The sequence below is a fragment of the Ptychodera flava genome, chromosome 9 (assembly GCF_041260155.1).
Source record: "Ptychodera flava strain L36383 chromosome 9, AS_Pfla_20210202, whole genome shotgun sequence".
NCBI lineage: Eukaryota > Metazoa > Hemichordata > Enteropneusta > Ptychoderidae > Ptychodera > Ptychodera flava.
This window is the reverse complement of record NC_091936.1, coordinates 39,914,917-39,987,005: the sequence shown is the minus strand read 5'-3', so window position 1 is coordinate 39,987,005 and position 72,089 is coordinate 39,914,917. Positions and strand designations below refer to the sequence as shown.

General features: G+C 39.7%; 3 protein-coding genes across 3 annotated transcripts; 1 reads left to right on the top strand and 2 right to left on the bottom strand.

Moving 5' to 3' along the window:
* Nucleotides 1-30,660: 30,660 nt before the first annotated feature.
* On the top strand, nt 30,661-33,958 carry LOC139140966 (uncharacterized). The gene has a single exon (XM_070710483.1). The coding sequence runs from the start codon at nt 32,523-32,525 to the stop codon at nt 33,321-33,323; it is 801 nt and encodes a 266-aa protein (XP_070566584.1). The 5' UTR covers nt 30,661-32,522; the 3' UTR covers nt 33,324-33,958.
* Nucleotides 33,959-48,060: 14,102 nt separating this feature from the next.
* On the bottom strand, nt 48,061-51,177 carry LOC139140964 (pancreas transcription factor 1 subunit alpha-like). Its single transcript, XM_070710480.1, has one exon. It carries the CDS (start codon nt 50,168-50,170, stop codon nt 49,469-49,471), a length of 702 nt encoding a protein of 233 aa, XP_070566581.1. The 5' UTR covers nt 50,171-51,177; the 3' UTR covers nt 48,061-49,468.
* Nucleotides 51,178-51,205: 28 nt separating this feature from the next.
* On the bottom strand, nt 51,206-52,393 carry LOC139140965 (uncharacterized). The gene has a single exon (XM_070710481.1). The coding sequence runs from the start codon at nt 52,070-52,072 to the stop codon at nt 51,206-51,208; it is 867 nt and encodes a 288-aa protein (XP_070566582.1). The 5' UTR covers nt 52,073-52,393.
* Between the last annotated feature and the right edge of the window lie 19,696 nt (nt 52,394-72,089).

Below are 72,089 nucleotides of genomic sequence, written 5' to 3'. Positions count from 1 at the left end.
TGATCTCCGTGTGTAAGGATCATAGAGAATTGTGGGTAGCCTCACTTACTGTGGTACGTTGGTTGCACTGTGGTTTGTAGTTGTTTTTGTTTGTATTTGCACCAGTCGCACGTTCAATGACCTTTTGGGTCGGATCAAGTGTCTCACTATGTATTCATACGACATGATCAGTGACCTTCTCAGTTTCATGGAGGGGTAGCCCGGCCCAATCCAGGACATGTCCTTCAATCTTCTTGTCACCTTTAACGGCCTTTTCCAGTCACCGTATAATCCCACAATAATTCCCAAACTTTGTTTTTGTGTCGGACGAGTGAGCGGTAGGTATAGAGTGTCTTTCCACCATGTCGCCAGAGACATACAAACAGGATGCGACAGCAACGCTGACGTAGCAGCGTCTTCTAAATTTGGATGCTAAGCAGACGTAAGTAGTTGAAATGTCGTTTCCTCGGAAGAGGTCAGATTTGTGAAATACAACAAATCATCAAATACAGGTCAATAACCAGCACCATGGGGACTTGTCAGTTTCTTCGGCTTTGTGGGGGGGGGGGTTATGGATTATTTTTTGCCGACGTGGCTAACCCCCTATTCCAACTTTAGAAAACAGGATAACCCCTATTCCAAATTTTGAAAACAAGATGACCTCCCAACCCCGCTATAAAGGTAAAACAAAAGGTGGAATGTAAATTCAATAAATAATACACACACACACAAACATACATACATACCTACATACATACATACATACATACATACATACATACATACATACATACATACATACATACATACATACATACATACATACATACATACATACATACAGACGCCACCGACTCACCATATAAGCTCTTTTTGGTATTTATATAAATACCAAATATGAGCTAAAAACGGTCAGGCAAGATACCCCTCCCCTAATATATGTAGGTCCACGGGGTAGAAGGGACGTATCACTCAAACTTTCAGTCCATGAAGGCGCGACATAGGCTTCATTATCGAATAATATCGTCTATAATGTCCAAGTTAGAGAGTTCCAGGAATATGAGACCACTCGTCTAATATTAGACTCTAACTTAGATTTTAGACGATATTATCGATTTTATCGGATATTATCCGATAAAACAGCACGTCGGGCATCTGCCTCTTCCCCATTCGTCTAATATTAGACTCTAACTTAGATTTTAGACGATATTATCGATTTTATCCGATAATATCCGATAAAATGTCGGGTATCAGCCTTACCTCACTCGTCTAATATTAGACACTAACATCTAAGTTAGAGTCTAATATTAGATTAGTGGGGAAGAGGCAGATGCCCGACATGGTGTTTTATCGGATAATATCCGATAAAATCGATAATATCGTCTAAAATCTAAGTTAGAGTCTAATATTAGACGAGTGGGGAAGAGGCAGATGCTCGACATGCAGTTTTATGGCATCTGCCCCTTCCCCACTAATCTAATATTAGAATCTAACTTAGATGTTAGTGTCTAATATTAGACGAGTGAGGTATGGCTGATGCTCGACATGCTGTTTTATATATGCAGTTTTATGGCATCTGCCCCTTCCCCAATCGTCTAATATTATACTCTAACTTAGATTTTAGACGATATTATCGATTTTATCGGATATTATCCGATAAAACAGCATGTCGGGCATCTGCCTCTTCCCCGCTCATCTAATATTAGACTCTAACTTAGATTTTAGACGATATTATCGATTTTATCCGATAAAACACCATGTCGAGCATCTGCCTCTTCCCCACTCGTCTAATATTAGACTCTAACTTAGATAATATTATCCGATAATGCCTATAGTGCCAATGTCGCGGTATTCTCGTTCAGTCAGGGAGTAAGCTTCACATCTTATCGCTGTGAAACGAAACATTTCGCAAAAGCGTTATATCGGGTTAGTTTATTGTCTTAAAAAGAAAGGTATGATACATTAAGCATAAACTTTGAAGTTCACCAAAACACCATGTATCGGTTAAAAGATATTATCTAAATACAACAAAAATTAAAGTTCCAGTGCACAAAATGTTAGGCAATTTTAGTAGTTGTGATTCCATAGACCCCAATCTCAGGTCTACGGTGCGTCGTTCTTTGTGCGCAAGGGAAGTTAAAAATAGCTATAAGCAGAGTAGTAATGCCCAAAGGGTCATGACCAAAGGGTCAAGTTGTTTCGGAGCAATTTATTACAGCACAAATAGAAGGAGTGAACGAGGACAATGCGTTAAAAGAACGCTTGTCACCCTGTCTTCAAAAACGTGTAGTTTATGACTCTTACTTTCAAAATTTAAATAGTTCACTTCCTTATAAAATTAATGGGATTTTTAATCTTTCTGTCGACGGCTCCCATATAATCTATATGGTATCAGTTCCTCAACAGTGCGATCCCGGAGCAAAAAAATAATATACACATTTCTCACGGGGAAGTCTTGTAGGTAAAAGCAGGTATACGTATAGACTTGGTTCAAGTCTGTGATTTGTGAATGTTTGAGTGGAGTGAACGCAATGATTTGTATTTTGCTTTCATGTGAAACGCGCGCGTGAGTGGAGTGGACGCGATGAGTCGGGTGAACGCTATACAGGGGAGTTTCACCCGGAATCACAAAAACTAACTCACTATACTGCGCAGACTCAAAGGTAACGCATTCAATCGCTCGGAAAACCTGCGCTACCAATTCCGAATAGGTTTGTACGAAATAGGAGAGACACAAGAGAAACTATTATAAATGATTTTAGTTTTTAAAAATTCACCGACTTGAACCAAGTCTAGTATACGTACTGCAAGGCCAATCAATATCTCGGTCATCGTTACCAAAGAGATACAGCCACTTGGAAAACGGTGAACCCATGGATGTACCGCGTACTACGTCCATGGTGAACAGCACAAAGAGTGACCGTGTTTGTAGGGAGCGAACTGTTTCACTTGTGCAGTTCACTGTCTCCGTATTGTTTCCCTGACAACAATGGCAGTGTTGTTTTGAGGAGGATGCGAGACGAGTGTTGGACGAGGGACAGGTGTGAAAAAAATCAACGTGTGAACAGTCAATGCAAACATTAGATCAAAAGACAACACTCTGTTTACAAAATGTATCGACAAGTGTGAAGAGCCACAGGACGTGACCAAGATTTTGTCACATCCTTTTTGGCAAAACCTGCATCATAACCCCTCAACCCTACGAGGACGTAGACTGTGTCTGTAGGAAGCTTATGAGTAGGAAACCATTGAAGATTTGTAATTCATACATGTATTAGAATTGGGCACAAAGAAATAAACAAATGGACCTCATGAAAATCATGATAGCCCCGATGGCTGACAGTGACGAAGAGAGTAAATAACCGGATTGAGAACAATAGGATAAATTAGGCAGTGTTATTAAGATTAGCCGCAAATCCCATGGCGCTAAACTCCTGACTCAATATCCATTATCCAGGCTCTAATACAAAGCCGAAGTTTTACAACATTTGACTCTTGTAATATCACAGACACTAGAATAAGTGTAAGCTCGACGGCATCTGAAAAACACAGTATGATGGGAACAGCAAATCTCACTTTTAAACTGTTCTCTTGCGCACTCCAGATCGCTGATTACATACTCGTGCAAACAAATGAAACATACATTATTGATACAGCATGACAAAGTAGAATGTGTGTTGTACGAAATCTCAAGACAAAAAACAAACATATTTGATGTTTTGACGCTGAAACCCTCAATAAATGTTAGTGTCTCGATGGACAGAACACTGTGCATTTGTCAACAACTGACGAAAGAAGGCACGGATGCTTTAGAAGAAGTATTTGCTCCAACAGAAATAAAATTTGTACGAAAATTTAAACAACTGTAAATGAGAGAGTCAATTAAAGAGATGGACATCAACTGGTCAGCAGATGTTTTGGAATCTGGATGTTAACGATTGCTCCACGGCGATGACTTCGTACGCAAGGAAACCTCACCGTCGGTTTCATTGTGTCGTCACCAGGCGAACGCGCCACGACTGTAGAACAACCATCGTCTTCGTCTTCTTCTTGAAAGTCGTCGCTTTCGAATGACATTTCTTCGCTGAAAGACACCCGGTATGGCATGTGGCGCAAAGTCGAATGGGACTGCCGCCTTGGCGTGCTACTGGATGGCTGGGCCTTCATGAAAGTCTCACAAAAAGACGTCTCTTTGAAGTTGCCGTCTCTTTCATCTACCATGACACCGATGTCATCGAAGTGGATATCGCCGTCCTGCTGATCGCAGACAGACTCCCCAGTGCTTTCCACCTGGTGACCGTCACCATCGTGAACGAGAACGTCGCTATGTTCTTGTTCGTCGTTTACGTTATGACACCATCCCGCTGGCGGGCTTTGTCGCTGTATTCTAATGCGGAAAGATCCTGCCGTCGATCTCTCGCGTCTCGGAGCGTCCTTGTCGAGTAAACGTCTGCATACTTTCAAATTCATTTTGCGCCGCACTCTGCCAAGCCCGTCATCGACGTCGCAAAATAATGTGCTGTCACTGCTTTCCTCTGGGTGACCTGTGTGCTTTTTTTCAAAGTCCGCCCTTCGTCTGTAGACTGGAGAACGAGGCAGGTCAGTGACGTTGGCTTTTCTTGTTCTGGAAGGAGAGTTGCGATAATACCTTCGTATGCGAAGTTCCGACAGCTTGTTTGATATCTCCAACATACTAGCTGCATCCTTACAAGATCTTCGGGGCGTTGCCATCTTTTGTGCATTCGTTTTGGCCGATCCAGCAGCATCGGGTATTGGCGTTTTGCGGATTATCTGGTGAACTGGCGGTGAAATCTTCGGTGAACTGCCGGGAGGTGACATAGAAGGTGAGAGAGAAGACGCACTACCGTTAATATATCTCAAGAGTAGCGCCATATTATCAATAGATCGAAAAGGCTAAGAGTATCAATGGTACGTGTTGCTTCCGTGATCAGACGACGATGCGTGCTGAATGGTTGTCACCTGGTGAACTAGTCCAACTAAACTGAGAGGCGTCAAGCTCATTATGCAAATACTTGTCGCCTCGGCTCAGTCTCGCCTCCCTTCGTCGTGTGCGTATGATTACCTTCGCGTTGTGCGTTATACAGCTAATAGGGCGCAATTAGACGTTTTACTCGTGAATGAAAAGTAATCCCTGGGTGCTCCTGCACAAACCTTCGCTTCCAAAGGTCTCTTGTCCGGGTGGCTTGATGCTCCCCGAAATCAGATAATTAGTGGGAGATTGTAGTCACACTAACGAACCGTGCGAATGGACGATGTCATGCACAGGGATTCGTAAATGACCAGAAATCGTTCAATAATCCCACATTATCAAATGAATAACAAATTATGACTTCAAAAAGCTGCTTTGTGCACGTCTTTCATCGTTTGATGCTATATCGGGTCAAGTACTAGGCAGCGACCTAGACTTATTCCATGGACGAACAAAAATGTTTGTGCCAAGTTTGTGAGCCTATAAATATCAAAACACAATAAATTGAAGGAGCGAACTTCACCCCGGGGAACTTCAGCAGACTGGCGCGTTTGCATCGTCCGCTCGCACGGGTCCGTTACTTCCCACCACGGACTTGTAAATAGAGCCAAAATTCACACTAACTCTGATATCGGGGAGCATCAAGCTCCCTGACAAGAGACCTTAGCAAGAAAAGATGTGTTAGTGGTCGTGGTAGGCTGTTATCGTGGGGTGAACGCGTTGTAGGCCAGCCAGAAACTGTGGCCAGGAAAAGCCAAGCGACCGTGGCCAGTCTAGCGCCGACCCAGTCGGGGGGGGGGGGGGGGGGGCTCACTTCCATTACTTGCTAATAGTTAATCCATTTTATTGAAAATTAAAGTGCTCAGTCGGGGGGAGTTCACTTCCATTACTTGCCAATAGTTAATCCATTTTATTGCAAATTAAAGTGTATGTTGTACACTGGCAGGTTAAGATGAAAATGGAAAAGTACTAAGAATAGCTTTAATTTTCGCTAATCGAGTTTTGACTCCGACTCAAAGTACATATGAATATCAAAATCACAAAGAGGTTAGTATGAACTTTGCACAAGACGAGTGTCAGTCATGGGCAGAGACATATTGTAAGGAATTAACAGTTTCATGAATTGTAATGTAAATATAAACATTCGAAGAGGAGATATTTTCGTATGGTTGTGGTAAACAAACGTTTTGAACTGAGATCCTTGATAAGGATTGGTATGCTGTTCCAAAGTTCAGCATCTGCGAATAACATCGCTAACTGCCTCGCAGAAGTAAAAGTTTTTGGAACGGATAAATTTCTACATTTCTTCCGTTTCACGGGTGTGATCCACAGTCTGAAAATAATCGTTCAGGTGATGAGGAAGCTTGTCATGGTGTAAAGCGAAAATATAATAACAAACACCCAATTTATAAAGTTGATAAATATCCAGCAGATCTAATTCTAAAAATAACTGGGAAGACGGTTCTCTGAAGCCAGAGAATGTAATGCAGCGTACACACACTTTTGAGTGATTAGAATGGACTATGTACTGCCCCAGATTACTAATCCATACGTGGTATTCCAGCGGTTGGATAAATGCTTAGTATGATCTTTCCAAGTCAGATGTTTGTCAATCATTACTCCAACAAACGACGCTTTGTAAAACCACGTTCATTGAATGCCATGGTCCTTCACACATAGCACCAAACAGGGAAACAGTATTGCCCTTGCCACGAAATACAATGTAATTAGTTTTGTAAGTATTGATAGTTAACTTATGGGCATCACACAAATCTGTCTTTGATATTAATGATTGACATCAATTTATGTACAACATTTGTGGACATCCGGTTATGCAAAGAAAGTGCGGAATACATGCACAGCTCATTCAAAATATTGATACTTTGAAATTGTTATCTAAATACAACTGACATATTAAAACACAGAAAAATAAACTGAATGTTTAAAATATACCAAAAAATCATATATATATATATATATATATATATATATATATATATATATATATATATATATGTGTGTGTGTGTGTGTGTGTGTGTGTGTGTGTGTGGTAGGTGTGTATGTATGTATGTATGTATGTATGTATGTATGTATGTATGTATGTATGTATGTATGTATGTATGTATGTATGTATGTGGGTATGTATGTATGTGCGGATGTATGTCCGTCACACGCAAAAGCTCCCATACCGCCTAAGCTACCATCTCAGTATTTGGTGTACAGGTAGATGCAGGGGTTGAGATGTGACGTTGTTCAAATGAACACGTCAGTGTCAAAAATGTGCAAATGAGGTAAGAAAAAGGGAAATTCTGCAAATGTTCAGGAGTGGTGGCATGCCAATGACTGAAACAGGACACTCCACTGACCTTGAGTCATTTCCTGTCATTGTTTATGAACTGTTACATATTAACAGACCTGCTCAAACTAAGGGACGGACCATTAGATCTTTGGAGGGGGGTTGGTCACAATGAAATTGTGAACATTTTTTTTAAATTGTAAATTTCTAAAAAAAAAATTCCAAATGAGAAAAGCTGTGCTAATTTTTTTTCTGAGTAAATTTTCAGATTTATAATTTTTTTTAGTTCGACGCTGTCTGAGGATACAATGTACATCCATATCACTAGCGCAAATAAGGTTGCGTGCTGTAACTACAACATACATATGGCCTAGTGATTTATATTGCTTATAGATTTCGCGAAATGTTGCAGATCATCTTTTGACAAGCTGAGAAGCTGTTTGCAAAAAAAAATTGGTGAAATTTCAATATTTGTGTTTGAGGACAATTTGCCTTTTTTTGATCAAAACATCTCTATCTCTATAGCAGCATGTCCAACTTTTGTCATTCTTGTTTTTCTGGTTTAAATATTTCTTATTGTTTTTCTGGTTGTACTCTGCAGAAATCATTGTCATAACATTGAACGTAGAATTTTCCTACACTGAATAGATAGAAACAACATTTATTGTTGATCTTTGGTACCCATACTGGTATGTACCAATTCTGATCAAATGTGAGCGACACCGTATAATTGCGGTATTTTTAGGATTCGGGTTCATAACTGATATCGACGTCAACTTACTGTTATCATGGAATAATGCACAATAGACTCCCTAAGTTGTTGTGAATAGTGAAAATCGACCAATCAGATATAGTCTTCCGAGCCAGCTGCACATCAGCAGTCGACTTGCGAAAGAAAGCAGTAAGGAGGTGACCTTCCGCAGACGCCCTCAACCGCGTATCATGTACAATCGCTTTCCCCATGTTTGCTACAAACCCAATCCCGCGAGTTCTGAATGCATTCCTGATAACAATGGGCTGGTTTCCATGGTAGCCTGTTTTCTTATTTTAGATGACTTTTAAAAGGAAGGGCAGTAAACAGGAAGCGAAGAGAGAGTGTATTTGCATAAAAAGGGCTGCAATTAGTGTTACATTGATATATTTTATTTCCCCTGTGCTCTCTCAACATTGAGATAGAAACTTACCTCTAAGCTGAAAGCGACGCGATTCAACAAACGAGAGGTAAATGAATAGAGGCGACAGGCAAACAGCTTTCCAACACTTTAACGAATATGAATATTAAAGGGACGGGCGGAATATAAAAACGGAGCAAAATGGCGGAGACGGTGTTCGACCATGGATGTACAAAAATAGAGAAAGAGCGCCAGAAAATCAAGCTTGTTGAGCTTGTTTTAGAAAAAAGTCACTAATAAAACCAATGTCGCCATTGTATATATATTAACGGTCGGTTACAGCCCCTAGGGCTGAAATTTGTTTTGTTTAAGTTGGACAAGAAACGATCGCTCATGCATTCAAAATCGCTGTCAATCAAATGGTTGTGTAAACCACAGCGTGAATCTCCAGGTGTATATTAATCCTAATCACGGCCACTCCGCAAGTGCAGTAACCGTGTCTTAATCTCTGAAAAGATCTTCGTTTTTATAGATGTTCTGTATTGTCTTGTCGAGATTGTGTCATTGTCTGTTTTTATATGGACTTTGTGCATTTCTATGAGCTGGTTCTCGATAAAGGTTATTACTATAATTTGACCAAATTTTAAAGTTTTAAATTTGCAAAAGTTTGTCCTAATTTCCTGGACGTTAAACTTCCGCCGATGAAAAAGAAGTCAGAATTAGGAGCAAGTGACATGAGCAAAGAGCCATTCCAAATCGAAGTCAACGGATACAAACAGACTAGAAGGCCAATCACCTAGTTCTCACTCTGCTTGGGCTGTAAGATGGCTTCACCTTTGTACTAAAATAGCGTTCTCTTGAAGTCCCTCTTACAAAACAAATCCAGTTAAATTTGTACAAAATTGTCATGTTTATGCGACCGAGTCCTTATCTCGCCCTTTTTATCATGGCCACATGGGCATTAGCACAATACGACGTGTTTCAATAATCATATTGTTGTCAGACCATGTAAAGGATCTAGGATCACAATAATAATTGAACTTTCATTCCGGCACGAACTTTACTAACCTTCCCGGTAAAAACAAACACAGCAACATTAATTTTTTTCTTACAACATAAATACATATAACAAACAGACTTGTGGGCTCCCTGTGATCAAAAACAAGCAACCAACTCGCCCTACATTCAATCACGGTCTCTCCACAAGGAGGGACCGTGATTCAATTCTCTTTCCTGAATTTCACTATATTACCGTGGAGAATCAGGCTAAGCAAAGGCTTACACACAGGGGCACCACACAAAACTGTTCACAGAAAAGGATATTCGTGCACGTTTTCTTGAGGGGTGGGCAATTTTTTATCATCATCGGCTGCTCGGGTTTTGATTGGAAATGTAAGATCATTTGGCTGAGAGAAAGTGACGGGGAGTGGTTAATTTGCTGGGGAATTTTTCATATTAGGGAGTTGGAGGGTGGAAAGGGGGGGGGATTGGTGAGAACTTCAAATCGTAGCGGAGGACAGTTGCGAACAGATATCACCGGCCCCTAAGAATTTTTAAATTTGTTTTAACTCAAATCTAGGGATGAAACACCGGCGAATAAAACTGCATGTGGCATCACGTTCATATATTCAACCAAACACCCAAGATTACGTGAAATTCGGTGAAAATTCATATCTGATTGAACTCGCAACCAACGGCGCCTACTCACCCAACAAAGAAATCAGCGATGAAAAGCACTCCGATCGACAACATATGAGTATGAGAAATACATAAAATATAATTCTTGGTTGCAATAATTGTTCACAGTCCGCCGGACAGTTTGATGCGTAAACTCTGTTCGGGCGGTCGCGTGCAAGAAGTGCGCTTGAACAACCCTCCTTTCCGCTGAGTTTCAACGGAAAATGTGAAATTTCTACGTTATTTCTCGAACATTAATTATGCGATTTGTCCTTCAGTCCCTTAGAAAGTTATTTTGGTCAAAAATCCCTCTTCGTCGTTTTCGATCTTACCTGACGGGCAGAAACAGTTGTTCATTATCTTGGATGTGATTCAGATGTCTTGCTAATTGTGTGTGGTGTCCCCATGGGTCTATTATAGGCTTCCTCTTATTATTTTTATCTTTATCAATGACCTTCCCTTTAAACTAAAAAAGGTACACGTATATGTTGTAAATTATGTTCGCTGACGACCAGGCTGTGTTTGTTTCATGCAACGGTGTGGATCAAGTCAGTTCTCTAATGAACGGTGGTGTTGTCCCGATCCCATCCTGGGTTTCTTATTGTGCTATGATAATTTCTGCACGACGGACTGAAACAGCTAAAAGCAAGGTCGTTGCCCTTAGGCCATTTAAAGAAAGCTCTTTGTTAGACGTCCTTGGATTTTGAAAAACCTACCAGCCAGCGAAGGAAAAGTACAAACACACACAAATAACACAAGTGTATTTACATAAGCTCATTCTTAATTTGTTTTCTTTTAGAAAATTATTATTATATTTGTAATAGTGTTAATATTGTGTTTATTTTCTTAATTTTCTCTGAAAACCTACCAGCACGAGGACGGCAAATAAAGAATTTTGTTTAAAGCGCCTTGGTAAAAATATGATACATCATACCCACGGGGAGAGCCCTATTCATGCCATAATAAGGATACCCGTATCTTTATTCACAGTACCTCCTGCTTTAATGTCTTCCCATACCCTCTTAGGTGTTGCAATTGATTTTTCTACCTTATATAAGCTGGGATGTTCATGTTGATAACTTATTGGAGAAGCTAGGTTCTGTCGGAATTGATGTTCCTTGCAAACTACGGCGTCTAGCCTAGTTTACCGTGACCCATACTTGAGTGTACCGGCAAGTGCGGGATGTGCAATCTTTCGGCAGTATACAATGCACCACTCCTTTGTTGTTGCTCTGTTCGTCGGCGATACTTCGAAGTCATATCTTCAACGGCTATACAAACAACAAAAACAGCTGGAAAAGTTGATCATGAGAGAAAATGCCGAGAGAGTTTGACCGGTTGACCTCGCTGTTAATTTTATGCAGGAAATTACAATAACAATGCTTGGTCGAATGACGCAGTGCCTTGAGGGTGGGATCACCAGTGGTATATGGGGAGGAGTACCTTCCCGATGGTGATAAGTGGTGCAGATTACCGTCGCCTAGGTGACTGGCGTATACGCGTGCCAAAAGACACCTATGGTTGATTTTCTGTTGACCAGTCGGATGGCAGAGTTGCAAATACCTGGACTGAACCATTTGGTTTTTTGTGGGTGTCGGTGGTACTTTGACAATATAAGTAAAAATGCACATATATTGAGTTTATTGTCTTGTTTATGAGCGGCCAGTATTTCCAACAGCATAAATTATGTGCATTTGCCCTTGAAGGAATAAATAATTTTCGAATAAAACATCGCGAATGTAACTACATTCCTTAAGCTCGACGTACACTTAAGAACCATGAAATCGCCCGACTTTCGATTGAAGAGATGAGTTTTGCCAAACCGCGTATACAGAAAAAGTGGCAGATGACTTTATTTTTAGAATCATAGACAGTATAGCGAGATGTAAAAAATGTGAAACAGGCTCCCCACCTAACTATCCTAAATGTTTTTGTGTCGAGTTTGTGTTTGATTCGTTTCGAAAATGTGTTCCTACATTCTTATCCGATTGTTTGTGTTAATGAAATGTTTGTTTCGCTTTGGATATTTGTAGAGAAGTTTGGATTAGTGTGTACGGTAATGTTTTGTTTGTGTGGGGAAAGCTTATGGCGAGACGCAGCCGGACCTATGTTGTTACAAAAGTTGATAGAGTCGCCCTTTGACGCTTGCGTTACGAAACCCGAGTGTGGTTTCTCATCAGTCGCAGCGTAGATTCTTTCCTTAGTTGTGTTTGTGAAATTTATTTAATGCATTTTAGTGGTCTTGCTTTCCGATTAGCGAGGCAAGTTTATTAATTTGGTCACGTTGGAGTCCGTTTGGTGGTTCGGTTTGTTTGTTCTATATTTCTTACTTCGGTAAATTTTGTTTTGACTGGTGTGTCTTTTAGATTTTTGCGGAGGCTTGTGAATTTTTAGGCAATAAGTACCACTGCGGGGTACGGATTTTATGTTTATTGGATCAAGATACTTACAAGTATCCTGGTTGATGTGCTTGTTCTCGTACATTTTAATTAATAGTTCATTTACTTTGTTTACTGTTTGTTCTGGCTTGTTGTGTATAATACTGAGTGTTACGTAATTGCCTTCGCATTCGAGTACGTAATCGTTTGTGTTGACAATAACGAAAAACCGACCCTTGTCGAAGGGTTATTTTCCCAAATTTGTCCAATGTTTGCAAGCTGGTTTATCGCGATTCTTTTGGCACGCGACATGTTTTGTTTCCTTGTTTGAAAGGGTATCTCTAGAAGTGCGAGTTTAGCAGCTTCAGATAGCTTTCAAGTTTTTGTTTTTTTGTTGTTCGTGGAGTCCAATTTGACTTTTCTTTGAATTGGTGTTGTTGCGATTGTTTGTGTCTCACGATGTAGCGTAGTCACATTATACGACTTTATTTGTTGAAATCCTGAGGTGGTTTTATTCTGTTTGGTTTAGTTGGTGTCCGAATGAATTTTAAGGCTTTTGCCTAGTACTATTTTTCGGAGTTTCATAGTTTGAGCGATGATAGGTTGTTGTTGAATTTCATGTTGTTGTCGGCTTTTCTTTGGAAATAGCTGATTTATTTCCACGGCCATGTTTCTGTTACGTTACTGTGATTGTTTATTTTGTATTTAATGTTGTCTTTCAGTTGTTTGTTATGTGTACGATTTTTGTTATTTCTTTTAAGTGTTTGTGTGTTCTATGTCATCTTATCGTATTTTTTGGTAGTTCCCTTTTTGGAGTATTTGGTGGCCCTGAAAAGGGCCGCTTGGTATGGGTTTTGTTAGCGCTTGGCGCGTTTGTTTTGGCGATAAGCCTAGCTTTTTATGCTTCTTTTCGCCGATTCGATGTGCTTGGTGAGTAGGTGTTTGCCGCCTTCTTGTCACTGTGTGTGCTTACATGGACAGTCTGCATAGCCCTTGAATGTGGTCTCGATTTTGATCAAACTTACAATTTAGGAGTATATATCAAAACTGATAAATGATTTATGTGATTACTGTAGCTATAGATAGGCTACATTCAGGACGGGCAGCGACGGGCAGTAATTAGTAGGCAAAACAGGTGGTTTTCACCGTGGGCAGAACTCGGTGCAATGATACTGAACATTAATAGTAAGCCTGTCACCTTGAAGGTAATGCTGTAGGTGAAACAAGGGCACACGATGGTACAAACAACACCACAAGTGAAACGTACACACAGAAATACACGCGTTCCTACGTTGTGCCCACCCGGGCCACGCGATTAAAATATGACTGATACTGCTGGATAGTGTTAATTGGGTCGGTAAACAGTCAATTAATAGTTAATTGACTACCTGGGTGATTGGCAGGTCGTGTCCAACGACGCATATGCAAAGCAGGCCAAAAGACAAAAGCCCCCAAAGTTATTGACAGCTGGCCAGGGGTCACCATGAATACGTAATGAAGCTTCACTACGCAGAAACTGCGTAGTCAAGCCCTTCTTAACCGGTCAAACTCTCTCGGCATTTCCGGCATGTTAGGGGTAAACATCCTTGTTTCATCACGAACAATTTTGTTGACCTCGTACGGCTGCCGATTGACCTACGTAGCGTTTATTTCACTACATTAATGAAGTTCAAATTCTTCAATGGTCTTGAACCTTCTCATTTTACGGATATCTGTAATGCATTAGCGATATCTTTCCGCAAAGACATGTTATGCTAGTCATAGTGATGTAAATCTTCCGAAGTTAAAAACTGCTACGGGTCAAAGGTCATTCTTGGTCAGTGCTGTGAGTATTTGGAATAGAACTCCGCTCGATCAGAAATGTTTCAACTTTGCCCTCTTTCAGAGTCAGATTTACAGATAATGGTTTGATGATTTGCATTATCTTTTGTAATGCAACAAAAACGCTATTCTTATTTTGTTCCGGCTCTCTCTGCAATTTCATGTTACGTTTAGGATTCATGTACTGACGTTGAGGGCGACATTTCCAAATCTGCGTAAGCTTATGACGGAGAAAAAATGTATCGTACACAACATGAAATTGAAAAGGCACGGGTCAGAGAAAGGTGTGATAAAAATAAGGCCAAATAAAAGCGAAAAAATATCCCCTCGAAGCTAAAACACGCACGTTGACCAGAATTAACCGGAATGAGTGAACATGCAGCACTCAGATGGGGATTAAACTACTACAGTATTACTAAATTATATTATGCCAAACTTATGGCATAATGTAATTCAGCAGTGGTAAAGCCTAGGTGACCGCTGCATGTTCACAAATTCACATTAATTCTGGTCAACGTGTGTGTCGTAGTTTGGTGGAGATATTTTTGATTCTGTCTATGGGACGTCGCAATGTACGATGTCGGTGCGGTTCAGAGACTGACTTTGATTTGCAATGTTCTACAGATCTCTGAGAAATAATTTCTGTTCACCGGTTCATTCCAAAAATTTCTCCCAGATTGGATTTTGAATAGATCAATAATAACAGCCAGCTACATCTTTCATAACAAGCTAGCTCCATATATTAATACATGTACACTGCAGTACGTTAATACATGTACACTGCAGTACGTTAATACATGTACACTGCAGTACGTTAATACATGTACACTGCAGTACGTTAATACATGTACACTGCAGTACGTTAATACATGTACACTGCAGTATGTACACTGCAGTACGTTAATACATGTACACTGCAGTACGTTAATACATGTACACTGCAGTACGTTAATACATGTACACTGCAGTATGTACACTGCAGTACGTTAATACATGTACACTGCAGTATGTACACTGCAGTACGTTAATACATGTACACTGCAGTACGTTAATACATGTACACTGCAGTACGTTAATACATGTACACTGCAGTATGTACACTGCAGTACGTTGGCGTGTAATTGTGAAATGCTTTGAATCATTACTAAAGTTGAAAGTGAATTATCTTCTCCACAGGGACATTTATAATTTCAAAATTTCTTGCCTTCTGGCATTTTAATTCCTTGTGAGTGGAAACTGACATGACACTGAGGTTAACAAGATATCATCTAGAATTTATGAGACTAACTTTATTATATTTTGTATGTATGCATGTTTTGAGAGAGAGAGAGAGAGAGAGAGAGAGAGAGAGAGAGAGAGAGAGAGAGAGAGAGAGAGAGAGAGAGAGAGAGAGAGAGAGAGCTAAATAGATAGATATGTATAGTAGTTATAGTACGTACGTACGTATGTATGTATGTATGTATGTATGTATGTATGTATGTATGTATGTATGTATGTATGTATGTATGTATGTATGTATGTATGTATGTATTGTTATGTAGGTCATTTCCCCCACACTCATCATGACCTGAGTTCAATTAGTCTAGAACATTCCCAAGGTCACTGCCCTTGATGACCTCACAACCTTGAATTCAATTAGTCATGTTTGGAATGTTCTGGAAAGTTGATTAGTTGTGTAAGGGAGATAATTTTAGAACAGTAATTAGCATGTCAATAAAAGTTCTAGATTGTTCTTACATGCCTTTATAAAAGGGACGTGCACAGCTTCCAGTCAGACTTTGGGATCGTGTCTCTTGTGTGTTACTAAACTCCAGCAGTAGTCATTCTCAAGACTTTCCAGACCTTCACTGCCAACGCTGGATTTACTCTGTGGACTTTGTGCAACTACAAGCCTGCAAGCCGAAGGACTGTTCATTCATCCGACTGACTGTTACAACTCTGAGACTGGAGCTTTGCCGTCCCAGCTGAGATAAGTAGTCTGTACACTTTTAAAGCTTGTACTCTATCCCTGACTTAGCAATTAGTTTTATTTTCGTAATAAATTTTGTTTAAACGGAAACTGCTGAGTTCACCCTTTTGTTCGTTTTCTCTGCACGTAACAAAATTGGGGGCTTGTCCGGGATAGAGTATGTATGTATGTATGTATGTATGTATGTATGTATGTATGTATGTATGTATGTATGTATGTATGTATGTATGTATGTATGTATGTATGTATGTATGTATGTATGTACCGTCTTTTGTCTTTTCCAAAAATCAAGATGATGGCCAATCAAAGGTAGCTTCCCAGCGAGGATTTTTCAATTACCAAACAACTTACGCAAGCGAAGACAGGGTTGCAAACATTCCTTACATATCTTTCACTTCCGTAAAAGAGTCTACCGAGATACCTGATACTCAATATTTGACAAGTGTTGACATCTTTTGAAATGGGTAAAACGACACATAGATGCATGCAATAATGTGTAATGTCTGGGTTCTTACATTTCAAGATTCACATTGTTTGCTAGCAATTTGTTCACTCCATCTGCTTGAAAACGCATGTGCAAATTTACAATGTGTGAGATGACAAGCAATAAGCCGCCTGAAAGTCGGGCAGGCATCAAACATTTTACCAGCCAGTAGAAGAGCGCCCTCAATGACCATTGCAATCTGGCGCTACAGAACAACTGACTTGATAACCCGTACCTCGTTTTATAATATTTTGTCAGCAAGTATATTGCGCGCTCTCGGTTCAAATACATTGATGTACAGCTGTTCTAATTCACGTGGATCTGATCTATCGGGCAATTAGTAAAACCAAGAAAACAAACAGACTAGGGAAATACGGCAGTAGTCTATCAAAATAAATCACTGAATCAATTGTGATTAATTCCCAAGAGAGGGACTGTGAACCAACATACAATACAGAGAGATTGATTTCCCAACAGGATTTCAGATTGCAAATGCATTTCAGCAAATTGTCGAGATATTTGCAAGATATCCTAAATGTTTAGAATCGTTACAGGCCAGAGCTCGAAAAATGATCCTAAAACTAAAATCATTCAAGTCACAGTGCCTCTGTGGGAAACCCTATAAATAGTCTACAACTTATAATGCGTCCAGGTATTCGTGAAATGTCTTTGCAACTCATTCCATCGGCAGAAACATATTCCTATTGAAAGTTACACACGACTATGCATCCGTACATGTCAAATGACTTGAATTTGTCACCGAAGCATATCGCGAGTCATTTTAAGGCACTGGTCAATTTCTTCGGCTGAGGGCCAATGGATTCATGGGGGGTTGGGTTCACCCTGTTTTTGACTTTGGTGATAGGGGGGTCACCATGTTTTTGAAATGCCCAATAGGGGGTGAGGGTCAGTGTGTTTTTGAATTTATCAGCAAAGGCCTGTATATTTCAGCATGCCCTTCAGCCGCATGACTTCCATATATCAGATGATATCTGGATGTTTCATATTTTTGGTGAGCCCTTTGGGTGCAGTACTTTTAAATATCAGAGATATATGTCAGAAATATCTTGACGTGAGTAAATTGAAAGTCTGTTAATTTTGCAAAGTGTACAAATCATTATGACATCTGCAGTTCATTTGAAAAGCATGGCAAGTTCCTGATACTTTTTTGTTTTCTCTATGAGAATTCAGTATTAGAAAGCAACATGCACTAATATTTCATAATCTCATTTTTCTTTCAACAGTTCTGGACATCCGGGTATGCATAAAAAAGTGGAATACATTCACAGCTCATTCAAAATACTGTATTCAAACTTTAGAATTGACACTTTTAAGTTCCTATCTTTCAACTGGCAAGACAACAATTTCATTAAAACACAGAATGACTGAATATTTAAAATATACCCCCAAAATTATATAATATATAATATTATATATATATATATATATATATATATAATATATATATATATTATATATATATTATATATATATATATATATATATATATATATACATACACTGAATTATTGAATTTATATTCCACCTTTTGTTTTACCTTTGTCGCACGCAGGGGGTCACCCTGTTTTCGAAAGTTGGAATAGGGGGGTCACACCCTGTTTTCGAAAGTTGGAATGGGGGGTCAGCCACTTTTTGACGTCGGCAAAAAATAATCCACCGCCCCCCTCAGGCCGAATAAACTGACCAGTCCCTAAACGGGTAATGGCTTTAAATGGTAATAAAGTATAGATTAACTAAAATCTCTACACTCCATAAAGTACTCAGCTTCGCCTCGTACATTATGTCATGCAAAGATTGTTTTCGTCCAGGGCCAGGAGGTGATACATTATTGCCTTCTTCTTTCAATGGGGATTTTTCATGCACCTCGGATCTTGCCTTCTGTTGATGTCAATGTGCTTTTTTCAGATTTAATTGGTATCTTTCCTCACGTTGCTTGATATAGCTACCTGTTTGCCTTTTTCTCCAGTTATCTCCATCTCGCTTCGGCCTCAGTGTCATAGCAATTTGCAGTTTCTGCTGTTTTTTATGGTGCCCAACTTTGCTTAGTTTTTTCAGTAATTGATCTTCATATGCTATTACGCATTTTTCTGATTTCAATTATGCTTTTCGTCTCAAAATTTGAAATGATTTGATATGTACTTTTCTGTACAGGAGTTTTATTTTAGTAATAAACGTTCAATCAAAAATCTTCTTCTTCTTCTTTTTCAACCTGAAATTTGCACTGTCGCTATAGCTTGCAATGGAGGCGGGAAATTTAAGAAGAATGAAAGGGTCCTCCTCAGATATTATTCTCCTGGGTAACACTGGCAAATATGTTTTGAAAAACACTTGGTTTTACCGGTTACTGTGTGTTCAAATTTATCAGTCAGTCGCGACCGTACTGCCATCGCACATTACTTCCCTCGATTTCAGATATTCACGGAGAAACACTGTTTTAATTTCGCGGGATATTACTGTAACGTCTCCATTGTTCTCCTACAGGTTCTCTGTACCTTCTCTTCTTCGACAATTAAATTAAAAAAAACTGGAGAAACGTCTCCTGTGAACAACAGAATACTGCGAGGATACACCTTGCTGAGCAAGATACGCAGTCATCGCCGTCTGAAACCTGAGACACATTGAGGAGTGGGCACAATGAGCTATCGTGTTAACCTGGTCTACCTTCTGGTCTAGATTTTGGAAAAACAAACTTCGCCATGCGTGCAGAGGGGGCAGACTTTCAGAAATGCGATACCCAGATATGAGGATATGAAAACAACATTACGCAAAGTAGCGTAATAAGGCTTTGCAGTAACGAGTGCGTGATTTAATCGTAATCTGATTCTATGACAACAACACAAACGGAAGAGTAATGACAAGACTGAATGTATTGTGAATGTATATATATATATATATATATATATATATATATATATATATATATATATATATATATATATAGATAGATAGATAGATAGATAAATAGATATAGATATATATAAATATACATATTATATATATATATATATATATATATAATATATATATATATATATATATATATATATATATATATATGCATCCTGCAATCATTAGACAGAAGAAGACAGAAGACTACGAAGACACGAGGACATCTGTATACTTCAATATATATATATATATATATATATATATATATATATATATATATATATATATTAATATAAACAAAACTCATTTAGATTACAGCCAAGGTAACTTTGACGTGTATCCATTTTCAGTATTGTTCAGTTTTTCGGATGTGAGTCCTTGAAATATCCAATATTCGGCCTGTCAACACAGAGCGCCGTGTCTTTCAATCGGCAACAGATTCAGTCGTCATAATATAGCAAAGCATGCATCTTGAATTCTGGGCATTTCAAATTGCTTTATCGATTGATTTTGAATGACAAAAATCAAATTATTGATGTTTAGACCGATCGGATACAGCTAATGCTTCTCATAGCTATTGCGAATTAGAACACGAGTGGATTCTGGTATTTGCTTTTGCCATTTTTCACTGTATAATATTAAAGGTCGTAACTAAACACCTGTACTTCTCTGAAGTTCAAAACGATAGTCGTGGCAGACCATATTGCCATGAAACTGCACAGAAAGATCAACTCGGCTTTACCGTTTGATTTCAAACACAAGACATTCAATGGCCTTTGTCGATGCGCGACCCCCTACAGTGGTAAAAAACAAAAGCCCAGCCGGCGACTTTGCGCATGCGTGCTCGGAGGGGGCTCAGCGCGAATAAAGCCTGTTCAGAAGCTGTTGTATTCGATAACACTGCGAAAGAGATATAGATAACCCCCACCCCGCGAGCTGATGAAATGATACCAAAATGGAAATTTTGTTCTCGATAAAAAGTCCAAAAAGAAGAACTTACTGACTGATAAACGTTTTGAACTTTTGTGAAAAACAAAAGTTATTTCAAACAATATACTCTCGCAAAGCCTTAAGGGCCCGTACCGTGCAGCATGACTTTTAGTATAAGTGCACGTAATGTTCCTAAACCAACCCGAAAAAGTGTTTTACTTAAATGAAAATTAATATTATTTCAGGAGGGGGTGGGGGAGTCCAAGCACTGAATACTTGTGCCACGACCGACTTAAGTGCAATGACTTTGCCGGTAAGGCATTTAATTGGGATCATCGCACTTTCGAAACCGCAGAGGACATTCATGGTTTAGAAGTTGGTAGGTTCCACCATTTGAAATACCGTGTCATCGATTTATTTTTCTCTCTTTCTGTGGTCTCACGTGTTTTTTCACTCCTTAGTCTCACGATAATTGCGAATAAATATCATCTGGCGCGATGCAGGACCTATCCATTCCTCCTTATCATCAAATATGGCTGAGCGATATCAACGCTGGGGGTGCCCGATGGAGCGCATGATTAATACTCTTTTTGAAAAAAAAAACGGTCCGGGGGATATTTGACGTCGTGTGGGAGGGGAGAATTAAGAAAGGAAAAAGAGGAGACTGCTCAGAAAAGCATGTTATGTTATTTAAAAAGAAAGGAAAAATCTGTTAATACAAGATTTTTATCTCAATATTCCGCACCGTTTATATACGAGTGTTGAATGTTCGTTTTAACAAGACGGCTGAGATCTCAGCGCCGAGCGTGAATTCTTACCAGCCACGTTTCATTAGAGTTCGATATGAAGTCGGAGAATTGTCGGCGGATTGAGGACAACACCGAGCAGCACGCAGCAGCAGACGTTCGTCATGTTGCTACCGGTGTTTGTAGCTGCGGAGACTACGATGATGAGCGGAAGATTAGCGTCAATGCACCGCAAAGCTACGAGACCCTCAACGAAGCCGCGAGCCTTGTGCAACCGTTCTCAGTACATCTCGACGCTTTCCGAACAGTTCCCGAACGGTCTAACATTCTTGCCGACTGCACAGAGAATCAACTGGTACAACCGGGTCGACTGAAGGCGCACTCAAATGCAAGCGGTGAACTGTCGTCGTGCTCGGCGTTTACGGCATCAGAAAACTCTCAAGACGTGACGAGACGTCCGAGAAGAAAGCGGAGGTTGACTACGAGCCAGAGACGTATGGCCAACTTCCGAGAACACCGGAGGATGTTAAATTTGATCAACGCCTACGACAAACTCAAAGCGATTCTGCCGACTTTCCCCTTTGAAACAAGACTATCCCGTATCGAAACGTTGAAATTGGCGGTGAAGTATATAAAGTTCATGACAGATACTCTCAGCAAAGTACCACATGAAAATGACACAAGTAACGAAAAATTAAACCCGACGCCGAAACTTACAGATAGCGGACAAGGCGAAGGGTGACTTGAGAAGACATTAGTGTTTGCACTTCTAAAGTTGTTTTTTTTTTGTTTCTCGAACATTCGACTTTTCGATTTCTAAGCTTGGTTACAGTAGCAGACGACAGCAATCATCATACATAGTTGGCGAAAGATGTCTGTCGTCGAATGACAATTTGCATACAACGGTCGGCCTATGCCTAAACATCGTCGATGAGGGCGTTAGCTCACAAATGCCCTATCGTTCAATTCGAAGAGACTGAATCTAATTCTTTGTCTTTGTTTCGACTATGAAAATTTTTATTATCTTTTTAACACAGCGAACTTGTAGAATACTGAGCTGACTTCAAAAGAACCATATTTGTTATGATGCCTTATATTTTGTAATGAGAAGTATTTTTAGTCAACCATTACCAAATATTATATGATTAACACGATTGGAACTAATTTGGGAAAATTGGATGAGAGTAATTATTAGGAAAATGTAACGAAATCGAAATTTTTACAGCTGAAATTTTACAAAATGATAGAATAGTGTAAAATTTGAAATATTGTTCTCATCGAACAAAACAACGAAAACACAACGATTATTGCATACCTCTTTCATCGGATTCATTTTCATGAAAAAAAGTTCATTTTTGTGTAAATGTACTAAAGAAATGAGACAAAATGCTTAAAATTTCTCTAATTAACGACTTTTGAGTCAGGGCACTTTTGAAATGCCCCTGACTTTTTCGTGGATTTAAGGCTTCATAAACATTAAATTGAGTCAGGGCACATTTTAAATGACCCTGACTGACTTAACTTTAAATCAATCGAAAAGCTTCATTTTGGTCGAGGAAAAGTGACAAACTGAGATTATTGCTAGTGTTTCAGTAATGAAGAAACTACAGACAAACTCTCATATTTTCATTCAAATATGAATATTGTTCATATGTTTTGAACAATATTGCATTAGATACTATCATGCACTGATTCTTAATCATAACATTTTAACAGCATAGTAAATTTTGAATAAAATTTCGAGAATATAAGCAAATATGGTGTAATATTATACAAATTTCTAAAATTCTTGAGAAATTGTACCAGTCCAATTATCCGAATTTAGTTCCAATCGTGTTGATTCTTAAAAATGGAATAGGGTGAAGCAAACTATTGTACTTTGATTGCAATGCTGTCTGTTGAATGTCACTTTCATACTCATGCATGACTTATTACAATAAAATCTTTGTTGGGTGTTTTGAATTACCAAACTCACTTGTTCCATACTTGTAAGAAAGTCTTTGGACTCGGAGTTTTGGCCTGACAGAATCATGAAATTGAACCACTATTAGTATTTTTATCGATTATGTTGAACTTTTTCCATCAAAAATTCTGCACAATCAAACATCGGTACTTTCCCAAAAGAATTATATTAAGCGCTTAATCAGAGGACTCGTTCTTGACTTTTAAACACATTTTACTGATATACTAGTCTAGAAACAATATTTAATGCCCATGCTATTTTATATCCCATAATATAGACTTGTGGTACCTAGGCAGTAATGGTCACAAAATTATTTAAACTTCCTATACCACCCTATTGGTAAACTTAATAGAACTTAATAGTGGCCCGTAAAATTATTTTTTAAAAACCAGTACACACCATGGGTTGATTTGTGGTCGCATAAACTGGAGGAACAGTTTACTTTGTGTTTGGCCGTACGAATATGGAAGAGATGTTGAGGTCTACGGTACGGTGTGAAGGTCACTCCTCTACTAGATGATCGTCGTTTATTTGTCTGTTTTTTGTTTTATTCGACCCGATGGCTCACTTGCCAACTCTCTCCCTCTCTCCCTCTCTCCCTCCCTCCCTCCCCTTCCCCCTCCTCTCTCTCTCTCCTCTCCCTCTCTCCTCTCCCTCTCTCTCTCTCTCTCTCTCTCTCTCTCTCTCTCTCTCTCTCCTCTCTCCTCTCTCTCTCTCCTCTCTCTCTCTTTCTCTCTTAACAAATTACTCCCCTTTGTATATTTGTTCTTCCTGTCGATCTCTATCTGATCAATTGTCAGCCAGGCGACACCACATCATGCACTAAATTCTACCATGAATTAGAAGGGACAACTTAGCATCATACTTCTTTTCTGTCTTTCGCAATCTTCCCAGTCTTCTTGCTTTGGAACACGTGATATAGAGTTAAAATACGAACAAGATTTCTGAAATCTTATGTTTTTTTATTGTCGCATAGTTGTACCTGTTCTTTTAATATAAATTATACATGGTGACTGGGCCACACTGCAGAAAATGACAGTATTATCGTTAACGGGATTGAATGATTCACCAGTCGATTTGCAACCCAGCTGTTACATATCAAATTAAGTGCGCATGCTCCCTGTCTGTGCGAATGGCGCGATAGAGCCCTTAGGTGACGCCCATAGGAACCAACTTTCATCAAGGTACAAGTGTTGTTTGCGATCGATAACGGAGGTTTTGTCCAAAAATTAGGCAGTCTATATTTTGTGATGGCAAACCGATAGCACAGATCGTAAATGCAGAAGAGTTGCAAATGAATGTTACAGAGTTTGTGATCTCCGCAAGATAATCAAGCGTTCAATTGAAACAGACCCGAAGAATTCTGTTAACCCTATGAGCGCCAAAGTCAACTTTTGTCGCCTTTATAAAATGTAACCCAGACAATTTTTTTTTCAGATTTTTGCCAAAATTTTGATGAAAACCTGTAGCCAATAAAATGTGATGTCTGTTTGATCCAAAATAATAAACAATAGAGAAAAATTCATTAAATTGTTAAAATGTTGCACTAGAATTTTGATGGGAAAAATTACAGCACTCAAATGGTTAATGTCTTTACTAGTACCTTTCCAACAGAAGTCTCGTCGTTCAGTGTGAGTAAAACCGACACCGACCAGTTCAAATGAAACGGTTAGTCAGCTCGCCAACGCGATTAACAGGCCAATGAATCGACTCACAGTCGTATGTAAGCCCGAGTCTTTTCGTTACAAGTCACAAAGTCATGAAAAGTAACCAAAATAAATCCGGTCATAAAGAAACTCGTCAATTTTACTCTCTTATTTTGCTTCGGGACATTATCATTAGGGGGTTGCTTTTCAAGAAGTTTCAGCACATAGATAGCCCGGCTGTTAGTTATTGTATTACGTTGCCGTTTCCAGTTCGTTACCTAATCTACCGTGAAATGGCTCTACTGGGCCAATTAAAAACAGGCCGTCGATAAAAAATACTATGCGGAATAATCCATCCGTAATCTGCATAACGTTTTAAGGGATAAGTTTCCCTTTTTCCTCTTTTATGTTTTGTTTACAGAGTTTGTGCTCGCCTTTGTTTTAAAAATCGTCACTCAACTTGGTCAGTTCAAAGTCACCGGACCGTGTCGGGAGAGTCCGACCGTTAAAGACTATCTCTTTGACACCACTGTACGTGTGGACTTCACATGGTATACTGCTTCACAGGGAATACTCCAGGGTAAAATTTCCCACCGATCATCGTAGATTAACAGCCATAAAGAGGTGCCAATCGGTGCCACTTCGTTTAGATCCCGGGTGCGCCCCGGGGACAGAGAGTCGGACCCTCAAACTTTCACAATATTCTCTTTACCTACCACTTGTGGGGGCTCATTAAGAAGCTTGTGAGTGAATAAAGTTATCACCGACTTCGTTTTGTAAGAATCGGTATTTTTGTTTTCCCCAGTAGAGACGGCACAGGATGGCAGTCATTTTGAATTTCAAATACGGGTAAATATTAGGTTATTTGTTTCTCCAGTACCAAAACTTGCACAGTGACCCTTGATTTTGAAAGAGAATGGTTGAAAGTTTGGATGATTAAAGAAGGTTTGAGGAAGGAAAGTTTAAATATTTCAGTTAATGTTTTCTGAGTCTATGCGGAAAGAGAGCGAGAGAAAAAAGTAAAGTCGATAATTTAACGATGGCGATCCGGGGGGGGGGGGCAAAACTTGAACAGGAAAATTTTACCGGGGACACAGGGGATAAATACCAAAAGATTTCAGTCAGAGTCGAACTTATCATTGAGATAAATTGGTGTAAATTCTTTACGTTGGAAAAGATATCACGTTCCAAATGTTCTGAATCGTTCAAAGGCAAGTTAGGATAACGATTCCATTGAACAAAGTGGAACAAAATAAGAAAGGAAGACTATTGAGTTGCACAAAAAGTAATCGTGGAATATTCAGACTGCCATACATAGAGTATGCAGGCGTGTACAGCCTGAGACTACAGAGCAACACATATGAGGCTAGTGCAGTGTCATTACTTACTATGCGTTCTGACTCGTTAACACCTTCATATTCGCCCATTCACGCGTTCAAAAAAACCCTGGGAATCAGTGTCTTTCCCATCGTACAAAAAAGACGCTCAACTTCTCCAAGGACACCTGTTCAGCTTGTATTTTAAATGTTCTTTTGAAACACAGTCTCGTGAATTTCAGCTCGCCTTATCCAGGCAACACTGAACGAGTCACCTCTGACTCGGTGTTACCATAAATCCATGGTCTATGCTTCTATGATAACACTCTGTGGTCGAAATTTTTCTATCATGAAATCAAAACATCTCATAACTCAATCGCGATTTTGTTCATCAGATTCAGGTGCTCAGCTGATTTTTGGTCTTCTAAATTCGCAGACTGTGCGTGTACGAAGAGGTGCTGTGGTGTAAGGTTTAACAGCTAAACGATAACTGAAATGAAAATGTGACGAGTGGGCGGATATTGTTTTAAAATCCTAAATTAAACTTAATTGTATTTTTCTGGTTTCATGACGGTTATGGAAGGATTACAATGTATTTCTTTTGTTGTGCATTGTCTACACGATGCATTCATATGTAAATTATGTGAACGGTCTAGTAAACGGGCAATATATATTAGTGTATATATGAGTATATATCAGTGGAGGGATCGTGATTAGTACCTAGGAATGAGAATCTGATGTTGACGTAGCTTTCCTGACCATAGCATGAGAGCTCTCTGTTCACGCCCTGTGAAAAGTTTTCGTATAATTCTCGGTAACTTAAAACAGTTTTGCCACCTAGTGAAAGATAACATTCTCCGGTGGTCGACCACATTTTGAAAATGGCGGATTTTTACAGGTAAAACACATAAGATTACAGAAGTTAGAACATAGACCCTCGAGAAAAACGAGGGTCTATGGTCAAAAAACCAGAAATGCCTAAAAAGATGAAAAGATGCATGAGGTTTGCTAGTTTCACAAACAAAATGAAAGAAATAGCATTTGCGTTGAAAGTATTTATCAGATCACTATCTCAAACTGTTACTGAAGTGAGTAGTCGACTTTTTACCCACACTGCATTGCGATATCACGCAGTTTGGCCCCTTAGCACAGCCTGAGGATAAAAGCTAAGCGAGATCAAAAGTATGAAGCGGAACACAGTCTCTTCACAAATAATGGAGTTGTTGGTGGAGGTACTGTGACTGTATGACGCCACAACGATTACCAATATTCTGCCTTCATCCTCAACGCATGAATACATTAATTATCTTTTTGTCTTAAATGAATGCGTACTACCTTTTGTTTAGCTTTACCATGGCTGACTCTTTGTGGATAGTTTTTGTTTAATTAATCACCGTTAAACATCTTTTAGTACAGAAACATATGCCGGGGTTTTAACGAGGTGAGATATGGAGAGAGTTTGAATTGTGGAAATTCCCCACGGATTATGATCGACAGGGCAGGGGTCACGGTCAAAAGTTTCTCCTGTGAAATGCTTTGATTTCGGATTTAGCGAACGGTACAATCGGGACAGGTGTTCAAAGTCGTAGGAATGACGTAATTATTGCGTACTTGTTAACGTAGAACCGTTTGTTAATCGAACCATGGATGTTAAAAATTGACTACTTTTTACATCCATGATCGAACGTGTCAATTGTCGCAGTCGATGAGTCGGTCGCAGAGGGGAAAGTAATTCGAAGAAACAAAGTAAAAGTTTATTCAAACTCAAATTACGCGCAAAATCAGATTTCAGAGTTTCACGGTACATAATATGACAATTGGGCTTACAAATGAGCTAAATTTGGGTACACATGCTTCGAAACTTGTGGTAATTTGTGTGTTTGCTCAATTCACGCCCAATGAGCTGTATCTTTTTGCATTTCATTTTGGTAACATGGTTTAATATTTAATGCAAATACCGGAGAATGCTTACCAAAGTGTAACCAGAGAACATTATTCAAAGATCGGATAAACTCAGACTATACAATTTTCGAGTCGTAACTCAAATTTGGCCACCGCGAAAATATAAGCGCCTGGATTTAATCGACCAAATATTTCACCAAGAAATGAAATAGTGACATTTTTAAAGACAATATAGCTTAATAAAGGGAGTGCATCTTTCCATGGATTGGATGATAATATTTTTGGAGTAAAACGCAAATACACACAAATAATTAGGCTTTAAAGCTCTGCCAAGATCTTTCAATGAATAACGCTTTGTTTACATGCAGCTGAATCGAGTGAGTTCCACGGTTATTTTCAATAGCCTAAATTGTACATGTGAATGATAGGAAAGGACGTCAACACACATTTTCATTTGAAATTGAGAAGACATTTAAAGAGATTTGGTTACGGTTTGAGTAATAGAACTACATTCCTAGAATTGACGTGCAGAATCCCTGATGATTGCTGTGATTTTCAGCAATTCAGTTTGAGCGAGATACAATTGCCGCGTTCCAAAAATTGGCGAAGCTTCTGCAGCTTGTGTCTTAACTTGATCTCATGCATTTTGCTGCTTCTCCCAGCCTGTAGTCAGGTCCGCAATGAAAACAGTTATCGGCGAAGTGTTAGAGTGAATCAGACACAAGTTATATGATCAAAGGTAAATACGGAGTTCATTTAGCGTTCATTTTCTGCGGCATCAGAAAAAAGCTGTCGCATTAACAAAATGTAGTTGGCAACTCGAAATTGAAAGTCGCAAACTTCGCCCAAGCATTCTTCAGTGAAACATTCAACAATTAATTATCTTTCAAAATCAAGAATAAATATTGTAAGCTTCCTTGCAAATGTTCGTGCTATGTAAATTATCTTAAATTTACAGATACTAGTATTTGAAATTCAAGATGGCCACCATCACTGTGTTAACTCTAGGGAGTAAAATTAAATTTCCTATTTTCACAAAAATACGCCAGTAGAAGTTTAGTTACGCCATTAGCTTCAAAATGGGCCCCAATGAGTGGTACAGTATAAAATATTGTAAAAATTTGAGAGTGTGAAGATCTACCTGAAGATAAAACCTGAAGGGTATGACAAGAGTTTATATCCGTATGCATCAAGAATTTTACTGAGAGTCTTAGCGCTCGCTTTTTTATTATCTCAGGTCTTTACGTGCCCTTGCTTTCGTACATCTTCGTCTGTTATGATATCGTCTTGTACATTTGAGCAATAATTGTGGGAGATTAAATTTGTTTAATTAAGGTTTCTCAGAATCGATCACTCGACTGTGAATTTGATGCTGACTTCAAGGAGACTGCCTAAGGTTGAGAGAGGGTCTTTCAAATCGCCGATAACTTGAAGGTGAAGGATTTGATGCTAATTGAGGTAATCTCCTAAGCATACGGTTGCTCATTTAATCACCTAAAACAAGAGGCAGAGAGAACGTCGCGGTGCAAAAGAAGACTCGACGTTCAAGGAAACAAATAAGGTATTCAGAACTGTTATTCCTACATACATTTCATTTAACTGCAAGATGTCCATCATAGTGAGGTCTGCAGCTGCAGAAGTAGCTGCGTTGGTCGTAGATGGCGCAATACTCAAGCCAGCCGTCAGTTCACTTGTTCAGCTAATGGATCCGATGTTGCATTTTAAGTCAGTATAGTGCTAAACATACGCCTGAGTGAAACGTTTAGTTGTCTTTCAACTGCATTAAATTTGTAGAATTCCATTTCGGGCAGGAGCGGGTTTTCGGAGCGAACCTAGCTTGAAGTTCATCTTTCAAAGGGTCATTGTCAGGGTACAACTGATCATTTCTCTCGCGATGTCACGCGCTACTGACACAAACTTCGCGTACAACTTTGACAGATTGGCTATGTGGACGTTTGTTGTTCATACGTCTTCTCTCCCTGCTCACATTTATCGTGTTGCATGTTGTTTTGTCGCAGTACAGGGCGAGCAGTATAGCCATGGCTGACTGCCGATTGTTTAACATTAACACGATTGGAACTAATTTGGGATAATTGGATGGTGAAGTAGTGTCGGTTTAATCTGCAAATGTAAGCTCATCTGCTTTTCTTTTTAAGTTACATACTTGTTTTTATCAGTAATTTAATATTGCAACATTCAGCTATATGGCACCTAAGACGTTTGAGAAGTTTGAAAAATATGAAGATCCAATCATCCTAAATTAGTTCCAATCGTGTTCATTGCAAGATATCTATCAGCTGACTACTTTTCAGTCTCAGATGCTCAGTTTTGCCCAGCAGACAACTCATCTCAGTGCAATTGAGTAAACACATTGCATGAACTGCTGTCTTCTTAGGGTTATGTATGATAAGATTAGACCACAATGATTACATATTGTTTTGAGTCTATTAAAAACTTTGAAAGTTAAGTGTTTCAGAATCACGCTTCACAAGTTAGACTACAATATGACACTTAAATACACCGTAGAAAACTTACAAACAAAGAGTTGTAGGCAGAAAAGCTGTGGGTAAAGTTCTTTACAAATCAACCGCGTGTGTTGTTTTTCTGAAAAAAATTTCCAAAATCTACACGAGGGAACGCAAAACAAAGAATTGAATTACTTCTCTTACTGATTCATGACAGAAAGCCTTCTCATCAACTATCTCCCCTGCCCCCCCCCCATTTGAAAGTTTCTCAGTGTGTGTGTCTCTCTTCCTCTCCGTCTTTGCCAACCGAGAGTGCGGGTCATGTTAACCTGGTTACTATTTGGCGTGTGGTTTACGCACGGAAGGACAAGAACTGACAAGAAAACTCAGTGACTCGTCTAGTTTTATAACAGTCATCGAAAACTTTCACACTTTGATTAAAAAGTAATGAGTAATGTGCTCATCTTTTTATCTGAATACAAGACACCAAACGACACTTGAAAGGGTAAAGTTGATACTTATTGTCTTCAAATTGTCACCGTTAATTGTCTTATCAATCAATGGACCAACTCATTTGCTTCATTTGTTTGTTTAAAGGCCTTTGTCAGGCGTCAGATTGTCTTGGCAGGAAATTTACCCACCAGATTACAATTTCAACGGAAAACAAAAGGCTGACACACCTCCATAATCCTCTTACAGACTAGAACAAACTTGATCCTGGGGATCGAGTCCCCTACCTTTAAGTTATATTTGTTTGTTTGATTTGATTTGATTTGACTTACAATAACATCTGGTCAAACTACGTGCTGATGTCATATTTACTAAAGAATTAAAGCATAGGATAAAATTTACTGCAGAGCCTTAAAAGACAATTTGCTTTAATTTTTTGTAATAAACAGTTTTGTTTCAAAATCGAGTCTTATTATTTCCGTATGCCGTCGTATTTGTAGCATGGTCGACAGCATTTTGGACCCGACAACTTTTACTTTCCGTTGACGAAAAATTATGTCATATTAAGTCGACCTCGGCAAATGGTACATCATGCCGATCGCGGTGAAATGCATGTCTATCAATGAAGTGCGTCAGTGGAATGCGTGTCCGTCAGTGAAATGCGTCAGTGAAATGCGTGTGCGTCCATGATGTGAAAAGTCAACGGAAAACCTGACATTTGCAAAACATGCTATTTGAATAATCGCTTCGAGTTTGTCTTTAGATAGCTCATCAAACTACAAACTTGTCATATCTGTAACCTCAGCACTGATTGGTTGATTCGTTTCCTTGATTCAAAAGCCCTTCGCAGTTTTTTTCGCACGCTGGGTGAATTTAAATTGTGATTAAAAAAAATCGAACTCCTTTCTTAATCAAGAATTCTGTGATCTCCGACATGCGAGTTAGTCATTCACGGTCTATGATGGCAAGGGTGTCACGTGACAAGTTAAAGCGATGATGTGTATTCCTAAATCTACTTTGCATGACTGAAAATACGGCACGATCGTCGCGTGGCAGGTAGAGCAGCCAGCCAATCGGTGATTGGGGCACACCCACTCGCGTGAATGATGTCAACATTTGGACGTGACGCCATTTGTCGCTTCCGAGCAATGTTAACCAAATAGCGACGCATTGTGTTCGGCCATATACTGACGTGGTGTTCGAATGTATTAAGCGCTCCCTGTCGCCTTTCAATCACTGATTAAGTTAATCAAAACCCATACGCTGTTGAATTCATATTATAGACTCGAGTCTCTGTTCTTTTTTCTCCTTTCTCGAGGGATGCCAATATAAAGACGTTCCCGGCGCCCATCGGTAAGCACTTTTGTAGGTGAAGCCAGTCGACACTCAGGTCCAGGTGCATGAGAAGACGCAGTTGGTAAGGTGGTTTTCAGGGAGCGAAAAAAATCAGGACTTTTCACAGCTGAGAAGTTTAGCTTGAGAAGTGGATGATGGAATCTCCTACTGCAGAAGTGAACAGCGAAAGTCAGGTGTGTGACAGCCCGAGTACAAATAATGGCGGCGCATCGCCAATCTCATCGGCCTCCTCTTTGACGACTCTGACGAACTTCGATTCGCCTGCCCACGACTTTGCCAGCAACATAAACTTTGCCACCGAACAGGGAATAATCGAGAACCAGTACAACTACGGGCCGACGATATCACAGTCCGAGTGCTTTCAGGTTTTCCGAGACCAGGGCATCGACGCCGGTCTCCTGCAGGCGTCATGGTCCGGGACGGATCATGCTCTTGGCGCCATGCCGATGCAGGCAATGTCAGTGGACATGAATATGATTCAGAATTCGGCGGGGTTCATGGGGACGAGGCCGTCATTCATGGACATAGTCCCGCAACACCATCCCAACCATCATCCCCACCATCCTCACTACCATCACCCAGTGCAGACGACGAAGCCAAAGAGAAGGCGTGTCATCTCTGTCTCGCAGAGGAAGGCAGCCAACATCCGGGAGAGGCGGCGAATGTTCAACATCAACGAAGGCTTCGACGAGCTCCGCAAGAAGGTGCCCACGTTTGCCTACGAACGGCGCCTGTCCCGCATTGAGACGCTACGACTCGCCATTGTGTACATCGGCTTCATGACGGACATAGTCAATGGTAAGGACGCCAAGGATGTCAAACTGAAACAAAGCCGAAGGCCTCTCTTCGCTCATCAAAGCATGAAAGACAATGCTGAAAATGCCGGACCTTCTCTCCAAAGTCCCGACATGTCAGCGTTGATGAACTGTTAAACAGACTAAGTGAGAAAAACTAAATTATGTTAAAGCGAATGACTAAAAAACTGACAAATCAGAACCACATACTACATACAGTAATTACTAGTATGCGAACGCCTCTCTTTGGCGCAATCTAATTAAAAGTTCGAAACAACCGAAAGACCCGAAGATAGCAGTCAACAGTAAGATATATTTTTTCATGATTTGTAAAACATTCGACCTTTTTTGAAAACACCGTTAGTTTAAAGCTTTATTCAAGGTGAAAGACACCCGCGGAGCTCGGAAAACCCCAGATAGAAGAATGACAAAATGGGAGAAGATATTGTACATAGAATTGATTTTATATATCGCTCTTTTGAGTTGAAAACTAATGCTTAATGTGTGCCTACAACGGAAGAAGTCCGAATCATTGGCGCATTTGACTTTGAAGACATTGTGACTTACTTGTGAGGGGACGAGAGAAGTACTGATGTCAGATAATTACGCAGACGAACTAGACACAGACAAAAAGGTCAAGTGATTTGCGACTTTTTGTGCCGAAACTTTATGGTTACAAGTAAATCGATATGTTTAATATATTTATTGAAATATTGTCAAAATGTACTGGCATATAAATACAAACGGAAAACATTAAAGAGCACTTAGATATATCTTACCGTGTCGATGTGTGTTTATCGAATATTACCCTTTAATTTATTCAGTGAAATAATGAATGCTATTTACCGAAATGAAACGTTTCTAGCCGGGGGGGGGGGGGGGGTGGGGGAGACTGGCCTACCTGTTTAGTTAATGTTGAATATACAGTAATACCAGAGCTTTAGTGTTGAAAGTTGTTACACGTTTGCGTGTGTAGAAATCATTTCCGGAGCATGGATGTTACACAGTAAAGTTCGACTCCCAAAATTTATGGGTTATGTTATTAAAATTGAAACGGGTGACCTATGCCATGCCTCCGCAAACACTGCTCTTTTCTCAGCTGTGTTGCATGTGACCAATGCGATGGGAAAACTACAACATCTATGTTGGAGAAGCGCTCTCGTTGGCGCGCAGCACAAGTAAACATGTAACGCTGGGCCCATCAAATGCAACAAAACAAGGCACACATATCACTTAACACCACTGTTGTAAATGAGTGAAGTCGTTGTCCGCGGCCATTCACGCGCCCGCCGAACGTGGACAGAATTAATCACTGTAGCGTGCGCGCTGTTGCATTTTTTATTATTTTTTTGCCCCTCTTCTAGCAAAGTGAGTTGCCTCCTCACTGTTCTATGGCTAGGCTGTAAATTGCCGTTTAAATACGATTATACAATCAATCATCTCGAGTGTGTTTTCTTATTTTGTGATTGCGGGACAATTAACATACGGCATTGTTCGCCAATTGACGATGGCGGTATTGCCGGCTTGTGCCGTGGTCGTCAGTGTTGATACACTGCCGCTGATCACTCCCCCTGTAAACGATCGGCAAATTGTTACGACTCGCACGCTAACGTCGAAACGAGAAGTCCGGGGGAGTTTTCAGCAAATATACAATAAAAAAAAAGCTGCCCTGCGAATTCAGGGCATTTTTCATGGATTCTGAACAACATATCGCGATGCCTGCCCCCTCACCACTTCACTTGTCTGGGCAATAGCTCACAACGGCAGCTGTGATAAAGCGATCAGTATTTAGTAACACCCAGGCAGTATTTGTCGACCAATATGTCTCTAATTAAATGACAATTTGGGTACCAATATCCATAAATACGAAAAAAGCCACCGTGTACTGGTACCCGATTCAATGCAATCGGTGATTTATCTTTTGTTCGCCAATATTTTGCATTTCTGCCTGTGCTCAGCCGACTTGATCTTCTGGCCCAATGATGTCCACAGAATCACCCAGTCGGTTTGAATAAAATAAAGCCCTATTCGTGACGTGCTCCCGACAGAAATGTCATCGTGCTGCCGGTACGGCTGGGGGACAGGTCAATTGGTGGTTTACATTGAACGCCAGTAAGGTTCGCCAACATGACACTTCACGAGATTTGTTCTGAAAGAACTGATTACTTGGTTTATAAACCTTAAAAATACGTGAAACTAGAAATTAAAATGCTTCGTAAATCTCCAAAAATATAGCGAGAAAAATTGTTATCCAGTTAAACAAGCGCGTGTCGCCAAGCCACCACCGCAATTTTAGGAACCTTGAAAATCGTCTCCATAACAGACATGGCACACAGGACTTCGATTCAGTAAGAAGCACTATATGTCCCATTTTTGGAGCCTGGTTTAGTAAGATTGTGATCAGTCAGATTAAAGTTTGCAGGAAATGAAATAAACCGATAAAATATAATATTTCGTTTTTTGGCGTTAAAATAATCCTATAGTTCTCGAAATTCAGCATGTACGCAATAAACCTTAATTTCGATGGACTAAAATACTAAAAGAAATACTCTTTCTATAATTCGGAAATTGTACCCATTCATGCTACGCTCGCATTAAAAAGTTCGTCCGGATGTCAGTATTTTGGTACAGCAAAGCAGCAGCATCAATTTACTTTGGTAAAACTTCAATTCAGACGGGCTGTCAGCTCATTTTTCGCATGGGAAACACAGGCAGGCCAACAGACACAAGAGAAATGTGACTGCCAGCCAGTTTTGTTTACCCCTGCTCTAACGTTTCACCAGAGCTTGCCCGTTTCATCTCTCCTGCGCCCCCGACTATGAAATGAACATGTCTCCCCCGTGTCCGTTTCTCATGACGGTATTTGTTTTCATTTCACCACAACAGAGTGCAAAATATTGATCGCCAAGTACCACAAAGCTCGTTTTCACTTGATTAAGCATCCGCACGAAAAAAGATGTGATTACAAATCAAAATGCTGTTATCGATTTCCGCCTGAAAACCAATCAAAGTTCCATTCAGATACCTTTTGATGGTTATATATGAACATTTAACATTCGTGTCCGATTGTCAGTTCAGAGACCCCCATGAAAGATCTCGACCCGTCAAATGTAGTTTCTTTTAGGCAAAAATCACTTTGCTGCTTTAAAATATCTACAAGGTGGGTCAGCAGAGTTGCGCCGTGCCTTCATAAAGGAAGCCGAAAGTTTAAGTAAGACAAAAGAACTGTTCTGTATGTTGTTTGCAAACTCCCAACGGAGTTCTTACGAATAGAAGTTGCGTGAAAAAAGACTCAGTGCGATTTGGTTCCACACATGTTGTCGAGTAAAAAGACATTTCAACGACATCCCAATAGTTCCTCGGGATTACAAAGAAAGAGAAAATCATTTGCTGAATAAAATTTTATCAGAAAGAAAATGGCAGAATCGTTCTGTCTTCGGCTGAAGGCAAATATATGCGGTTCACAAAGTGAAAAAAACATATATCTTCTGTTGGATCGACTGGCCAACTGTGAGAACTTCTTTGCACTGCGCGAGCAGCGCACGTGCCATCATTGGCAACACGTTGCCGGAATGCCAGTGTTAACTTTGCGGAAGGCATGTGACCGTCGAAACAAGTTGCTATCTTTCCGACTGACGCTAGATTCATCTATGACATGCATTATTCGATAACAACTGAACGAACATCATAAATTTAACCCCCGCTTCGCTCTCTATGAAGGGTCTGCCACTTGCTGTCATTATTGTGCCGATAAACTTGTCAACAGATGAGAATTTTCTGTTCGCCTACACTAAGATATTGCGCGGTACCTAGGCATATTGCACTGAAGCACCTTCGTCGGTGACCCATCCACTTGTGAATGCGCACTTTTAAAACGTTTTTAACTTACAAGAATTTCGCTATAACACTGAACAGTTTAAGCCAGGCTATATTTTGGTGAAAGTCATTCAATCCTCGTGTTAAATAGCTCGCAAACACTAGCAATAGAACGAAGAGTGTCGGTCGTTTGTTCAGAACTTTTAACACGCAGAGTGACTCATCCAACATACACAAACGACACTAGAGTAAGTTTTATGGTGCTTAAAAATAAGGAGCGAGCAAACAACGCCGGTGCTCGCGCAAGCCTACCCCGGGGCGCGGCCCGCGGTAAATAGACGGAAACTGAGCGAGGTTTTCGTGGAAATCTATCTACTCGCCACCAAGCTGTGACCCAGTTCATTGTTACGTAGCCTATCTAAACTTCCTGATTTTCCCATGGGCCTTCTTCGGACCATCTCCCAAACGAGGCAATAGTACGCCAATTGCCGGCATCGTGGGATCATGCGACGACGGGACAGAGAAGCTCGACGCCGAATCAGGCCGTCGTAAGCACGGGCAATGACCTCTCCCCATCGTTAAAAAAGTTAAGATACAACTTATATCACATTTATATTTTATAGGCAGAAAAGAGATCCAACGTAAGTTTTTGAAACGTGGGGATAGTAATTATATATTCGCAAGAGAATTCTTGGAAGCTCTACGAAGATAACAAAGTTCAATATATGAAGGTGTCTAGGAAGCGTTAAGTTCATCTTCTGTGCCACCAGAACCATCCCTCTTTACGTAACCAATCCATGACACAATCTGTACTACAATAACGTTTCATTTAACTGCCCCGGGTAGCATATTTCATTGTCTTGCATTGTGAAACCGGTCTTTTCTTATTTTTTTTCTCTCTTTTCACATCCCTTTCCCATCGACCTTGTGAGCAAAAAGAAAACACAAAAGGAGCATTTTGCAGATGTCATCGTCGCGACAAGAGACAAGCTTAGATTTTGAGAGTGAGCGTTTACACACATCACCGTTTTCCCAGAAAATCAAACTTTGTATTTTCATAACACGTTTTCCTGTCACGTTTAACAAGATTGAGTCGTGAGCATATCCGTGTTAAATGCTAAAAGAGTAGTTCGAAAACAAGATGCCTTTACTGTGTTACATATGTATATATATATATATATATATATATATATATATATATATATATATATATATATATATATATATATATATGCAAAAACATGCACTCACTATAAAATGTTTGAAACCTCTTAGATTTTTCGCAGTTCAGTTTGTCAGCAAGTGTGACAGCTCGCAGGATTTAAGATTTAGGCCTATCTATTGCTCTTGATTTAGTGAGTGCACAAATTGTGGACGAATAAACGTGCACAACATAAAATTTCGAACTTTAATTTTGTGATTTGTTGTGCTCATCGGCAAATCTTGATCGCCGTGGAAAACTCCTATTACCATTGGAGATGGAAAATAAATTATATTCTCTTCAAGGTAGAATATTATATAACTACGCTTGCAGCCACTTCTGCAAGCTTTCAAACTGTGCTTTTTGTCTGAAATGCTTTTAAGCATGATAATAATTCTTGAAGGTACAAAAAGATGATCTGTCAAAGCGAGTTCGGTCAATGATGGTATTGTACCCCACGTGCTCACCATCATCTTGGGCGTCACAATTTTTTTTTCACCGTGATAACACCGGTGACAGAAGTTCAGTCTAATATCCGACTGCATAATTATGAAGTTCCATCCAGAGTAAACCGTTCGTTAGTAGCTTTGCAAACAGTGAGCGATGTCGCTAAATTCGGAGCGATTTGTTTGTCTGCTACAATTATGCGTAATTAGCAATGCACAGCTGTAGTCCTAAGGCCTTTTGCACAAAATTGCACTACACTCAACAAATTGCTGTTGTGTTTCGTTTCCTTTCTGTCCGCTGGAGTAAACGTTGATCAAAGACACCCTATCGAGATCCGAAGAATTGAGATTGTCTTAACATTTGAAAAATACATGACATTGTCTTACATGATCTGTTCAACACCGCAAGTATGGCGATTCTTGATGAAGTTTTTATTTCATTCATTAATAAAGTGCATCAAAGATTCAGTTGGTGATAGAGGGCATGCAAAAAACCCAGAAATATTGCAATCACACAAAATGCAAATTCCGAGTTAACATTCTGATTCTTAAAGTCTCTTTGCTAAGCGACCACGCGTGCTTGCACACATCGAAGAATTTCACTGCCAGAAAGTTTGCCAAATGAATCAAAGAAATACGTGTTGTGACATATGATCCGAGTAACAATAACTACTGCAACCTCACATCATGTCTGTCTACTCATATATCTATTTACTTATCTATCTATCTATCTATCTATCTATCTATCTATCTATCTATCTATCTATCTATCTATCTATCTATCTATTTTATCATTTCAAATCGACAGATTCGCCAGAATATTCACCCTAATGAAGACCTTACTTCCCTAGGACAAACAAATCCCAAAGCATCGGTCATAATATTACACAGAATCGAAATACCGTCGAACGAGCCCAAGAAGCAGCAGAAAGATGCCGTCAGACAACTGTTTCAAAGCTTGTATTGTCCTGTGTAATTCAGGACCCCCATATCGCATTCGAGGCGGCATTTTCTCTATTGAAATCAACAATGGAAAAGTTAACTTAAGTTGCATTGATTGAAGGCCGGAGCAATTCCTCCCTTTCAATATAATACCATTGGTTTATCAACTTCCTCCATTGTGTCAGTGAAAGGGACGGGATCTGTTGGGCTATTCTGGTGTTAAGAACACTTTTAATGCACCGACCCCATATGCTGGCTTTGGCTAATCTCATGATTTATAAAGACAAAATGATAGCGATTGTGTGCTAAACAGGGTCTTTAAAATACGGGTCAGCTGGATTATTTAATTAAGGCCACGAGCCTGGGAAAAAAAGTTCAGTGGGTGGTGAATTTTGATGGATACGGAAGAATTCTGACTTTATTGTTAAGACTGTCGCACCCAGTGAATTAGAATTTGAATTTTAAGCATAAGAATCTAGAGTTTGATACGTTAAAGGGTTTGATTCTGAAGATACCTCTGGTCACTGACTACTGTCTTTCAAATGACAGTTTAATGAACTCAAATTTTAAACTTCTCGTACATCATTTTTTCTATTCGTCTTTTTACATCTGTAAACTAGCTTTAATTATCATTATTAAGTGACCGCGGAGGTTCGTTAAAATGGAAATAACCGAACTTAGTCCATTAGCAGTCTCGTATATCGACCACTCGGCTATTTCAAGTCGAACTATGCGCGCCCCGGTCCGCGCAGTGACGAAACATCTGCCGAGCGATGTCATGAACCTCACAATCATGGCTTTACAGACAAAATGATAGCGACTGTGTATTACACGGAGCGTTAAAAAATACGGGTCAGCTTGAATTACTTAATTAAGACCACTAGCCTGGGAAAAACCACCAGTGGGCGGAGAAATTTGACGGATACGAAAGAATTCTGATGTGATTGTTAAGACCGTCGCGCCTCGTGAGTTACAATTGGAATTTTGCCCGTAAGAATCTACAGTTTAATACTTCATTAAAGGGTTGGATTTAATGAACTTCTGATTACAATTACGCACATCATGTGTCATGACGTTTAGGGTCTATTTTTCTTTGTTTTATATCTGTTTAATTAGTCTTAATTATCATCACTATGTGACCATGAAAGTTCGCAGTATTGTGCTAGATAGATAATCGAAATTACTCAAATGGCATTCTCACTCGTTGGCAACTTATTTCGGTCTATAAAATGCAGGTAAAGTTCGCTTGGTCACACTTTGTAGCGGATCGGTATCCTCCCCTCAATTCGCTGAATTTCTCCTGTCTTATTCTAGCGGTTGATTTCCTTCCAATCACACTGGCTTAATTTGTGTCTCCACGTATCAATGGCAGCGTGAAATCCCATGAGGCAGCACGATCAAATACTGTCTGAACGGCGGGATCAGTCGAATTTCATTGATGGGTTTTTTCTTGTTTTGTCTTTACTGTAAACCGCAGGTAGAAGTCAATTTTGAAGGTGGTGTATAGTGACGACAGAAAAGGTCACGAAAGGGAGCCGATTGTTAGGTCTTCTCAGGCAATATGCTGTTATCTTGTCAAAGTTGCGCGGTCTTGTCGTCGGGTTGGCGAACCACTGAGAGCGAAGACATTTCGTTATTGTGGGCAGAGACGACAGAGAAGGGGACACAAATAGGCGTTAGGAAGGAGACAGAAAAACGGAAAAGAAAAGGTTTCAAGAATGCAAGCCAGAGAGAAAATGAAGATGAGCTTAGACGGGTCTGTCAATGTTACTCTGAGGTCCGAGTCACAATTGCGTCATCCTTTATTTAAGAGCCAGTGGATGAGACACACCGTATGTACAGTATGCAGCTTGTCAACTCAAACTACACTTGTATAGACTTCAATGTGTTTGTTGACAAGTCAATACTGGACCAGACTAGAATTCAAATGCAAGCAATTACTGCAATTTACACGTGCATACGCTATGTTGACAAGCGAAATAGTGGGTGTTTCAACATGCCTTAGGGGAGCACAACAAGAACTTACCATACAAAACAAAAACAGTGAAAAAAACCTCCAGAAGTTACAGCTACTGGCCCCTTTTTAAAGGTTTGTCCATGACGTGTACACATTTGTCTGCCCACCCTCACTTATTTGTAATCAAATGCCGTTTGAATTTCATCGGTCGAATCGCCGAACTGTAAAGGGTAATTTAACATCACTCTGAAGCGAGCTGTCTCGGTGAATGAACATTTTACTACTCGTCATATTGAGGTAGAATTGGGTTGTAATTTACACGCAATTAACAGTTTTGTGTTATGAACTCTGCCCGCAGACTTGACTGTGACTGTGAATGTGTTTTCATCGAAGAGCTGAAAATTATCTCAGTATGTCATCGTCGCTCCGTCGCAAAGAATGCGGGATGAGAAATGGCAGATTTGGACGACTTTATTGATATAATTCATTATTTTTTCCTGCCTGGTGACCAGACAGCATGATATGGCGATTTCTTTCCTAACGACAGTGCTAAAAATACCCAAACAGAGAAAAAAAACTAGACAACGATAGTGTACCACAGCTGTGGGTAATACCAATTTTAGCACGCACATCAACTACTATTGAATAAAATTCGTTTTTTATGCCGTTTTCGCAACACTCATTAGTGAGGCCGTCAGCTGGTTACGAGATCGGGCGAGCCGTTTTTTTTTCGACGTCCGCCGCGTTTGCAAGAACGACGGCATAGCCAGGGTGTGAGCCTTTCCCTCGGCACGGTAATCCGTCAGCGAATAGGACCAAGCCGTGTTCAAAAACAGAACACGAGTGCCCATTTCTAAAAATTAAACAAACTCAACGAGTTTTTTTGAAATGCGTTTCTTAACTATTCTTTCATCTGCCATAAATGTTTGAAAATTCAATTTATTACGTATTTGGGAGTTTGTGTGTGGATTAGGTGCTTATGTTAGAACCACCTAGTTCCAGAGGAAAGATGGTGCGACCTATGAGCCCTGATTTTTTTTTATTGTGCAGATTATACGTGTTCAATTTATGTTTTTTGTTTGAAATTGAGAATCCAAAATGCCTGAATAGTAATCATAATACATTGCTATATTATAATAATTTCGTTATACGAGCAATTCTACCAGAAAACGATAATCAAATATATTTTGATTATTTTAACTTTGTCGTAATTTAATGTGTTCTCTGAAACCTAAAAGCATGACCAAATTTATACATGGCGGCAATTACTCAAGATATGATCTCTGTGTAATGAGTGTGGTCTAAAATCCTGTTCCGACAAATTTCGTTTCTGTCCATTTCGCCGCTTTTCAAATATTGATAATATGTGGTTTCATTTCTCGTATAATATCAAACTCGGAGGCGACACAGGTCATCGGTTACATGTAATGGAACATTCGCTCTTTCGTCTCGACTGTAGCGGTGAACTGTTTGGCCTTCTCTATGAACGCATATTTCGAAAAGCGTCTACTGTCTGTACGATATTCACAGTGACAGCACTACGAGCTACTGGCTCGAAATCTCAGTAAAAATATCGGCAACTTATGAAGTATTAGACTCGGAGGGAACATGAGACAACGCACAGTTTTGTCATGAACGATGTTCGAAAAAATGTGTGTTGTTCGTATCCATCTGCCAAGTTAACTCTTGCGAAAATCTTTGCAAGTGGCGTTACGAAACTATATTTCACATTTTCAGGTTTCTTTCGAATTGACCGTGTAATCAAGTGTAATTTTTCTTTATTCCTTGAACTGGGGGTGCTTAAAGTGATGTATTCGTTCGGTTATTAAGAATTCGTAAAGCGTTCTAAATGACGACAACCTGTTGCCAGAGACCGCTGACGCGGATATTGTATAGCGAGGCGTCAGCTTGGCTTTTCTACACCGTCAGCTTAATACAGAATCTTTGCTCGGTGTTATCGATGTAAACAATCCTTTGACATTATGCAGAGTAAAACAAAATGATATTTTATCATCGGTACACTTACTGTGCGTTCCAAAAATATGAAAATAATAACGGCAGAAAATTAGGAACAATAGCTGTCAATTGAGTCGCTAGCATTGTCATAAAATCTCGCGGTCGCAATTAAGTGTACATCTTTGATTTAAACTTTTCCCTGTTTCCTAGATTCCGAACCGTATAATTTTTTAACGATTAATATAGTATTTCTATTTACGTTCTCTTCTTTTTTTAATTGCAAGTACAGATTAACGTATCTACAACGCCTCGCCCAGGAACGCTCGCTTTATTCGGGACAGTTTTACGCATTCTTATCGTCGATATTTTATCGTCACTAACCCGATTACAATGTGCTGTAAATTCTAAATGCAACTACTCTACGTGCCCTGTATGTGGTATCGTTACAGTGTCAATATTTCCATAACAGAAGCGAACTTGGGAAAATAAAGTCGTGGTAATTATACATTAAAAGAGAACTCAAGAATAATTATAATAAAATATTAAAACGTATTGTCAATATACTAAAGCTGATAGTGGCAAAAAGACGATATTTTCATATCTGAAAAAAACGTACAGAGATTTTAGACAAAATTCCCTGCAATGAGTATACGAGATAATTTTTTGTTGTAGTTTTCCATAGCTTTTTCTCGTTTGCTGTTTTTTTTCTCTCCTGCAAACAGTCGAATCATCGTGACCATGTTTGACTATTTATGCAAACTAAGGAACCAACAGTTGTGCAGCGCAGTCGTTAAACAAACAGTTGTAATCAATCGGTTTAGCAGGACACGATTCGACAGAACACACACAACCGTTCAGAAAAATCAAATGTCAGATAAGAACCGTTTTCTCCCCTTTTCCTATTTGAGTATGCTTTATCAGATCTAGCCGACATTGTTGCCTCAATAAACTTTGAAAAGACACATAATGTTCGGTACCATCACCCTGTCAGAATAACACAATGCACCCACCATGGACTCAATATGGCTGAGTGGTGTTTTGATAAAAAGGAATATATATAATAAGGAGATGAAGAAAGAAAAAAAACCGGCACGGTCCGGCACCATGAAAATTACATCAGTTCGTTCATTCTTACACTGTTAACCTAACCAGAGTTTGAGGACCATACGGTGACACGAGTACCACCAGGGTACAGGCAGCCACTTTTAACCAGACTCGGGAGCAAGGGTTTGGTTAGAACGCCCACGTGCCGCTTTTGAAACACCCAAAGATAACTCTCGCTGTTGTTACTGGAAACTCATCGCTATGACCGGCGTTGGGAGGTAATCCGAGTGCGACGGTTTCCTTGTCGAACGTTGTAACAAATTAATGCTAAACTTGTATCGGGTGCTAGCGGAGGGATAGCCGTAACCTGGAATGTACGGCTCCACATCGCCGATGAATGTGCATTGTTTTTCTTAATTCAAGAATTTACTTGCCGTCCATTCCCTGAAAGATTTGTGATGTAATTCCGGTCTCATACCCGTTTATCGTCAATTTATTTCGATATAAACCTCGTGAACATAAAAGTAAATTTACAACTTTTGCTAGAACAGATTTTATCTTCAACCAGACAGGTGTTTTGTAAAACGCAGCTCTCAAGTACGATGTACAGTTTGCTTTGGCGGTCTAGTTATGCGTCGACAAATTCAGGTATTTAGAATGGGTTCAATTCGAACTGCAGACCATTTAGACTACAAGTCTACTCCGTGCTACATGAATATGTTCTGTGTTATATAGTTTGAAACATTCACCCAGACTGCTCCAGTAGGACGGAGTGTACTGTCGGCGGCCGTGTTGCTCCCCCCCCCCTTGTCAATTATTGACAAGAAGCAGGCATGAATACAGCACAATTCACCATAAGCAGTTAATTTGAAGCGAGACAGTCCACGATTTCATACACAGTTGCAGTATACGCCTTGCAAGAGCAAGTATGAAGGACAAGCTTGTTGACATGCGCGCCAGCATTTGCGTCATAACGCGAATTTATGATTATTATTTATTATTTTGCCCATAACCTACAACTTGCTGTAGTTGCGTAATCGGCCCAGATGGCCCGGAACGACAGGACCCTGGGTACCGCATGAAATATACATTTTCAAATTCTCTGACTTTTTTAAAAATAGCCTTGAAAAGGTTGTTTGTTCTGTAACAATGTGCCCTCCGCCGTAGAAATGTGTTTTTTCGGAACACGTAATAAAAACTTCGTGTAAATGGTTTTGGAAGAGAAATAAAATATCGCTTAAACAGATGTCGGTTGGTGAAATACTAAGGCCAGGCGTTTGATCATCTGTCTTTATTTCTCCATTCTGTACGATCACGTCCAGTCGCCACATTTTTTAAAGTCAGTGCAACGGTGATACGCGGTCGCCTATGGCGACATTAGATCCGTGTACTGGCTAGAAGGTCCCGCGACAAGATTTCGAGCAATTAGTTCGTATGTTTTCCCATGACAAAGTTGTTGGCCGGTTTTTCCCACTGCGAAAACCTTCAATACTTGTTCCTCGGTCATCCAAGAAGGAACAATTGCGGCGTGGTTGGATGGCCCGTCGCTTTTATTTGCCTCAACACGCCTTTGTTTCCAAGGCTCTGCCTCAACCTTTAGTTGCGATGAAAAATGGAAGTTCATGCTATTTCTCTTACACTCGGCCTGGCAGGGTGTTCTCGTTCGGTATGTTCCATTCCCTAAACACGTTTTTTTCATTTTCCCACCAACATACAGGTGCACGATCGCTGTAAGGATTTGCCAACCGCGCCTTTTAGAAGACAAGCAAAGCATTGGTGATAGTGTGTCATGTTAAGCGCCACCTCCCCTAACGACTGGATTTTTTGATCAATTGGTGCATTCTCGCTGCCCTTTGTGTAGCTTTAACTGTGTCATTAACTCTTGCCAAGTTAGCAATGGGAGTAACCATGGTAACCAGAAACTGCCTGGCCAGGCAGAGATCTCGTAAGGAGTCCGACAAAGACTAAGCCATGTCCTGTAGACGGTAGATGGAGGCGTGTGTACGGAGTGAATGTCGCCGGCTGTCGGTATCGGAGACGGGCCAAGCGACTCTTCAGGAAGTCTACGGATTTACACCACACTTTGCCGCCGTTGATCCTATTCTCAACACAGTCCAAATCTTAAAGAGTCACGAGAGATTGTTTTGATAAAATTAAGACAGATACATGATTATCAGTGCCGTTGATAGATTTTTCGATTTTCGGATTCAATTTCGCCTAGGCTATGAACAATTATTGGTGCATTTGCAAAACGTCATACGATTCATTCCTATGTCATCAGGTTCATTGCAAATTGTCATAAAACTCCTAAATACATCCCATATATTTCCACTTAAACGCAAGCCAAATCAATCCCCTATTCTTATCATTTTAAATATAATTTCTCTTATGTTGTGATTAATTTTACTCCAAAATAGTTTGACCGAAAAATGTTAAAAATCTTGTAAGTTGCATTTGAAAAACAAAAATTGTGGCGATCGATCACTTATCCGTTGGCAAAGACTTGATGATTTCTCAAGAACTGTAATATCAATGTAAAATCCGCTTTGGGTCTTACTAATACTCAAGGCACTAACGCTAGCCCATCATCATACAATTTAATTCGAAATGCTCTTATACTTCGATTTCAGTGAATTGCTTTTCGAATGGCGTCAAGGAAAGGCACATTACATTATGTCAGAGGGAAGGATGAATTGCAGCAATCATAAATATCTATTCATCTTGCCTTTCTTTTCCTAACTCATGCTGCACTAAAAGTGCGAAGTATTCGCACTCACATCGATGTTTCGCCACATTTTCTTCAGTGGTTTGACAGTGTTCAAAATCGGTGAAAACGTTCAGAAATTCAAAGAATATTTGAGATAAAAGCTTTCCATGCCTTAAAAAGTTATCGATATTTCAACAAGTATAGAGTTATTCTATCTCTGAGGCAATCTTGCTGAGACTGACACCATTATCACAGGCAAAGGCAGTTCCTCGATTTGATCAACAAAACCGATTATTTGTGTTTAATATATTTGCCTAAAGTTCACCAGTTATATTGCTATGAGCAAAATGTAAAAATTATTATTATGGTATTTTTAATATAGTCTGTAATATAGTTTGACGCGAAAATGTTTCTCAACTAAAAAATGTCGAAACTAGAAATATGTGAGAAACGAAAAATCCTGGAGCCAAATTTAAAGAGAGCGTTGACACAAAGCAATGTTTTGGAAGGACCGGATGGCCTAGCCAATGATTGGCTCCGATTAGATCGGCTATTGAGCCGTTTTCCCTTATCAGATGATCCAATAAATAGACTAAAACACAGACAATGAGGGGTAGTTATTACACGATTTGTCTACCTTCCAGAGGAAGCGATATCTCTTTCAAAGATCAACGTAGCCGAAAGAAAGGAAAAAAATGAGCTCGTTTGTCTTTACCGATCTGTAATAGATTGTGGGTTTTTTTTCTGCAACGGGTGGCAAACCGACCGTGTCTCGTCAGCATAAGATAAACTCGTCAAGGAAATGCATTCTGTATTGAAATGTCTGGACTTTAATACAGACTGTCAAATGGAATAGAAAAAAAAAGGATTGCAGAAACATTAACAAGAAATTGACAAAACATGAATCAGAAAAATATTAAAACCTATTAAAATCTTTTACATGTACGTTTACGTTCTTTTAGCGTAGATATGTATGTATAAGTGTAATTTAATACATAAATTCATACAGATACATATACATACATTTACCAACTAAAATAATGCAAGGAGTGATGTACTTAAATCAACAGATGGAGCAGGAATTGAAACGGAGAAAAATTTTAAAATATAAAAATCATATAATATTATAAATATTATATATATATATATATATATATATATATATATATATATATATATATATATATATATATATATATATATATATATATATATATATGGTATTAAAATCAAAAGGTAATGGTGCTCTCGTAACTGGAATGAAAAACATGATGATAAAATGCCCATAGGACACTAATCACTAATGTGATTAAATTTTGTTTTCCGTTGTTCTTTGATATTGGCACAGAGAGGGCGTCTGTAGGGATATCAATTAATTCTTTTTTTCCTTCTCACGCCCTTCTTGAGGCCTTCCCTCACCAGTCTTTAGTTACAACGTATGATTCGATTATAATTGACTATGACCAAACCACTGGAAACTTGCCAGGTGTTTTCTGTGTTCAGTAAAAACGGAATCGATTGAAAAAAAATCTTTTTCTTTCGGAGCAGACCGTAATTGTATCGATTACTGCATATTTGTACTTACTTGAACCGTACGTTGACAAAATTTCGTCAGATCCCTAAAAGACCCGCCAGACCGTGAAGAGACTGATGAATAAGCTTTTTTACCTTGTAACGCTCGAGTGGGTTTCCAGCTTTGACGTAGTTTCAGCGTTATTTTGAAAAAATGGTCAACAAGGGTCGAAAAATTACCCTTCGTCATTTTTGTCTTTATCGAAAAACGTTTGAAAAAATAAGATAAAATATTGGTAAATTTCTCAGCTTGTTGCTGTACACCAAAAATGAGAGCCTATTTCTTCAGAAGAGAGGAGTATTCGATACAATATGTTTGCTGCTAACTTGTTTGAGGAAAATGAAAGGAAAACGCCTCCGCGCCTGCCATGCTTGTTAATAATTTTCCCAAGAACTTGACCGAAAAGAAGCAATTAAAGTCTGTTTCAGTTGGTTGATGGAATGCTGTATCTTTTCGTAAGAGTTGTTAAGTAAGGACACGCGCGAATCAAAACATTAACTGGAGTGAACATAGACTATCGCATATCTCAAGGTGATTGAAAAGCTCTAGTATAATAAGGCAGCAGTACTTGGGATACTGATGGGATGACGCTGATCGGACCCAAATGCCATTTTCTTAAATATATCAAAATGGCTCCCGATTTATTTCAGTTTGACCTGCTTCACGTCCATCCCGTTGATGACGTCAGTCATGAAGGCGATGTAGATCATGGCAAGTCTCAGGGTCTCGATGCGCGATATCTTTTTCTCATAGGCGAAGGTCGGCACGATCTTTCTCAATTCGTCGAAAGCGTTATTAAGGCTGAACATTCTCCTCCGTTCGCGGATATTCGCCGCTTTCCTCTGTGTTTGAGTAGCGACCCGTCGCCTCTTCGGCTTGGGAGCATCAATTGAATGACGTGGGAAGGGATGGTCATGGCCGGGATGAAGGTAGCTGCCATGAAGCGGCGGTCCAGCGTCCACGAACGACGGCCGTGTACCAATGCACCCCACTGGGTTTTGAATTCCATCCATGTCGACAGAGATTGCCGGCTGCGTCGGCACACAATGTCCCCAGGACGCATGCATAAGGCAAGAGTCGGTGTTGTGGTCTTGGAAAGCGGAGAAACACGAACCGGGAGGAGCAAATGGTCCACCGTAGCCATACTGGCTCTCAGCCGCCACGGATGGGCCAATGCTGTAACTCACGTTGACTAGCCCCTGCGCCTGTGCGTTGAAATTAGTCAGCGTCGTCAGAGACGAATTCGAAGCCAATGAAGACGGCGATATGCAACTATCTAAGTTTGTTCTTTGGCTGTCACCTTGGGAAATTTCTTCTGTACCTCCTGTTGGAGTGTCCATCATTTCGCCTGTTAATAGTGCATTGAGCAACCACTGTTCTTCAAGCGCGCTGTCGTTGGGGGAATAAAATCATACGGCATGAGACACAGCCGCAATGCAACACCTTCTGGCCGGAAAATTAACGCACTCTGTGTTCAAATATTGGTATCTTTTTCACTAAGGCGACCAAATAAAAATAACCGATATGTTTCTACAACTCCGAGTCACACCTCTGTATCGTTTTCGACGGGACCATCCCGCATTTGAACGGTAAATTATCGATCATCCATATATGCATGGAACACCACTACGTCGAAGGGAATAAATTCAAAGGTCGGAATTTTTGTGTCTCGCGCTTGGGAACAGCAAATGGCATCACGTCCAAATGTTGATCTCAATCATTTCACTACAACGGTTATGATTGGTTGAGTATTTGACCTTCAACAGGGTTGCCTTCATCAGACGGGATAATTCATATTTCATATTTCAACCGTCACACCAGTTTTTGACGGATTCCCCAAAATCAGTCCGCTTTCCGCTTTTTCTATTTCTCCCTCCCGGAAATCCTCGATGTATATAAGATCCGCTAAATACAGATGTAACCAAAGCGGTGTAAAAATATTATAGACAGACGATAATATTGCTTTTAATGGCACAACAGGACTTATCACCAAACTGTGGCGACAGCTTGTTCTTATACTCCAATGTTCCTATCGGATTAAGCGCGTTGATGGACTGGATGCGTTGTCATCTATTCTCCGTTTGACCTTTCAGAAGAGTTGAAGAGAAATATTCTGCTGCCATCATAGATGCACTTTCCCTTTAGTAGATTAGAAACCAATCGGAACAAGTACTTTCTTACATTGATTTTTCATGACACATTATGTTCGCAACTCGGAATTGTTGCGCACGCAGCAGTCTCATAAAATCTTGCAGATGTGAAAATGTTTGGCGCGTAAAGTTTCAAGGTACGCTTATTCAGTAATAGTTTCGTATACGGTGATAATATCAGAGACGATGTCCGTTTTGGGGACAAAATGCATACTAGATTTGAATTTATTAATGGAGATCGGCAAAACTTGAACAGAACAGTGGTTCATTAGAACTGCTAACAGTACGGAGAGAAGTTGCCGGCATGATTTGGCGGGATGCCTTCGCGTCAATCGGTAGTTTCTTTATTGGGCTGCAGCTGCTCGGCATGCGTTTCAATTTGATATCCTTAGCGTCAATGCCATTGACGATATCTGTCATAAAGGCGATGTAGACCATTGCAAGCCTCAACGTCTCGATACGGGACAGTTTCTTTTCGTAAGCAAACGTCGGAACAATCTTTCTGAGCTCATCGATTCCTTTGTTCAGACTGAGCATTCTCTTCCGCTCACGGACGTTTGCAGCTTTCCTCTGCTCCACTGTCGCCACCCGCCTCCTCTTCTGCTTGGCGACAGGATTTGAATGTGGGTGGGGGGCAGGAGGGTGAGGGTAGAGTTGCTGTTGCGAATAAAAGAAGTGGGATCGAGGATGGTACTCCGGTGCATTCTCCATGAACGGGGGCTGCGCGCTGATAAATCCCGCCGGGTTGTGAATTATACTCGTTTCAACGGACGTCGCCTGCATCGGTATGGTTCCGATCAAGTGCTCGGGTCCAGACCACGATGAATGCGGGAGGCACGAATCGATACCGCTATACGCCTGGAAACACTCGGACGGCGCCATCGTCGCGCCATACATGTTCCGACCCTCCGTCATCACACACGGCCCAACTCTATAACTTACGTCACTCAGCCCTAAGTCCGGCGAGCGTGCGCTGAAGTGCGCCGGCGACGGAAGAAAAGTTGTCTGCGAAGTTGGCGATGCGCTGCCAGTCGTAGAGGTATGCGGGCCAACCCTCACCTGGTTCTCGTTATTGGCGTCTACGGGGCACTCCATTATTAAAGAACACTGATAGCGTTAACGATGAACACATAGGTCTCATGGACAACACCACAAAACAATAATGATATTCGAACGTCACTTTGACGGGAGTGATGATGGGCTTCTAATTAAGTCGTTCTCCTATCTCCCTATTCCTGCGTTTTATGTCGCAACCCCTCAATAATGACACAGGTACACATAGCATCCATGAATACTTCAGTATACTGTTTTGATTGCATTAATGAATGAGTGAAAAGACAACGAATGTGTGCCTATAACACGAAAAACGCAGCCTGTACTTAGTTAAATACGGTGTACGTCGCTATTTTTTGTGAACATTGTCCACGAACAACAAATGACATTCGGTCCAAATGTTGACGTGACGTTCGTTGATCTCGTTTCTGTAAGGGGCGCCATGATAGGCTGGTTTTTAACCTCCCCAGAGGAACTACCAACACAGAGAAAATGCAAAATTAACATAATGAAAATAATATTTCTTGAACATCTGATTTTAAAGTTGATTTTTTAGGCTTTATTCATCTGAGTTCCCCCAACTGACGTAAAAAATTGAACATGACAGATTCTATCAATTCTACAGTCTTCGTTTCAGCGAAAGCACAGCTAAACGATGACGAAACACTTGAAACCATGGATACTGAAGCGCCCCAGTATCTATGATTGAACATTCTGAGTGGCGGGAGTCGATATTAGCACCGATGGCGACAGCTTGCTCGTGTGTTCAATGAGTTGGCTAGATTAAAGGCGAAACGGTGAAATGATCACGACAAAGACGCCACTTCCGCTCAACAAAGTATTGCCTTCGGTATAAACATGCAGACATTATGAGAAATACCAACTGTTTTTGATGCAATGACTTTTTTGTAGCGAAAAATTAGTCCAAATGAGTTATTGTTTTAAATAATAGCATTTAGCCTCATGCGTGGCATTGGGATTCGGAGAAATTCTCACATCGATTAAGCTTGCTACCGTGATACATAACGATGATGCTGAAAAATTTCGAAATACTCAGACACTGGATGTGTGTCTTCCATCATGTCAACGATGAAAGACTACCTAAACATGAAAATATGACCTCCGGAGGAGTTACGTGGACCGTTATAAAAATATGACCTCCGGAGGAGTTACGTGGACCGTTGTTCAAAGTAGACAACGCTAAATGCATTCTCGTCATTGTCACACCTGAAAGCATTCGATCCGAGCTGATGATCTTGTCATTGCCGAGTTTGCTATGTGTGTGTGAGAGAGAGAGGAAAGGCGGAACATTCTACGTGATGGCTATCGTCCAATAACAAAGACAAACCATTAGCGAAGACGCTATCTCCCGTTTGATGAAGAGAACCAACAGCGCGAGTTACGAGTATGAGAGATAAAGGAACAGTGAGTTTTGCAGATAAAGGCAATTCGACGAAAATTAAAAAAAAATGTTTTCCCGCTTAAAGGCATTTAATGATTGTAACTATCATATACATATCTCATCATCGTCTGGCTTATCTGTAAAACGAGTCAGAATTGCAAACGGGCAAGCGCTGATCCATGCGTACCTAAAAACAACACCGAGAAAAACCCTGAACAGAGTTCAATTTGTATGGTCTCTCTTGTTTACCGCCATTGTGTAACAAAAGCAGGGGGACTTTCTCTCTATTTCACTATCCGTTCCATTTAGCTGAGATAACTTGATATTAATCAACCGATATTATTTTTCATGTAACACGATTGTAACTCCTATCAAACTGTAAGTTCACAATTACCTAGTAGGCCCACTCTTATTGTATGTATGTGTGTCTGTAGTATAGTATCAACGATTACTTCTGGATAGCTCATACAATGGCCAGGAATTAAACATTTTAAGATATATATAAATGAAATATTGTGATCGAATAAATCACAAATAAAATATTCTGGTATTACGGAGTGCCTAGATCAAAAGAAATAACTTCATTACAAAAATCAAACAACTCAATAGATGTGCACTGCAACACATCTCTGTGATACACTTTAACTGGTTAGGTCAAGTCTGTCAAAATCGCCATGCTTATGTCTGCCCTCGTAAGCAAGACCGAGTCAGTATAAAATCGCCTTTTTTGTGTGTTTTATAAACCTTCATGTCGAGTCAGCATGTCTTTTGGGACATGCTGTTCTCGTTTTACCCAGCTAGACCCCGGGCCGATAATGACACATGAACTTGGAAGTAACAGGGAGAGTCATGGTTTTTCATGATTTCGTTCAATTCTCTCCGAGCTTAACTTATTTTTCATATGAAACCTGATTGAATGCCGGATTCAATAAAGGTTGAAATTTCATTTTGTCTGCTACCGTCCACCCTCAATCCAGGGAGCCACATCTGGTCTAAGGTGCACGAAGTTAATTCTCGCTTCATCAAAACGTGTGTAATAAGAAGTTTCCACACTTCACATAAATTGCTATTTGTTCTTTATTTGTAATTATCAGTGTCTATAGCCTTAAACAAAACGCAGTTATAGCATTTCTTGAGACCAATGTACCCCACATCAAAAAATGTCAGGGAATTTCAAAATGAAGTGATCGTTACAATTAAGTGCATGGAGTATGCCAACGTTGAACACTGCCTACAATAAGCTTCCACTGTCTATGATACGATGTGACACTGTCATTTATCAGGGCGATGCCCCTATTACGTTTTGTTCTGCAATTCCCGGACAAAAGAGTGTCCATTTTCCCCGTTTTGTCACATTATCTCTTTTCTTTGGTACTGATGACTTATCGCGACTGTAGCCCTTATAACAATCTTATCACCGAAAGTTATTTTTAAGCTAACGTGAAAAATAACTGCCCGGTATTATTTTACACATGGCGGCATTTGCTGATCCTAAGCAATAGTCTCTTTTTGATGTTTGCTTTCATTTCTTGCCTGCGTAATTAAAGTCCACAAGTTGAAGAGATGGCAGCTCCCATCACCTCTTTGTCTGTAAGAAAAGGTGTAGCTTCTCGGGTTACGCGTTTTGCAGTCGACCTTGAGAATTTGTGAGTAAAAAAAGGCAGATGCTTTTCTGCACTCCTCCTGGTGAGCTACCCGCATGGCGTCATCCGAATCCAGTCACAAAGACGATGATAACTTGAAGTTCTTTGGTGACGAAATTACTCTCTTATCATACCAATAGGTTACTGTACTGAACCAATTTAAGATTCCGTCAACCAGCATGACAATTAGGTACCATATAGCACAGCGCCCCTTACAGGGTCAGGTTATCAGGGAAGACTTACATGCTGTCTACGTCATTCATAACGTAAATTATCAACACCAGTTAGAGGCAAGGAAAATCGGAGAGTCTACGGTCACCTTGGAAGGCCCTGGTTTACGGTTTTCACACATTACTAAACTTGTGTTGTCAATACAAAGCAAAATCAAGGTCTCTTATTTGGGTTTTCTTATCGGAAATATCACTATCAATGGTGATTAGCACGGTCAAATTGTTTAAACGGTCTGTTTTATTGATCCAATTAGACCTTCTTTCGTTTATTCATAAGTAGACAAATAGATACATAGATACAAACACATACATACATATATACTCATGTACATGAATATATACATACATACATACATACATACATACATACATACATACATACATACATACATACATACATACATACTCATGTACATGATGAGGAGAGAGAGAGAGAGAGAGAGAGAGAGAGAGAGAGAGAGAGAGAGAGAGAGAGAGAGAGAAGAGAGAGAGAGAGAGAGAGAGAGAGAGAGTCTCTTTCCATTCGTAATGGAGATTATTTTCAACGACACCAAATGTCGAGTCAATGTCGAGTCAAGAATATCGGACACTAAAACACCTCAGCGTGTCTCGTTTGCATCAAAATTAAAATATGTTGAATTGCTACAGGTAAACGAGTTGGTCCAGAGACAGTTAAAATGACGTAATCGTCATCGGAGGGTTTTATTGGTAAACTGGTAAACATAGCTTGAACATATTTATACATTTCAAAGATAACACAATGTATACTTATCAGTCAAATTAATGAGGATGATAAGGCAAGACAACAGAGTCTGGTGAGGTCCATGAAAATTGTCCGGCAGGATTTGTCGAGACCATGGATGTAGACCACTTGTACAGCAGTAAATATTGAAAAAGTAATGGTGGATGACTCGCAATCCACTCTCAATACAAATTTAACAAATAATTTTTGAGTTGGGATTTTACAGTTTGCCTTGTCGAAAATTGCTCAAGGCCGAACAAAAAATAAATGTGCTGTTCCAATAACCCGACCCTGCCTATTTTTTGCCTGCCAACCCTAAAGCTACGTAAACATGGAAGGAAAAAAAGAACGTAAAAACTCGCATTTGATTTTTGCTTGAACAAGGATGTCTTTTATGGTTTTTTCCTTTTATATGTATGATACATTTTTGTGGAAATGTTGTGGCCAGTGTTTGATCGCCCGGAACCCCTGAAAAGTACATATTTAAAAATAAAAATATTTCGGAAAAAAAAATTCCTGCCGACCTACCTAACCTATATTTGAAAACCATCTTATCGGAACAGCACATTTTTTTGGCCTAATATGGCCAGGCAAGGAATTCATGCTGTGCTGTTTGATACTTAAGATAGAACGCGTCTCGATTACAGTCAGACTCTCAAATTTCTACAATTTTTTCTGATCTTCCACTTGATTGGGCTCATTTTAAAGCTCTTGGAGAAAGCAAAACTTTGACCGTCTTAGTTTTTCGAAAATCCAAAATTTGATATTGCCCCAATAGAGTTGACACAGGAATGGCGGCCATTTTGAATTTCAAATTTCGCAAAATCTTGGGTAATTTGTTTCGCTAGTTCCAAAATTTGCACTGTTACCCTCGATTTTTTATTGTTGATTTGGTAAAAGAATGGTTGAAAGCTTCATTCAGGAAAGTTTGAGCAAAAGTTGAAGAATTTCACTTTCGAGGCGCATCGTTTGAGACACAAAAGATTCCTGAGCTGCAGTGTTAAGTACTAAGTGTCCGAGTAGGAAACTCGAAGTAGTGCTCAATGCTATGGGGTCGATTGTTTCGTATCAGCTCATCAACAAACATCTCAGAAGAATATTTGCCTAATTCACAACTATGCAAGTACATTAGGTTTACAAGAAAGGGCCTGAATGTGCAATAATATCGGAAAAAATTGTGTCTTTCTGTGTTTCAAACAGTGTAATCTACCTGTCTTCATTGATGCTATAAGAAACTGTGAGAAGAAGCTAACTTTTTTGGGACTAGTGAAGTGTAGGTCATATTAATTAATATATCTTTGCTTCGCCAGGGCACAAGTGTTTTGATCTTTATTTTAAAAGAGAAAACAAAATAGTGTTTCTGACCTTGCTCTTCAGTTCCATCTTTAATACAAATTACTGTCAGTCGAGGAAATGGGTGACAAAACATGTCCTTGCATTTGAAGAAAACATCACATTTACTTCCCGATTCCAATGACTCGATAGGTTTCTCAACAAGTGTAATATGATTATTCCTAACCGCAGAACACTTTCTCGATTGGTTTTGTAAATCTACCGCACTGCCACGAAAGTTATTGCTAAGCCTATCCCAGGTCTTTCCAACCTTACTGATTATGAAAAACAGCACAAGACACGAGCTGTCACCGGTGATGCACGCACAGATAGCGTAAACTCTGCTGTTTATGGCGCAAACTGTCCCTCACACACCTATTTGCATTGCTACCCTGCGGGCGTAGATGTCGCTGTCTCAAATGTTATAGATCTCTGAATTGTTCACCACGTCTTATCAGTTTTGTTCTTGTTCACCACTTGTTCACTATTTTCATTGTTGCATTGTGTTAGCGTGCTAGGCCGTCTGTTTCTTTAAGTTGTCTGCCTGGAGCTGCGCTATGAATATCCTTTTGCACAAAAAAAGACTGTGATTAAACGTCAAACTACTGTCTGGAAGATATTAAAACTCCCGAATATAAATCGAAAGTCGTGTTAATATTATTCCCCTCGACTTCAGCTCTTTCCCTACTGCCCGAAAATTTTACAGACATGAATACAAATGATGATAAATACTAGAACATAATTTGAGATTTTGGCCGCAGATTAATTTTTTGTTTGTTTTATTTATCTTGTCCTAAAAACTTGATCTTCCTCATTATTGTCATTAAGATCAATGATCATCAAGCACAAAGATCAGAACAACTTGTCCATTACAATGGATGCTGATCAGCTCATAGGCCAGTACGTCTTGTCTGTTACAATGGGATTGTTTTGAAATGTTCAGTGTCGTCAAACGCCATTGTGGAATGGTCGAGCACGTGCAATATTACTGACTTATTTCCGACCAGACAATTGTCGAAAGACATCAAAGCCAAATTTGATACAGATTTCCCCCATTCTACTTTGTGTAAAGAAAAACTGCAAATAGCTTTTTTGTTGTTTTTTTGCAATGGACACTATGATCAGTTTCCCATTGTTTCCTTTTAATGCACATTTTTCCCGGTTGTCGACGTAACTGTCTTAACAGGCAATTACACAGAGTAAACACGGTCGGCGCACCGAACGTAATTAAAGGGACGTGGTTTAATTTAATTACAAGCGCACGGCATTGGGCTGCACAAATCCACTACCAAAACACGAGCCCCGCTAATCGCCATTGCCACAGTCTACAAAATAAACGAATTCTGTACGAAAGATGCAACGGAGCCGTGAACTGCAATAACAAAGCTCTTTTAACGAGGGGCAATAAAAATAAATTAATATGACAAATTCTGAAGCGACAAGACTGTGTGGGGATATATGATGGTTTAAGCTAGTCGACCGAAACGGATATTAAAACACCAAGATTATAGTGATGGTGTGCTGAAATCGGCATGTCAAAAATATCGCTTGAATAATTTTTGAACTCTTTTCGCAAGAAATTTGATAGCATGCCTCAATAATAAGTAGATGCAACTCAAGGGTAACAACATACCCTCCTATGTCGTTAGCATTCTGTCATTATTTTAGTCTCTCTCTCTCTCTCTCTCTCTCTCTCTCTCTCTCTCTCTCTCTCTCTCTCTCTCTCTCTCTCTCTCTCTCTCTCTCTCTCTCTCTCTCTCTCAGTAATCGTATTCTTTCTTTTCCGCTGACCGATATGTTTTGTCAAAGTGATACTTTGAACTATCGACTGAAGTGATAGCAGATATCGTCCCGACGGCCCAATGTTTGGCTCGTTTGTGCCCACGTTCGTACATCTGCGTTATCACAACAATACTCAAATTAAGTCTTAAAAAATATGTTTTTCTAACGCTAATTCGTGATTGCGCCAGAAAATTAAAGAAATTTGAACAACGGAAGTATATTTACACGGACAAGTGCTCAACAATTGGAGAAACAGCGCTGCCTATTGAACAAGCCAACTTGTGCAAATTCAAGCCGTGTGCGAAAAATTTGCTTTCCAAATTTGTTTAACTGACGTTTTTTGTCCTAGGCACTTTACTTTTCGACAATTCTCCACAGAAGAGCCGCCAGAGACAGACACGTGGTATGTTGATGGGACGGTTTTTAGTAACAAAGTGCGAAACACAAATCGCGAAATGTCGGTCTCAAAGGCACGACATTTCGTGCGCGGACAATGGCGGGCGGATCGCTGTACAGAGTGACCATGCCATTCCCCCTTCGGATAAGGACTTTGTCTGAAGCCAGACTCGGTTACTTTGCGGTAATTTGTTGTTCTGAATGCACAAATAAAGCTGATCATTCAGCAATTTTTACAATATTGACAGACGCTTCTTGTATCAAGTAGCTCCATTAGACAGCAAGCCATAAATTCAGTAAAATTCTAGCTTATATTTTTTCCACCCAAGGAATATTCAATCGAGAGAAACTAAACTAATCTAATATGACAGTTACATGACAAGAAATTCAGTCTGACAGCAGGTAAACATGACGAATAGTGTGGATCAAGGAATTGAAAGACTTAAAACTCTGGTTTAAACCATGGAGCTAGCACTTAAACTCTGACACTCTGATAACAGCACATTTGTAAAATGTGTCGAGACGCTGGTGCTACCTCCATGCTCAAACTCACCTCAAGGAAACTTTAAACCATTCTCTTTCAAAATCAAGAATAAAAATCAGGGGTCACGTACAAATTTTGGTACTGTAGATACAAATTACCTGATACCGATATTTGAAATTTCAAATTGCCGCAATCAGTGTGTTAACTTTACCGGAAACAATTAAATTTTCGATTTCCGAAAGATAAATCGGTGAAACTTTATTTACTCCGTAAGCTTAAGCTTCAAAATTAACCCGCGCAAGCGGTAGATAAGGAAAATATTTTAAAAATTTTAGAGTCAAAATATCTGTACCAGAGGCGCATTCTACAGTGTAGACGTGATCAAGGTCATTCTTTGGATGTGGAACAAAAGTTAACATTCAAAGACAGGAGACAAACAAGGTAATTTACCGTACAGGCCACACAATATCCATTTAGAACACAATGGTGACGTTGTTTGTTTGTTTGGGGTTTCTTTCTTCCAAGAAAACGTGGATTTGTCAAACAGCTCAGACTCAAAATTGACAAAGTTATATCTTCTTTGGGTGTACAAAGAAAGCTGCTTTATACAATAGGCTGTAGTGCATATATGCAAGGCTTCAGACAACGATATCTTTTAGGTTTGTAAGTATAAGCAGTTATTATTATACTCAGTATCACGTAGATGAAACTTCAGATAGGATACAACACACCCTATCTCTACCCTGCCCAATGAAGAAATGTTTTCCAAGTTTTCGTAAGTGCTATGTGAATTTGGTTTCCATTGAAAGATAATGACAATGTATTGCTTACAGGCGAGTTGTACCAGAATCCTCACAAACAGTGGTGTGCAGCGGGACCCAGCAATAAAGGACTAAACATTGGCCACATGTTATTGACTGTCATTTTATCAATCATGGGAAGTGGTACTTTTCGTATGCTGACTTTGTTTACGAAACAGGCAAACAGTCACAATTTTGCGAATATTCAAAATACTTCGTAATTTGCAAGACAAGAGAAAGCACAGTAAGGTCACTCTGTGCGTCTGACTTTTTCCACCACATGCAACTACTCTTTCCACGATGAACTAAATCAAGTCTGTCGTCTATTGTGAAACAAGCTTTTCTTCACAAAAAATGGCAACCAAGTATATCAAAACATCAAGCATGGATAGTTGCAGCTCATTAGCATCAAAATTAGCATTGAGGTCTACCCTTCAAGTTGTCTGGTGAGTCTTTCAAAACTTTCTATGGTAGATATGGAGATATCGTGGCTAAAGTACAATGCCCCTGCTACTCAAATAATCATTGACAGCATACTTAGCTTTACCTTATAAAATCATCCATTAGTATACTGTGTCACTTACATACTTGACAATTTTTTTTTCTAATCCTGACGGGTGCTGCATGCTAGCAGGGTATTTCAACCCACTACACCATGCGGACACCTGGTACCGCCACTTTACTATTAGTGGTTCAGAAGGACCCCATTCAATACCGAGAGTACCAAAAGTTCCGCGAATCTGGCAATGTTATAGCCTGTTTGGAAATGATTACCGGGTCGGTTTTAATCTCATATTTGTTTAAGATTATAGAGAATGAGAGACCGGACTCGCCAGCCATTTCAGATACCATGCCAATTTAGTAATTGTAAAGGTATTGGTACTCTTTTCGTTGAATAATGTAACCCTTTATCGTTGATGTAATATTGGTTTTATTTCTGTGTGCTAACTCTCAACTTGCTGTCTGAGACTTTATCAATCCAAGGAAACGATTAAAACCGTTGTTTTGGCTGTTACCTAACCAATTTAGCTATCAACTTCACTAACTGATTTTTAGAAATTTTCATTATTTTTGTTTTCTGTATCTTTTCCTCGTCTGTTCCTTTAGAGTATGTTGAAATGCAAAGACCGATATTTATCGTTGACAGGTGAATTACATTTAAGACGAAAATTCAGTCGTCGACAACAGCATTGGCCATGACGCACACGCAGGCTGTGTTAGGCATTTAAACAAGATTTGAACAAGAAAACTGCAAACAATTTTAAATTTTGCAAACAGAAGAAAATAGTAAAAAAATACACTAAAAGTTAAAGATAATTTGGCTTTATGGTTTCTTAGCAAAAAATACGATGTAACTTATCGCTTTCCAGTTATCATGTACTCAGTTTGTCGATCGGTTACGAATTTGTCAATCTTCGCGCGGTTGATTAATGTGCTTTTAAACCACCCATGAGAAATTTCAAATCAGGTCTCCTTGTCCTACTGGAAACTTATTATTTTTAAGTGCCGAATACAATCAATTTTAAGTTTAGGACTATTGCAACAGACATCAAAAACCTTGCAATCACCTTGCAATCAGTCATTGCAAGGTATTGGATACGACGATTTGATTTGTCGGTGTAACTTTTGACTGTTACCCTGCCAATCTGTGTGCTATGAGAATATGAACCGAGCCAACTATTGAACGATATAAACCTATTAAGTTCGGATCCTGAACGTTTCATTTAAAGAGTGAGAAACGGCCATCATGTTATCTGGCAAAGAGCGTTAGTCGTCTGTTGCACGTGTCCTAAGTTTTCCTGTTTAGGTTACACCAAGTAGATAAAATGTTATTGGGAATCGCCCCTTGCACTTTCGCTGATTTGGATTTTTGCAAAATTATTTCATTTCAGTCTATGTCCTAACAACCATGCATTCCACAATAGCGTTGTACGGTAAATTGAGGCTCGCTTGAGCCGGATGAAGACGACCGATTCAGAGCAATTATTGTACCATCCGAAGTGTACTGTTTCAATTTTAGATAGCAAGATAGACTCCTCGATGATTACCAAATTAAATCTGACACTCAGATCACAGCAAATGTGTTGTCTTGTAAAATGTGCACGCCGAGACACTGGTGTAAAGGCCAAACCATTGAGTCAAACTAAGATGGGAAAGCTCAAACACTTGGCACCCTCCAACCCCGTCGCCTTCTGGAAAGTTAAAGGACAACCGCACTACATTTACAAATTTTCAGCAATTTTGTAAATATTTGTATGTTTCTTATATTTTCTTGTTCTATTCTTAAGCTACTGGCATTCACTTTTTAACACTACCCGTCTATCGATGAGTGATTATTGTAGTTGACTATTCAAATGACGTCATCAATATTAATGTTATATGAACGGATGCAATGTTGACATGCTGAATACTGGTTATCACCAAATGCTCAACCTTGCACCCTATGTCGTCTATGCAGGCGTGGCTCTAGAAATGATGGGTTTGGATTCAAATGTTGGTGAATCACAAGTTAAGGTAGTATGCGCCTCGAAGGTGAAAGATTTAAACTTTTGCTCAAACTTTCCTCAGAGAATATTTCAACCTTTCTCTTTCAAAATCAAGAAAAAAAAATTGGGGGTCACCGTAAAAATTTTGGTACTAGAGAAACAAATTACCCAAGATTTATCAATATTTGAAATTCAAAATGGCCACCGTCCCTGTATTAAATAATGGAGAAAAAGAAAATTTTCGATTTTTGAAAAAACTAAACCAGTTAAAAGTTTTCTTACACCAAAAGCTTTAAATAAACCCCTACAAATGGTAGACCAGAAAAGTTGTAAAAGTTAGACAGTCCGAATATTTGTCCCCGAGGTGCGTTCTACCGTAAGTGAGTAGACGACAAACCTCATAACAGAACAAAATACTGACAAGATATCAAAAATTGCAGCTACTTAAACGTTAGGATGTAAAAACGTCATCAGCAGCTGTATTCTTGTTTCATGACAAAGTGAATAAATTCACTGAAAACAATTTTTACTGCTTCTTATCCGGTGATATATTCACTCAGTAGAAATCATTGCCATAAGATTATTCGTTACGATGAGTGAAAAAGTTTTTCGGCCGCCTCTGATGCTTTGCCAGAAAAATCTGAGCATTTTTTATCAATGGGCTAGGGGTTGGGGAGGGGCGGTGATCTATAAAATAATTTCCCTTCACGCATTAGCGGTCCATTAGCGGTTTCCACTCAGATTCTGAATAACCGCAAGTTGTGAACTTGGCGAAGTCAAGGTCATTCAGCTCACCTTTTTGTGAAGATGACGGACTCTATAGATCTTGCAAACTTAAGGGGAGTTTATATCCGAAAACAAAGATAAGACGCATGACTGTGTGTGGATGTTTTCTCGCTCTCATACAGTCCGGTATTTTCACCAAGAAAATAAATTCTTTTTCAACAGTTTGGCGGATCAAACAGTTGAGTAATTCCATTATATCGAGAACGTTCGAGAAAAAAAACTTTTGAAGCATCTTACCTGTCACCAACTTTTTACAAAGTGACATGATACTATTAACGCTGAAAATATGCAGATGGTTGCTAGGGACTTCACATAACGGACATTCATGATCAAAAGATGACCGACGCCCGGTTGACCTAGGACGGAGCTTTTCTAACATCTGGTTACCTCATTCAAATTTTACATGTAGTCAGCAACATGAACCGTGTTCGCAGAACAAAATTACGTTAACGTTGTTTTGAAAGACAGACTTACAACAATCACGTGATCGTTTCAGCACTTTTTAAGCGACAGGAAATTGCTGCTTTGACCTTTTCAGTGTCGCGAAGTATCTCCTTAACATTTCTGTCACACTTCAAATAAATTTCAAAGTTCAAGCATTTTTCTGATTCAATTCCAGGCGAGTTTTCGGTATATTTTCTACATGCGATTCTGATTTGACCGTATTTATTATTTCGGGGAAATGTTTTGTAACAGTATAATAAGGGACTGGTCAGTTTGTTCGGCCTGGGGGCGGTGGATTCATGGGGGTCACCCTGTTTTTGACTTTGTTGATAGGGGGGTCACCATGTTTTGAAATGCCCAATAGAGGGGGATCAGGGTGTATTTCAATTTCGACACGGGCTCATACTTGCCTAGGCTATAATGAATCGTGCAAGCCACAAATTCCATCATTCAGTTGCATTTTGGCGCGCCCTTCGGGCGCGTAACTTTAATAATAATAAGACATATTTTTCAGAGCCCCCTCCAAGCGCGTAACTTCAATATATCAGACATATATATATGCTTTGTTCTGGTTTTATTATCATCAGTGCTTGAAAAAGGTGTGCTAGTCATACCGAAACGTCGCCGTCAATCAAACGTTGGGATTGGAAATAAGGTACACTTTGAACATCTCATCAGTTCGTAAGTCACTACAAATATATATATATATATATATATATATATATATATATATATATATATATATATATATATATATATATCTGTATGTTTAAAATTTTTCGGCCCGCCCTTCGGGCGTGTTACTTTAAAATATCAAACATATTTTTCAGCACGCCCTTCACCCACATTACTCACCCTGTTGTCGAAAGTTGGAATAGGGGAGGTCAGCCACTTTTTGACGTCGGAAAAAATAATCCACCGCATCCCCCCCCCCCGGACCGAAGAAACTTGCCATTCCCTAAATAGAATACTTAAAAGTAGGAAAATAACAGTGATGAAATTGGGGCCCATATATTATAAAGTTTTCAACGCTGTTGCCAAGTGATGAGCTCTGAGCGTGTCTTGAATGGAACGTTTATAGAGAAAATGGCTGAAGGAACCACACTTTGGAGAGTTTCTAGCTATATCACACGACGTGGGAAGTGACGCGAGGTTACGCCAGTTGCAGTCAACATTATGTAATTTCGCGAAAAAAAGGTGTTAGCAGGCAGTTTCTTGATTGCCGCTATTTAGGTAAGTTCTATCTCGACTTAGCACACGAGGAAAGAGCGGGCGCGCCGGCTATTGTTTTTTACAAAGAGTGGGGAAACTATATATGATCCTTGTGCCCGCCCAGCAACATTGAGAAAAGATCAGTGGGTGGGCAGGGGCAGGAAGCTCTCGTTTGTTCATGTGGATTTGCCAAAGGTAAGGATAAAATAATAAGGCGGGCAGAAAACATTTGGGGTTTTGTGGTTGGGAGAGGGTCAGCGGGAAGCTCTCCTAATTGGGAGTTGAGAGTAGACGACTAGTGGGCGTTGGAGGAACTGTTTTCGGATCGCAGCGGGAGGGCAGTTATGAACGGCTTCCAATTTCCCCTCCAAATTTGATTATGTTCCCAATGCCTTAGAAAAGTGTATTTGCACACAAAAACCGCTCTGCTTACGGTCTGACTGATGGACAATCGCTGACCTACAGATCACTCCATGTTGCACGATAGAACGTACAGAAAGTGGAGTGAGCACCCGTAATTCCACGTGATGTCATTTACTGTGTTGTCGTGTGTTTTCTCTCAGTGAAGGCCGACCGCTTCACCGTCGTATATTACCCCTGAACACCTACATGATGTGACAAACTTTTGCTACTTTTTGAAGAAAAAAATAAAAATAATCTTGACTTGATAACTTTCCACTACGGTCAATTTGAAGTCCATCAACTATTGGGAAGGGATCACATTGTCTCCGCTAGAAGGAATAAAGAAATTTCCCCTAAATTCTTCAAACAGGTGTTCTAACTCGAGACAAGACCTTGGCATTACCCCCCCACCCCCAACCGTTAAACAATCGCGGTTACCGGCCCCGGGTGTCTCTCTACCTCCACTTTACACTGATTACATATACACAACCGAGTTCAAGACACCGTTTTCGGAGTGCTGCCATATTTCCCACTGAAAACAAAGCAATGGTCATGGTACGTGTCTTTCAGAAAAGCACCTGTCAGTTTGGGAATCAGACAAAATAGAGAAAACGTCACCAGTGGGTGTAAACGAAATCTCACGTGGTTCCCTGGTTCAGCGAAGGAATAAACAGTGCTTGTCAATGGGGTACCGTCTACATTCATTGCACCACAAGCCATTTTTCGAACTTTGTACTGTCACTGTAGAAAGCAGGGAAGAGAGAAGGTTAATTCGTTTAATGCACTGAGTTGTTACGTCACCCTGCTTTGCAAAATGTAGAACATGTTTAGACTTACTTCAGGTCTGTAATACCCTTTATACTATCGTTAAGGGATGTTGCTCATCGGAGTCAACACTATAGATGCGACTAGATGCAACTTGCGCAACGTGAAAGGGGTGTTTTTATCAGCTTCAGCTCTGAGCAAATTCTCTGCGTATAACTATCAACGTAGACCAAAGGGCTAAAATCACATAAACAGCCAATGTCAACAACCATTAATGCGAGAACAAGGGATTAAGCGCTGCCGCTTTAAACCCCGGGCTTTAAACCCAAGAAAACGTTCTCCCATTGGCTCAAACACCACCATGTAGCACACTTGTGCAACTGGAAATCTTAACAAACCCGAAAAATTCTTCATCTCATCTCTAACCTTCCTATAATAGGCATCCACCTATCTGGCCATCCACTCGTCTATTCATTCACCAAGGCATTCATCCGAAATAGCGAACGTCAGTCAAACCGGTTTGCCCTCGTTTTTTTTTGTTTTTTTTTGGGTTACGTCATTCGTCTAAGCCGTGACGATCACAGTGGCGTATGTTTGGTGCTCAGTTAACAGCCAGAACCATTGGCCCACTTCCGTTTCATTAGCATGGGCTTTTTTGCTGACGATTCACCGAACAAAGCAAGATCTGGAAAATTAAATGTCTTTTTATGTAATAAAATTGTATTAACTGCCCATCAATCCTCACATTTACAAATGAACACTACTTTTTAATGGCCGATTCCATCCATTTATGTTGTTTGAACATCTGCTTCCGTTCCTGGCGCAAAAGCCTTGAAAAAGAGAGCGGCTAACAATCGTGTCTTTACTCCAAACCGAACACCGACGGTTGGTTTCTTGAGCCATCAACGTATCTTTATTATGACAGCGGTATAAGGTTCACTTAAGTCCCGCGACAGGTGCCGTAAATTCACGTACCAGGGGAGCAAGTGCACTTTCTCTGAAATTACTAGCATTCTAACAAAAGTTTGCATATATTATAGCTGAAAGTTATAACGTTACGTTTATGGCTGTTTCTGTCGATGCTTACACAACTGGAATTTCCTTCTGTGTCTGCAAAGTGGAAATTAATTTGTTCGTGTTATTAAGAGAACCTGCTTCTTCATGGATGAGGAAAAAATCTCATGTAAGCACAGGTTACCTCTCTCGTAACGTTTTGTATGTGGTTTACATAGTTTGTTGATTTTCCAGTTGAGGGTGTATTGTATATTTCAATCTTTCAAAGTCCAAATATTTTATCTGGGGAGCAAGGTCCACTATACGCTTACACCCGTGGCCACTTTACTGTTGATTAAGCCCAATCGATGCAGTCAGAAATTCTGTTTGTACAAAGGCAAAACCAGCGCTATCTGGGGTTGTGTTCAAGACTAAGATACGATGTAACATTACAATGCACAGGTCCCTGTACAAGTCTTGTTCGGACAACTTATTTGTCCTATCTATACCATCATCATAGGAAAAAAATCGTGTCACTTTAACTTGAAGGCTATCGTCACACTCTATAGGCTAAAGATGAATTTTCTTGTATTATTTATTACAGTGTCTTGTTTATGCAAATCAGTGCATTTGATTTCAATTTCTCCAGACACACTGTCTGCATGGGACACACAAGTTTGATTCAAGTCTTGATGCTAGTAGTAGCAGTAATCTCATAAAAGTGTGTTGCTTCAATAAATTTCTGACTGTATAGGCTTAATCAACAGTAAAATGGCCACGGGTGTGTGTGTGTGTGTGTGTGTGTGTATATATATATATATATATATATATATATATATATATATATATATATATATATATATATATATATATATCATCATCATCATCATCATCATCATCATCATCATCATCATCACCTTTGCCGCCACAGACGTTTCCACAACTTGTACATGGTTAAACAAATGCAATTTTAACGGAATAAAAAAGTGTTTCAACTGCACGTCTTCAATAAACTCTACGGTAAGGCAGGTTGAATCGTGTAGACAGGTCTCTCCTACAGTTGCTCATGAACGTGTACATTTGGCTGTCAGATGTCGCGTGCGCGATACTACATTTAAGAATGCAGAGCGGTATAACACATGCAGCAACTGTAACCTCCATGTATGTCATAATGACCATAAATGTAATATTAGCCATAATTGAAATAAAATCAACCGCAAAGGTAATAAAACAGTCAACCATTAAATGTAACAACTAGATACCACAAATGTAATACACAAATTAACCATGAATGTAATAAAACTCAACTATAGATATAACAATCTTGAATCTGTATATGTGATCATTTGTTTATCAATGTCCTGAGTGAGTAATCAACTTCAAAAAGACTAGTGTGATGTTATTGCATACTTTCCTGAAACTAGGTTTCCATTCCAAAATACAAAATAGAATACATTGAGAACACTATCATATAACGGTAAGATACCAATCAAACCGTTAGATAAAGGTAGTGGAACAGCGGTTCTAGACGCTAATGGCTACATAAGGGAGCCGTCATTATTTACGGCCTGGAGGGTCGGAGGAATGTGAGGGTGGGGGTTTCACTCAAAAATTTGAAAACTTCAAGGGGGGTTGCTCAAAACGTGGAGAGGAAGAAGGGAGGTACTCAATTTCTTGTGCGAAATAAATTGAAACACCTCTCAGATTGCACCATTGCACGCATCAATTTCTCAAAATTTTCAGTACGAAAGGGGGAACCCCCTCGTGCTCTCCCCTCGGGTATTCTAACAGTTTTACTTAGTAAAAGAACAAATTAAAAACACCAGTCAGATTGCACGAGACTGCACTATTGCAAACATCAATTTCTAAAAATGTTCCACGCAAGATAGGGGACAGCCCCTCTGACACTTTCCCCTCAGCCTCTCGCGTGTTCTTCCCCCTGTACTTTCAAATTCTGCCCAGTCAGATATCCTAGTGAAAACCCTATCATGATACCCATCAAACAATATACTATATGGTTGATACTGGATATATCGTGAGCTTTTGTATCTATATTTTGATGTTACTTTGAATTTCATTTTGTTGGCTTCACCTTTTTCAACCTTCATGAGATAACCGATGATAATCTAGCAGTGTACACCAGGAATTGAAAGGTCTTTACTATCGCTGTAGTTTGTAAATGTTACAATTACATAAATTGGTATTTAACTTTTCTAATGAGGGGGATAGTCAAAATAAATGAATTACAGAGAGGTTACTCAAATTCATCGGGGTTGGCAGGGGGTTACTCGAAATTTCGGATTATACAGTCTCTCCGTTGTGGAGTAGAGGCTGCACTGACACGCAGATTATAGCTATGGCTTACCGTGGCTAATCAGTACCAACGTGAAATACATACACAAAATACACAAAATACACTAAACGCAAACAACCAAGATATGAACGCTGTGTGAAGTCGCTTTTCCTTTGTTACATATATAAATATTTAAGAGCTAATTCTTCAATGGCGATGAAAATATAGATTTATTACATTTATGGTTGATAAGTATTACATTTATTGGTGGTTTATTTATTGCATTTGTGGTTGCCACTTATTACAATATGGTTGGTGTTTTCATTACATTTATGGTTGATTTTTGTTATATTTATGGTTGATTTTTGTTACATTTTTGGTCGATTTTTGTTATATTTATGGATGATTTTGTTACATTTATGGTTGATGTTATTATGAAGATTATTTATGGAGGTAAACAGGAAACTGTTAGCAAGTTTAGTGTGCACGCTAAAGAGCGATCGATTATCAGATACTTTTTTCTAGTTTCAGCTTCCGTATCGGTACGATAAACCGCTCTCCCCACAGGGAGCTGCAACAGAGCTTGTCCAAATCGCCCCGAAGATGGCAAAAAATTCCGACACCGTACTTTCGTGGAGAACTGGACTTTAAACATTTTCGGCTCAAGTTTATTCGCGAACAATATACAATATTTCAGAGCATATACACATGGGTTGGAGGAGGGTGTTCGTTTCAGAGCATACACACATGGATGGATGGGAGTGAGTGGTTCGTATTACCTTGTTGCTAGTAGGCATCTTTATGAAACAATGACATGTACAATGGTGTAAGCTGTGATTGAATCGTCACATGGTGTCAACGGCGATGAGCACATGGCATTTTTTCCTCCATGGTCCTATTAAGAGGATCTTTACGAGCAATTCAAAGACAATGCGGAAAGGACTGATCATTGAAGTGGAGCTGTCGTTATTCGCTTTCGACGACGTGTTTTTCAGGGTCATCAACTGCTCTTGTTGTATACTGTTTTTTTCCTTCAATTTTGTTTGTCAACTGAACAAAGTCCCCTGCTCACGTTTTAAAGACGTCGGGAGTTTTGTCACTTGTAAATATGGCCTGTTTCGTGAAACACACGTCACACACCGAAAGGAATACCAGAAATGTGATTTGGAGATCCGGTTCGCAAGAATCAGTCGTGTAATGTCTGTTCACTTCTTTTCGCAAGAGGAATCGAATCATAGACCTGTTGACCCCCTTGTAAATGCCAGAACCGAAAGGAAATCGATTTTGGTTCGGATGACAGCAACTGAGCGTTGTAATATGTGTACACACTTTGCCCATGCATGTCGCGTTTTGAAGAGCATGTAGAAGTTGCTATCATCGGTAGCAAACTTGATCCAGGGTAGAACTTCAATTTTTAATAGTAGCCTGCTGTTATGATATTGTTGTCTTTTTATCCCGTAAAGTTGTTTTCTCTCTCCTAAACATTTATCCCGATCTCTTTCCCTATATCTGACGATGATGAAGATGATGATGATGATGATGATGATGATGACGATTACATATAATTATATCTTCATCCATCAAATGAAGCCTGCTTTTCTCTCTGCCTCTCCTCATCCCCCCCCATCTCTATGTCTCTGTCTGTTCATCGCTGCCACTCTTTGTTTTTGTTTTCTCATCTGATGGCGTTCTCTCCGCATGTCGCTCTGTCTGCGTTGCAGTGGTACGCTTTGACTGTGTATCCGCTTCAAGGTCAGTGATCCAACGCCTGCCTCTCTGTGATTTTGTCACGGCAATGCTTTGCTCCTTATAGCTGAGTGGAAAGTGATAACTGCAATGTATCCCAAACGGAGCACACACTCAGTCA

Bases quoted from the DNA above. Each gene is read 5' to 3' on its own strand.
- LOC139140966 (XM_070710483.1), top strand. From the start codon at position 32,523: ATGATGGAATCTCCTACTGCAGAAGTGAACAGCGAAAGTCAGGTGTGT.
- LOC139140964 (XM_070710480.1), bottom strand. From the start codon at position 50,170: ATGATGGACACTCCAACAGGAGGTACAGAAGAAATTTCCCAAGGTGAC.
- LOC139140965 (XM_070710481.1), bottom strand. From the start codon at position 52,072: ATGGAGTGCCCCGTAGACGCCAATAACGAGAACCAGGTGAGGGTTGGC.